Here is a 66,590-nt window from a genome sequence, read left to right as displayed (position 1 = left end):
AATCTATCTTATTTTAGTCTGCACTACATTGCCCGCTGATTGACTCTTATCACTCACCTCCATAGGTTGACTGGAAGAGATCTCTTTTAGAGATAAGTCCGCCTTTGCTCATGTTTTTTCTATTTTATTATTTCCTGTAATGTCTTTTTAGTGCAATAAAGAATATATATATATTCTTTGGAACTAATCACGAAGAGAAAGAGTAGCTGTAGAAAGGCATAATGTGGACATTCTAGGCCTTAATGAGACTTGGCTGAGAGCCGGTGAAGAGGGACGTGCGCCCAGTATACCAGGATACAGCTTACGTCATATACCGCGGCCACCAGAGTTGCGTATACGCGGTGGCGGGGTAGGTTTCTACGTCAGGAAAGGTCTAAATGTTTGTGCCCTCAGCCACCCTCCCTCTCGTCGGTTGAGCAGATGTGGATATGCTATAAAAGCAAAGGTAAGAATATTGTAATAGGAACCGCATATAGGCCACCTTGGTTAAACGTACAAACTTTTTTTGATGCGTTGTACGAATCATTATCCGCTTTTTCATGGCGTGACCAATTTATCATTGTTGGAGATTTTAATATAAATTTTTTAGATAAGAATAATACAAACCATAAATCACTGACTTTTTAAACTATTCAAATTTAACGCAATATATTAGTAAGCCTACGCATTTCACAAATCATAGCGAAACTCTTCTAGATTTGTTCTGTACCGATGCAAGTGTTTGTCAGATCTGGGTTAATTATATCTGCACTCTAAGCAGTCACTCATTCATATCTTGTGAGGTTACTGTTAGTAAAGATAAATTTACGCCAAAAAAAAATTTCTACAGGGACATAAAACCTATTCATCCTAATGAATTAGATACATGTCTTGCACTTATCAACTGGGACTGCATTGCTGAACTTCAAAGTATAGATAACATGGTGGGCGAATTTAATATAGAGATTCGACGGATTTATGATACTCTTGCACCTTTGAAATGTCTGCACGTTAAGCATCGTCATTATCCCTGGATTACATCTACTATCAAGCTTATGATGAGACTACGGGATAATGTACACCTAAGAGCTCGTAAAACGAAAGTAGATGCCCACATTAATCATTATAAAGACTTAAAAAGCTTTGTACGCTTATCAATCAAAAATGAGAAAAAAGCTTATTTTGAAACTTATGTTGATAAAAATCTTAATAACGCAAAGATTCTATGGAAACACATAAATTTAATGTTAATATTCATAGAAAAAGTGACTGTATACTACCGGAACATTTGTGTGATCCAGATAAACTGAATACCTTTTTTCTAACAGTTCCTGGTAGCCACAATGCAAGTAAATTAGAAATTGAATACTATCAACAAAATAAATTTAGTGATGCAAATTTAAGCTTAAAGGTAGTATCAGAGTCTGAGATCTTTAAACATATTAAAACTTTGACTACAAATGCTATTGGTGCAGATGGCATCTCTCTCGATATGATATTGCTCACTCTTCAATATACCTTAAAGTTGATAACAAAAATAGTCAACACCTCTATTATGACAGGTATATACCCAAATCTCTGGCGTAGGGCTATTGTCAGACCTATACCTAAGGTCGATGCTCCTTTAGAGTTTAAGGATTTGCGTCCTACAAGCATTCTCCCGTATCTGTCTAAGATTCTTGAAAAAGTAGTATGTAATCAACTCAGGGGCTATTTAGAATTCAACAATATTTTGCCAGACAAACAATCTGGTTTCAGAAAAAGAAGGGGAACTACGACTGCATTAGCAAACGTTGTAGATGATATCCTATCTGCTCGAGACAGGGGGGAGGGTACTATCCTGGTGCTTCTGGACTACTCTCGTGCGTTTGACACTATTAATATTCCACTGTTAATTTCCAAGCTATCATATTATGGTTTCGACGACAAAGCAGTACAATGGTTTCAAAGTTACAGGACTGATCGCAGCCAATCTGTTGCGATAACGCTAGAGGATGGCAATGTTGCTAAATCGGATGTACGTCAGGTTACAAGAGGAGTTCCGCAAGGCTCAATCTTGGGCCCGATTTTGTACACGATCTATATAGCAGATATTATTAAGCAAATAAAATACTGCAACTACCATTTGTATGCTGATGATCTGCAGTTATATATCTCTTTTAGACCATGCAACACACAAACGGCCCTACAACAACTTAATCGTGACTTGAACCAAATAGCACGCTGGTCACACTCAAACACGCTATCAATTAATTCTAATAAAACTAAGTACATGATTTTTGGTACAGAGCGTACAACTCAAATTATAAGCAGCTATGATCCTGTTATGGAAATAAACGGTGAACGCATCCTCAGAGTGTCCGAAGCGCGAAACCTATGTAGGTGTTCTATTTGATGAGGACCTTCGATTTGAAAAACATGTAAATTAAAAATGTATTATCGTATGCAAGCACATTTCGCTACATTACTTTTTGGTGTTATAAAATATCAGATTCCACCTTACCTCTATCATAAGCTACAGTGGTTAAAAAATAACAATAGTGAGCATGTTACAAGAGCGTCATTGTTTAAGCTGAAAAAGCCAATCCATAAAACAGCGGCATTCCGAGGAAGTTTCAGGTACTGCGTCACCAGGTGCTGGAATGACCTGCCTCCTCCTATTCGTGACCTGAAATCGTTAGGAAATTTCCGCTATAAGTATAGATTATATTTATTAGATAAACAAAAAAAAATTCTTAAACTAGACATAATTAAGCAATACCTATTGATTATTATCTTTTTGACGTTAATTTTATTCATTTAATTCAATCGCAGTTACTTTTTATTTTTTATTTATTTATTTTATTTATTTATATTTGTATTTATACACATGGGTATGTAAATTGATATACAAGATTAATTTATATGTCGTTGACAAAATTTAAATATAAATTATGTTAATATTCAAGTATACGTATATTGCAAAATTAAATTAATTATAACTTAAAGACACGAACCCGTTTGGTTTGCGGTCCGATTGCAATAGGCAAGAATCGCGTTATCGCCTGGTGATCCCATGACCATGGCTTTCACGCTCAGCTGCATTGTTTTTTATGAGATGTCATCTTAACCGCTCCTATTTCATAACTCCTTAGTTCTTCAATCCATATCTTTATGTTAGCGTGTAATTAAATATATATGTGAATAAAACTGAATTTTACTATAATCACATATATTTTATATATCTTTGGTGTCATAAAAATACTTCTTACCTTATAATACTTAAAATCATAACTATAATTTATTGTCAAATCGCTGTATGTATTTTTCTGTGTTCGTTTGGATATTTTTAATTAAGCGAACAACATGCTTACGGTTAAGCGTCAGACGCTGCGGGCTGCGCAGGGCGACTGGGCGCGTGAGCATTAAAAACACTTATAATATTATGTACAATTTTACGTAATTATATCTAAAATTGTACAGAAAGAGGTTGCGCCCTGCTCCCGCGCGTTCCGGCGCACTCTGCGTAGCAAGTGCGACAGATATACTCGTACCTATGTAATAATTATGTTTAATGCTGCCTTTATTATTATGTTAATTTTATATATATATATTTTCCTCTTTTATTATTTAATATCGCTCTTTTATTGTTTCCGCTGTCAGTTCCGCAATAGCATTGGGAGACCACTGAAAATCAGTGTAGAAGCAACTATGTTTCTATTTTTCACTGAGTGGATCTCCTTTTGGCTAAATTACACTGCTGCACACTATTTATTGTTTTATATTATTTTAATTATTATTTTTTTACTCTGAAAACTTATTCTGTTGTAGTTGTATTTTTAGTTATTATTATTTTATTTTTTTTGTTTGATGTATTTTAGGATAAGTGACATTTTGTTATGTTTCGTTGTTTATGTTGTGTGAAGTAGTGTAATTTGCTTAATAAATGTTTGTTATTATTATTAAATATGATACAATCTAAATATGATGGTTGGTCTCACATATATACCGATGGTTCTAAAACTAACCTGGGACTTGGTGCAGCATTCTGTAGGTAATCCTAAAACCTTCCTTCACATTATGACTGATCCCAGTCATAATGTGAAGGAAGGTTTTAGGATTACTTCTGATAACACTATAATGACGGCGGAACTCCTTGCAATTTCAGAAGCATTATCGTACGCTGATTCCCGTGGACTTAAAAAATTTGTCATTTTATCGGACAGCAAAAGTGCATTATTACACATAGCTCGATGCTCCTCTGGTAAGAGACGCATATCGATAGCTTACGTAATTCTTGATAAGATTTTAAATCTTATTAGAAAAGGAATATCGCTCAAATTGCAATGGGTTCCGGCGCATATTGGTGTAACTGGTAACGAGAGGGTTGATAAAGCAGCTAAACAAGCTATGTCTTCTGGATCTGAGATCTTTATAACTCCAGATTATTCAGAAATTTTGATAAAGTATAAAGATAAAATAATAAACTCTTGGGAAAATCAATTTAATGATATTTCAAAATCAAAAGGTATTTGGTATAAAATTTTGCAAAGTAAACCCTCTCGTATACCATAGTTTTTAAATGATAAGTTGCCAAGGAATTTAATTGTTATTGCTCACAGATTACGATCAGGACACATACTACTTAATAGTTTTAAATATTTGTTAAAAAAGAGCAATACACCACTTTGTTCTCTTTGTGGTATAGTTGAAAACACACAACACCTTTTAATGGAATGCAAGCGAAGTGAAATTATGCCTAAGACACTTATTACAAATTATAATATAAATCTTGTAGATGTGGGTACATTTCAAATAATTCTTTCGTCACCGGTATCGGCAGTGGCAATATCTTTGTACCGACTAATTTTTAAAATCCTTAAGGAATAATAATTTTGTGTTTGTAGTTATAATTAGGATAAGATGGGTCTGACATAATCTTCTGTAGATTCAAAGGCCCTAAATAAAAATAGAATAAAAAAAAAAAGACAAAACTGTCGGTTTACACCTCAGGCTTGACGGCCTTTGCTATACACTATTTAGTTAGCTGTACCTCTCCGCTTGTACGCGGTTAGGCTGCCCTTCGGCATATTGCTTTGGCTGTATATCACTGGCTTATCTGTTTGCTAGTTGTTATTTTAAGACCATTATTATTGTAATTATTGTAAATAAAAATCTATTGTTATTTAAAACCTTAATTGTTGTTTCTTAAAATGGGAGCCCGACTTCCTGACGATCCGTCTAATACCGCCCACGATCCTATATACCTATATAAAGTAAAGTAAAAAGAAGCAATAACGAAAAAATAAATCAAGAATAACAATTAAAAAATAATCAAATGGTGTTGTTGTTCCTTTCTAGTTTAGTAAGGACATATCTTAAGAAATAATTGATAAATATAAAAGGTAAAACTAAAGTAAAATTCAAGTGTAATAAACAAAGTTGAACATATGATAATATTAATTCCTCAGCTAAGTAAAAAATAATATTATAATTAAACAATGCAATATATTTACGAGGCCTGCCTATAATCAAACATTAACCTTAGTCATAGTGTTGTTTTTAAAAAAGTAAAGGAAATCGAAGGTTTTAAATACTAGTATAAAATTTATAGCTAGGAAGTTAATCAATATAAAACTTATAACAAGTGAAAGGTTAAATGTAACTATTTTCTGTAGGGCTTTCTGGGCCTAACATTTGGTTTCGAGTAATCGAAGTCTGCTTCCGTACTCCCACCTGCGTAAAGGATGCCAGTTCCGCTGTCACGGCGTGACCTGCACTGTTGACGCTGCCAACCACCTTCAGAATAGCGTTGACTTCAGCTACTCAGACGACTCGATGGTGCTTACCGTCAGGACCGACCACAACAACACAGCTGTGCGATACCCCAAACCGTTTGCGTGCCGCAACAAATGCTTCATAATAATAATAATAATAATAAAAACCCAACAAAACGTCCTGATTGACCATCTAATCACGTGGGGGGCGGACACGCAATAATTAAATTACTGGCGTGGCAAACGTGGCAATGGTAACCCATTTAGTATGGAGACGCGTAGTAAGAAGAAACGTATAGGGCCGCTACCCGGGGGCGATCGCAGGGGCACACCCGGAGCTGGCGCTGGGTGTGACAGCATGCGGACCATCAGCGGTGAGGAGTTGAGCAGGCGGGCTTCTCCCGATAAATTCCACACTACAGCCGGTCGTCGTGAGTTGAACAGGCGGGCTCACGGCGTTAATGCTACAGCCGCTACCGATGATGAAATTAACAGACTGACAGACAGAACAAGTAGCCCAATAGAGCCTTATAATAGTCCTAGCACGTCATCATACACACCCTCCGTCCAGTCATCACCTTCCACTATTAGCTTAAATACAGAACCACACTTACCAGCTTTGAATGTTGCGCGGGAGGCGAATGCCTTTTTACCCGCGTCCAGTCCAAGGCTGGAAAACCGAGAGTTCGCATGAGATGGAGCAAAGAGGTAAACTCATTTATCATGCGAACATATTACTATATTACCAATTTAGAGACTGACATGACCACATATAGACAGAAGATGCATGAACTTTTTACACAAGAATACCCAGAGATTACGGTCACATAACAGCGAATTTCCGATCAGAGAAGAACTATAGTAAGAAACAAACTAACCGAAGACGAATTGAACCGATTAAAAGAAGAAGCACGTATACAGCTACAACAACACGACGCTACTACACCATTACCCCGAAATCCGTCGCATTCAGAATTTCACTCTCAAACAGAATCTTTTACACTACCAAACACACAAAACACACACACATCAGATATGTCAACACAAACTGAATCTGTAACGACAATATTAGAAAACGAAGTTAATACTTTAAACGCACAAAATCCGATTACTGAAACGTACATACAAGAAATATATGATAAATTTAGTACAACTTTATTGCAATACTCAGGAACGGATCCACTAATACGTCCTCGACTTCCTAAAATAAAATATAGCCCACAACTCTACAATTTAATTCAAATATTTAACCAAAACATATTAAATAGATTTATTTCAGAAGATACACAGCTAATAGATATACATACCCTCATATACTGTACAGCATTAGCAATAACAGAAGAAGTAAATCCTAAACAAATAGAAAATATGCAACGCACAAAAACTAAGCAAAATAATAAACCACCGTGGCAACAAAGACTCGAAAAAGATATCGAAAAACTCAGAGCGGACTGCGGTAGACTAACTCAGTATATTTACAATAATAATAGATCAAATAAAGTAGTAAAAAGAGTAGAAGAAATTTTCCAAAACTGTATTATACACACTAAACATGACAGAAATAATAGAAAGCCAGAAGAATATTTGGACACGTTAAAACAAAAACTCGCTCTTAAAGTTAATAGACTCAGAAGATACAAAAAAGCACAACAGGGAAGAAATGATAACGCCTTCTTTACAACGAATGAAAAGCTCTTCTATAGAAATTTACAAAAACCACATACTCCCACTAACGCAGCAACTGACAGGAACACAGACGTACCTACTAAACAAGATCTAGAAGTATTTTGGTCTGGTATATGGGAAGAACAGGTAAGCCATAATTCAAAAGCATCTTGGATAAATGACGAAAAAATAGAATTTAGTATAAAAGAAGAGATGGAATTTGTAGAGGTAACCGAAACAGATATAACAAACATAACATCAAAATTACTCAACTGGAAATCAACAGGCATTGACAAGATACACAACTTCTGGTATAAAAAATTAACATTATTACATAAATGCATAGCGAAAAATCTAACACATGTCGTATTAGGACAACAGAAAATACCCGAATTCATGACAATAGGAATAACTTACATGCTACCAAAAACCAAACACTCACCACAACCTTCCCAATACAGACCAATCACATGCCTACCTACAATATACAAAATCTTAACATCAGCCATTACAAACAAAATTAACACACACATAGAACAACACAATATAATAGCAGAAGAACAAAAGGGGTGCAGGCGGGCCCATATGGGATGCAAGGAACAATTAGTTATTGATTCCACAATTCACAAACATGCTGCCACAAAAAATAGAAATCTCCATTGCACTTATATAGATTATCAGAAAACTTTTGATAGTATTCCACATTCTTGGTTAATTCAAATATTAGAAATATATAAGATAAACCCAAAAATAATAGACTTCTTGCGTAAAATAATGTCATACTGGAAAACAACACTACACCTTAACTATGGCCAAAATACTATCGTCACACGACAGATACAGATTAAGAAAGGGATCTATCAAGGTGATTCCTTGAGTCCCCTATGGTTCTGCCTCGCCCTTAACCCCTTATCGCACCTATTATACCGTTGCCGAATAGGATATCCTCTTAAAAGTATAGAGGAAACCATTATATCACATCTGATTTATATGGACGACATAAAATTATATGCAAAGAGCGATAAAGACATGGAGCAACTAATAGAAGTAACAAAAGAGTTTAGCACGGATATCAACATGCAATTTGGATTAGATAAGTGCAAAACAATACATATAATAAAAGGAAAAATAAAACCGGGTAACTATGCAATAACTTCTTCTGATACAATAACAGCTATGGAACCAACAGATTTATATAAATACTTAGGCTATAATCAACTTAAAGGACTCGATCATACATCAATCAAACATACACTTACTATAATAAATAAATAATAAATATTAAGAATAAACGTTATTTGTAAAACTCAACTCTCTGGGAAAAATCTTATAAAAGCCATTAATACATATGCTATACCTATACTGACATATTCATTTGGAATAATAAAATGGACTAAAACTGACATAGAACAAATAGAACGAAATACACGCACAATTCTAACAAAACACAATAATGGCCATCCTAAATCTGCAATAGAGCGCCTAACACTCAAAAGACAAAATGGAGGAAGGGGATTGATAGATAACTATAATCTCTGGCAAAAAAAATTAATACACTGAAAACATTCTTTCATTCAAAATCTCGCACTAGTGATATTCATAAAGCAATAGTTGTAAATGACATTAAATACACCCTATTAAATTTAAGTGAGCAAGGATATCATATGAATGACTGTGATCCTCAAAAGCAAAAAATAGAAAACTGGAAAAAGAAGGTACTACACGGACGCCACCCACATGACTTAGAGCAGCCCCACATTAATACAATAGCATCAAACAAATGGCTCAAAATAGGAAACCTTTTCCCAGAAACCGAAGGTTTCATTATAGCAATCCAAGACCAAATCATTAACACGAAAAACTACAAAAAATATATTATCAAAGATCCCACTATCACAAATGATAAATGCCGTAAATGTCATATCCAACCAGAGACCATACAACACATAACAGGAGCATGCATAACCCTTACACAGACAGGCTACACTCATAGAAATAACCAAGTAAGCAATATCGTTAATCAAAAACTAGCACTCAACACAAACTTATACAAAACACAAAAACGCCATATTACAAATACACATCACAAACAATATTAGAAAATGCCACACACAAAATGTATTACGATCGAGGCATTCTTACCGATAAGACCATTCAGTATAACAGACCAGATATAACTCTACAGGACAAAATAAATAAAGTCACTTACCTTATAGACATAGCAGTACCCAATACACACAATCTACAGAAAACTATCGCTGAAAAAATAAATAAATATAATGAGCTCAAGGAAGAAGTTACAAGAATCTGGAAACAAGAAAAAGTCTACATCATCCCTATAGTTATCTCCACAACAGGTGTCGTCCCAAACCATCTCCTCCATAGTCTAAAATTATTAGATCTAAATGAGTCCCTTTATATCCCAATACAGAAGACTGCTATTTTGAACACATGTAGAATAGTAAGAAAGTTCATGCAATTAGAAGAGACTGACACAACATAATTACTACACATAAATATTACATACATAAATAACACACACCACATACTGCATTCACTTGATTTATATCCGTGAATGTAGTTTACACCAGCTTAAAGGCTGAGAAAAACAAAATTTCCGAAAATAATAATAATAATAAAAACATTTATTGCTTCAGATAAAATCGCACATTACAAAATATTTCTTAAGAAAAAAAAAAACTATACATTCTACTTAATTGCTAATATTACAACCTATTTTTTTTTCTTACATAATGCTTTTTTTCTTGGCGACAGTATCGCAATTGGATGCTAGCTCAGATATGTGCTGTGCTACGCACAGCGCTGATTTTCAGCTTGCTCCTTCTAAATTACTTATATTTAACTTATAGCGCCGCACCGTTCCGTAACATGTTTATGTATAACAAAAAAAAAAGTAAAAAGAAACCATTCACATATTAAAGCACCACGACAAAAAATAAAGTTAAAAAGAAAACATCTATTCTACATTAATATATAATAAATGAATAAAATGACTAAAAATTAATTTACGCTCACATCTCCGTATCATAACAACCAATCAGTTATGAGTAAAAATAAATTAAAGAAATATTTAAGAATAAATAAAAATATAAAAAAAACACAAAAGTTATTAAAATTGAAAAACCAGCTCATAAATTATAAAAAAAATGTATACTGAAAGAAATGCACTTAGAACAAGGTTAAATGTTTACACAAAAGAAGTAACACAAATAAGGCAGAATTATGAGGCTGACATTAAAACTCTGCAGGATAAGATCTGCTTCTTACATGGGTCTTTAAATACTGTAACAATAAAATATGAAACAGCTCAAAAGGAGATCTCAGGCCATATTGCTGCCATGAACGATCTCCTGGAGATAAGCAGATACAACTCAGAACGCTTTGACTCACTGTCAAAGTACTGTGTTTGTGATTGTCAATTGCCTCCACGGGATTGTTCAGGACTAAATCTTGATATTATGTCCCCGGCTGTGCCTGCTGTAACTGATGTCAGCCCCATTCCCCACAAAACACCTTATATTTCTTCCAGGAGCTATACTAAAATATACTGTGATGAAATAGGAAGAAATATGGGTGTTTTACTAAATAATTTATGTAAAGGACAATTAGTTACCAATTATTGCATGCCAGGTGCATCCTTTTCTCGAATTGTTGATAGTATTTTAAATGGTACTCACAATGAGTACCATTTAAAATACTATCTAAACTAAACCTAACACCACTTTAATAATATTAATTGGGAGAAGGGGAAATGTAAATAAAAAGAATCTAGAGAGATATTTTACTGAATTACTTAATTTAAATGTTACAAAAGTGATACTTTTTACATTTCCTTATATAAATCAATTGCCACAGGAAAATACTATTAGACATAAATTGAATATTTCATTGTATACAATGTGTTATAATAATTATGTAAATATTGAAAACAATAATTCTAAAATTAATTTAATTGACATAAATAATATATTGAAATTTAAATCATGTATTTTGACTAATGATAGGTATAACCTATCAAATTTCTATAAGAGACAAATAGCAAATCTGCTATATTATTATATTTTTACAAAACCAACCAATTTCTTGGTTGACCAGACCACTGCTTCTATTGAGCAGTGCAATAAAACATTAAAAAGTAATAGTTTGGAATGTGTTCCAAATAATTTAAATTGAATCTTAAGACAATAGTGGTAGTCTCTGGCTCAAGTTGTATTAATTTACCTAATAGTAATTCATCGGATAAATTCCTAAATTTTAATATTACAAATAAACAAAATAATAATAATAGTAAACTTGTAAACCTGGTGCACCAAAACATTCAAGGAATGCTAGGAAAATATTTAGAGATTGAGTTATTCATAAACAGCAATGCCATTGATATTTTATGTTTAACAGAACACTGGCTTGTAAATTATCAGTTTATGTTTAACTTCAGTGATCACCAGATGGCTAGTCTGTTCAGTAGGAAAAAAGCTATACGCGGTGGCTCATTAATACTTATTAATAAAAATTTAAAATTTAAAGAACGTAAGGATGTTGTGAGCCTTTCTATTGAGCAGACTATTGAAATAGCCTGTGCAGAGCTTGAGCATGTCATTGTTGTATGCGTATACAGACCTCCTAGTGGGTTATATGAAGCATTTGAGAAAATATTAGAAAGTGCATTGTTGAAATTATCTGGATCGAGTAAATATGTTTTTATTTGTGGTGATTTCAACATAAATTTATTAGAAAACCATAGCACAAGTATTAGATTCAGATCATTATTATATTCATATAACCTCAATAACTTGTTCCTAGAACCAACTAGAATCACTGAATCCACTGCAACATGTATTGACAACATATTTACCAATTGTGTTCCAAATCATAAATGTATTATAAATATGTTAAATTCAGATCATTGTGGACAGTTGGCTTCATTCAATTTGCAAATAAAAAATAATACTAAGGGTTTAAAACAGACATTTGTTCCTATCAATTTGTACCGAATTGAGAAGTTCAGAAGTAATATCATGGCAAAGCTCTCATATTTACAATTAAATAATAATTCTAATAAGCTTTATAACAATTTTTTTAATTTAATAAAAACAGAATTTAATGCCATATTTACTACTAAGACAGTCAGTTCTAGGAATTTTCTTAAGTTTAATGATTGGGCGACTGTCGGAATTCACAAGAGTAGGCAAAGGTTGTATGAGCTTTATAGTGAAAGATCATACAATCGGTCATTTTCATTTATTAGTTATGTTAGTGCCTACTCTAAACTATTCAAACGTGTATGTCATACAGCCAAATCATTACATATAAAAAAAAATTATTGACGCTCCTGATAAAATTAAAATGACATGGAAAATTACATATTAATTGCGAAACTGGAAAAGTGAAAAATAACATCTCCGACATTAGTTTATCTATTGATAATATTTTATTTTCCTCAGATCGGGATGTTGCAATTATTTTTGAAAAATTTTTTGCTGACATTCCTTTTTCGACTACTAGCTCATTAAATCCCTCTCCCACCGTTGCTGAATCATTATTAAAAAACAATGTAAAAGAATGTAATATAAGTTTTAAATTTAATACAGTAGGTGTAAATGACATCATAAGTTCTTTCAGATCGCTAGATGTTAAAAAAACTGCCGATCTATGGGGGTTCTCTGTTAAAGTAGTCAATTCAATAATTGATGTAATCGCACCCTACCTTGTCAATATATTCAATTATTGTGTTCTTAGTGGCGTGTTTCCTGACCTCATGAAACATAGTAAAGTAATACCAATATTTAAGTCAGGTAGTACATCAGACCTCAATAATTGTAGACCCATCTCTGTACTACCAACTCTTAGCAAGATCTTTGAAAAATTATTACTAAATCAAATGCTAGTACATTTTAACAAGAACAAGTTGCTACACAAGAAACAAATTGGATTTACAAGGGGTCGCTCGGCAACTGACGCTGGTGTTGAGCTCATAAAAAATATCTACAGGGCCTGGGAGGAGTCACAGGATGCCTTGGGGATTTTTTGTGATTTATCTAAGGCCTTTAATTGTGTGCAACACGAAACTTTGGTCAGGAAGCTACGACATTATGGAGTAAGGGACACTGCACTCAATCTTCTGATTTCGTATCTGAGCAATCGGATTCAGAGGGTTGATGTAAATGGAAAGAGATCTCCCGGGGCTCAGGTTACTGTGGGGGTCCCTCAAGGATCAATTCTTGGTCCATTTCTCTTCCTGGTTTATATAAATGACCTACCACATCTCTTAGGTGATAAACTCGAGATAGTATTGTTTGCTGACGATACTTCATTAATTTTTAAAATAAAAAGACGTCTTTTAATGTATGACGATGTGAACAATGCTCTCTCGGAAATAGTACATTGGTTTAGTGTCAATAATTTAATGTTAAATAGTAAAAAGACAAAATGTATTAAATTCGCTACTCCCAATGTAAGATGTGTCAAAGCGAATGTACTTTTAAGCGGGGAAGCAATAGATGTATTAGAGTCAACAGAGTTCTTTGGTATGACAATTGACTCTAAGCTCCAATGGGGCCCCCATATAAGTAAATTGGCAAATAGACTCAGCTCTGCAGCCTATGCGGTAAAAAAGATTAGATTTTTGACAGATGTGGATACAGCTCGCCTTGTGTATTTTAGCTGTTTCCACAGTATTATGTCGTATGGCATTCTGCTCTGGGGTAATGCAGCTGACATTAATACTATTTTTGTACTGCAGAAGAGGGCTATTCGTGCAATTTATAACCTGGGCCCAAAAGATTCGTTAAGATGTAAATTTAAAGAAATTAAAATAATGACTGTCGCTTCTCAATTTGTTTTTGATAATGTTATGTATGTACGCAAAAATATAAATGATTTTCCCAAAAATTGTGACGTACATTCCATTAATACTAGGAACAAGAATAAACTTGTTACGCCTTGTACCCGATTACACAGGGTTAGTAACTCTTTTTTGGGGCAATGTATACGTTTTTACAACAGGATCCCAGAAAACGTTCAACAATATTCAATTATAAAATTCAAAAGAATCGTTAAAGAGCGTTTGTGTGCTAAAGGATATTACAGCACTAATGACTTTCTAGTTGACTGCACACCTTGGGAATGAGATGATCGCCTCCAGGCTGTTTCAAATAACAGGAATATGTTTATTATTGTAAATTATAAATTGACATTATAAAAAAAAAAAATATCCCGCTGAGTTTCTTTCGCCGGTTCTTCTCAGGTCTGAGGTATTATATTCCGAACCGGTGGTAGATTATCGAAAGTCAATAAGAAAGTGTAAACACTTCTATTTTGAATAAAGGTTTTTGACTTTGACTTTGACTTTGACAATAACACTATGTTTAAAAGGTATGCCTACAAAAAAATATATTGATATATAAAAGTAAATTAAAAATTAAATAAATAAATATCTAAGCTATTTAGGATTTTAGGTATTTTTTTTACGTAGCTGCATCGACTTGTAGATGAAAGTAATATTCTTTGAGATATTTTTTTAAAGTTATAAGTGACAGGTTCATGCCGGCCCTTTGTCAGAAATTCGGATAATGTAATACCGCTGCCCTTTAATTTGGATTTGATAAGTTCCTTGTGAATCAACTTGGTTTTCATCAATCACTTCCTCAGTGCGTTTTAATAGATTGAACTCTGCTTCGACGACCAATGTCTGGTTCTTCCAGAGCGCAGCTAAGTGTTTTTGATTTTTTCTAATAAGATCAATATCACTCCCGTATTTTCATCTAAAACCCCAAAAAAGCTGTTTGTATCCAATCCTATTGATCAGACCGCGTTTGTGACGTAAATTATTGTTTACATTGTGAGTCATTAATAGGCTATTATAGTATTGCAGTTCGCTCACCTCATGACGTAACTGCAACAAGACTTCGTCGCAATGTGATCGCGAATGAATTTTTTCACATATGTTATCTGAGTACTTCATGTATTTCTCAATGGCCTTACTGCCTCCTGAATACGGTCGAGTATCGTAATGTACTACTAACCGCCAGTCATCCCTAATTATTTGCATATCTTTAATGCGATCGAAATAAAGACTATTATTATCCGGTAATTGAGTTATGTTAAAAGAACAATGACGTATCGGAATCGTCATGGAAAATAATAACAAAGAAATTGCTAAAGAGGCAAATCTAAAGCTTTTATTCTTTCCCCTTTAAACCCCTCAGGTTTAATTGGATTTTGGACTGTGCAACTTGTTTGACTCGGTTTGCAACAATAGGCTTCCATTTGTCACCCGGAGCATTTAGCCAGCTCAGTACCACCATCGAGTTTACACAACCATAAACCTTGACCTTGTAGTCTTCGAGGCTTTTCTTAATATTCGCCATCAATTTAGACTATTTTTTTATGTTACAAACGAGCAGTTGGCTCATGGAAAGTGATCACCGCCGCCCATGAACATCTGCAATAGGGGGGGGGGGGCTTGCAGATGCGTTGCCGGCCTTTAAGGAAGGAGTACGCTCTTTTTTTGAAGGTTCCCAAATCGTATCGGTTTTGACAAACCGCCTGGCGAAAGCCACAGAGTGGAAAAAAAAGCGTTACTAGCCCTGTCTTGATATTTACTTAAAATTAATATTGCAGCAGATATGTCGGGTCTGGTACCACAGGCTGCATACATTAAACATCCATTTATTTGTCTACATACATTTTCAGTTTCAGATGTACACCTATTATTTTCAAGTATCATTACATTAAAATTCTGATCCATAGGAGTACTTATTTGTTTACATTCATACACATTAAATCTCTTAAGAACATTTTCCAGACAATTTTTTTGACACAATACTGTAACACGACTTTCCAAATTTTGCTTTACATTAATTCCTAAAAAGTCAGAGACCAAAATCTTTCATTTTAAACTCCTTGTTTAATACTGATTTCAAATTTGACACAGAATCTTCATTATTACCAAAAATTAACAAATCATCCACATATTTAGAATATAAGCATGGGTCTCATTCAGATCTTTTAAAACCTTCTCTAATTAATACAGAATTAAATTTATCGTTCCAGTACTTGGGAGAATTCTTTAAACCATACAAGGCTTAATTTAGCTTTGCAATACGCTTGTTGTTTTTAGAGACCCCATCAGGTAGACTGATGTATACATTTTCATTTATTTACCCATAGAAGAATGCTCCCGTAACATCCATTTGGTACACAAATAAATTAAATTTTGTTGCAATAGCTATAAACAGTCTAAATGTAGCTAACTTAGCTACAGGGCCATAAATATCACTATAACTCAATACATCTTCCTGCTCGAAGCCCCAAGCTACCTAGCTTTATATTGAATATCATCTTTGCTTTGTTTCATTTTAAATACCCATTTAGTACTAATAGCTTTCTGATTACCTGGTATCACAAAATATCCATGTATTGTTTTCTTGTCTGTAGTTCTCTCTTTATTGCTTTATCCACTTAGATGCCTCTGGACTACTCATAGCTGCCTCATATGATTTAGGCTCACTATCATCTGCTAAAACATTATTACAATTAAATAATTTTGTCTGCGTCCTGACACGTTTGTCTTCAGAGTTTATAGCTAGATTACGAATATTTTCATCGTCACTATTATAACTTGGACCATAGATACTGCCATAGATACTGTGATTAGCTTACAAGTATACTAAATTGAATGATAACGGATAATCTCCTTTTGTGAATTTGTTCTGTGTGGTTATTTCGTTCTGTACAGAGGACGAGGAGTCAATAAGGCCTAGCGTTATCCAGCCTTCCAATGTTGACATTTCCGGTGACGCGAGTGCAGCAGCTGCGGTCGCGCCACGACGAGCTGAAGGAGCGCGCGAGCGGGACGCACTACTCAGTCCCGGAAAGGCGAAGGAGAGGCGGCAGGCCACGCTGCGTAAGCGCGCGTGCAGACTCATCGCTGATGCGCACGCCGACCTCGTCAGCTCCATGTCGCCACTGTCACCGTCACACGAGCGCGGCACGCTGTTGTTTACCTGATGCCCTTGAGGGGTAGTCAGAACGTCACTTAGGTGACCATGTGTGTACCTGGTACCCTAGCGGGGCATCCAGAACGTCACCGAGGTGACCATGTTTGTGTTTACCTGGTACCCTTGTGGGGCAGCCAGAACGTCACCGAGGTGACCATGTGTCTGTTTACCTGGTACCCTTGTGGGGCAGCCAGAACGTCACCGAGGTGACCATGTGTGTGTTTACCTGGTACCCTTGTGGGGCAGCCAGAACGTCACCGAGGTGACCTTGTGTGTGGTCCTGATACTCCTCAATGCGAAGATTTATACCTTCTACATAAGAAATCTATAATGCAACGGTCACCGCCAATAACGACATCCCAGAACTTAAGATTCTCCTCATCTAATCCCGATCTACCGGAATCTCTTCGCAGCAATGAAAACACCTTCGTTAGTTCTCGAAAGCGTAAGCAGAATTATGACAATAATCAAGATGTGATGTTAGGTATTATCGAGGACAAAATTGATGAAAAGATGAATGCATGGAAGACTGAGTTGGATAAATCTATGGCTACAATAATAAAAAACACAATACAAAATATTATCCAGCAAGAGGTTGAGAAAATCTCATTGTCTTTTAATAAAATTTTTAAACATATTAATGACAGGTTAGACACTATCGAGCAGTCCCTGTCTTTTGCCTCGGATCGCCAAGATTCCTTTGATGCTCGCTTAACTGCAGCCGAACTCAACTTTAAAGAAAACACCGGTGTAAGCAGCCAAATAAGTGAACTTCAATATAGGTTGGATTCTATGGAGCAGCAGGCCCGCCTGTATAACGTGGAAATTGCTAACATACCTGAGCGTCGGGATGAAAACCTTATTGCAATCCTGGAAAAAATTGGAAATGTTATAAAGCAGCCCATTGACTCTTCGAATATTGTATCGATCCACAGAGTTCCTCATCTTGATAAGAAAAATTCGAAACCGAAAAATATTATAGTGAGGTTTACCACGAAAATCCTACGCAACAATTTCATCACTGCAGCAAAGTTAACTGAAGATTTAAAGTCAGATCGGCTATCCATATCCGGTACTGTGCATAACATATACATAAATGAACACCTCACCGTTAAAAATAAACAATTGTTTCGGATGTGCCGTGAAGCAGCAGCTAAGAATAAGTTCAAGTATGTGTGGGTCAAAAATGGAACGATATTGGTACGTCAAACAGATTCTTCAACAATTTTTGCGGTGCGAAATGAACAGGATGTTAAGAAAATTAAATAATGTATTAATACGCAATTTAATTAAGAAGTGTAAGAGTACTGATATTATGATGAAAAGCTTTATTTTTATTTTTGGACTCAGTCCATGTATTAGCATTAATACGCATATTTTGAATTTAATTTATAATATGTATAAAAAATATATTAATTTTTATGTTATTTATGGTGTATTCTGTATATGTGTAATATATTATAATAGACCTGTAATTTATCAGTCAATCATTTTAACAGGGCAGCTCTTTAGTAAAACATTAACAATACTTAAATATAATTGTTGCTTCATTGCATGTTTACTAACAACGTTATCTAATATTATTATACGTTTACGTAAAAATGGCTAATTCTCATAACATGTCTATCTATTATCAGAACTGCCGGGGTCTCAGAACCAAATTGCACACACTCTTCATAAACATACTAGCGTCCTCTTACGATATCGTAATACTAACCGGAACTTGGTTGCATACAGACATCTCAGACGGTGAGTACATAGACAATAGATACATGACATTTCGCGCGGACCGTGATCGAGAAGCGAGCGGTCGGCGCGACGGCGGTGGTGTACTGATTGCGGTACGGAGGGCACTCTGCGCGGGCTGTGCCCGTGCGCAGATAGCTCCCACCCCTTCCATCATAGATCATGTTTTTATTCAACTACAACTAGCTAATACGCATTATGTTATCTGCGCTGTTTACATTCCGCCGAAACAAAACTATCAGATTTATTATGACTATTTTAATGTTTTATAAAATAAAATATTGGATGAAGGAAGTAATGTTGAAAATATTTTTGTTGTAGGGGATTTTAACATACCTAATTTAAAGTGGATAAATAGTGAACCGTATGGGCAGCATCTGACTAGTTGTAATTTAATCGATCGGTGCATTAATAACTTCATGACGAGTACAAAGTGCTATCAAATAAAAACCTTGAAAAATAGCAATAACACAACACTGGATTTATTTTTCACCAACGTAGTGGACTGTATTTTAGTGCCAGTACCTGACTCATTAGTGTTTCCGGACGAACACAATCCACCCTTTTGTGTTTCCGTTCCGTCTATGAGCAATCACAAGTATATGCAGAGTAGGCCATGTTATAAATTTTGTTTTAAAAAGGCTAATTATGATAAAATCAAACAGGAATTGTCAATGATAGATTGGAATGAACTTTTTAAGAACAAATAAATCGAAGAGGCTATTTCATGTTTTTACGACAAATTGTACATAATAATAAAGGAAAACACACCTATAAAAAACATTAAAACTAACTGTTACCCTATTTGGTTCACCTCTAAACTATTACAGTTATTTAAGAAAAAAACACAAGCGTGGATTAAAATGAAAAAATTTAACAATTATTCTAACTATAATATTTTTTCCATTTATAGGAAAGAATTTAAGTTTGCGTGTGAAATTTGTTATAATAAATATATGAAATCATTAGAAACTAGTATAAAGAATAATATAAAATATTTCTTTAGTTATATATGTCGTGGAAAGCCAATCATTTTGATTAAAAGAAGCTTATTTGATTATTATAGTAGTGGGTAAACGCGGTGACGTCATGGAATGTTAAAGTCACGTGGACAGAGTCGTGTTGGAGAGTATGGGGACTGGATAACGACACTTGCGTTTGAGTAACTGATCAGCCCACACCTCCAAGGCGAAACTGTCGGTTTACCTACTTAAGAACCAAGTTGTAAATCGTAATAAAACTTCTATCGCTATACCACGTGTTATATCAATTCATCGTGATGGACCCCGTACCAACGAACACCGAAAAGGACCATTCTACCGCTCAGCCATCGCTGCCGCCGATATCAGAAGTGGGATCTGATTCCCACTGGCGCACGATGTTCGAGATTCAGCAGAAAAATATGATGCAACTGATTGAGGCTATTCGAACACCAGTATCGACACCCAATATATCTCTGCCGGAGTTCAACCCAGAACAACCAGATGCTGATCCACGTGCCTGGTGTGCTACGATTGACATCTGCGTTAATGAACGTCCTCTGGAAGGTGCATCGCTTATCATAGCTCTCAGTAAGGCACTAAAGGGCACCGCCTCGTCATGGCTGTCACAAATCTCCCATGCGGGTATGACTTGGCAACACTTCCGTGACCTGTTTCTCGCACGTTACGATTCCACGGAAACACTTGCTGCGACGCTTATCGGTGTGAATAACGGCAAGCCGAAGGATGGGGAGTGTCTCGCAGCATATGCAAGCCGTGTGATGACCTCGCTGTTGACTAGGTGGAAGGATTTAAGTCACGAGGAAATCGCTACGTCATATGTGCTGGCTCATATCGATTCAGTTCGATTCGCGTCTGTATCGCTTAGCGTTTACAAGTGAAATTACCACACGTAACAAATTACTCCAAGAAGTGAAGGCAAGTGCAAAGTTTGAAAAGAAAATATGATCGGGTTAATGGTTCTGCCTTACGAACGGACGGGTCGGATGTGAAACGTTTCAAGTCGCATAGTGCTAGTGCTACATTTAAGTGTCATAATTGTGGTAAACCAGGACATAAAGCCGTGGACTGTCGTTCTAAAATCATTAAACCAACTGTGCCTTTCGGCAATAAGGGTCAAGTGACATCGACGGTGACACCTGGTACCAGTAAACAAGTGATTTGTTTTCGTTGCGGTGTAAGCGGTCACATAGCGTCCAACTGTCATCGTGGCAACGCGGGCGCGGGCAGCTCGACCTTGGAGGGCCGAGCAGGCCATAGCAGCGGAGGCGGCGCTGTAGCGGAGCGACGCGTGGATGTCTGTACGATGGCAGGCGTTTGTGGAACATTACAACAATCCGGTGAGTCGTATTATTTTTATTTTGATGCCGAATGCTCTCTCGTTAAACAAACTGTAAGCCGTAACTTCATAGGTGAACGTACATTCGCGACTATTCGTATACAGGGTATAGGTTATGCTAATGTAGATTGTACTGAACAAATTTTTTGTGATGTGTTGATTAGTGGTAGCCTCATATCGATTTTATTTCATGTGTTGCCAGATGATTCTTTGAAGTATGACGTAATGATTGGTCGAGAAATTCTAAAACAAGGGTTTACAATTAGTATGTCTGAGTCATCTCTTATTATTTCAAAGCCGAAATCTGTTGCTACCTGTACCTACGAACCGGAATCTATGTACAATCTTGATAATGTCGATACAGATATTCTGAATAAAGAACCTCTGTTGTCCTTGCTTAAAGAATTTTCCCACGCTTTTATTAATAGTTTACCCCGCACACGTGTCACATCTGGTGAACTTATAATTAGACTACAAGACCCGAATCGTATTGTTTATCGTAAGCCTTACAGGCTCAGTCCCGACGAAAGGCAGATAGTGCGTTCTAAGGTTAGAGAGCTTATGGAAGCGAACATCATTCGCCCCAGTCGGTCTCCGTTCGCGAGTCCTATACTACTTGTGAAGAAGCGTGATGGTTCTGATCGTATGGTCGTGGACTATCGCGAAATAAACTCTAACACGGTGCCAGATAGGTTCCCTTTGCCTCTCATAGCAGACCAAGTGGCTCGATTATCTGGAGCAAGCTTTTATACGTGCTTAGACTGCGCAAGTGGCTTTAATCAAATACCCATTAATGACCCTGATAGCATTGAGCGTACCGCTTTCATTAAACCTGATGGGCAGTTTGAATATCTTGCAATGCCTTTTGGGTTACGAAACGCGCCTAGTGTTTTTCAAAGAGCAGTGTCTAGTGTGTAGTGTTCTCGTATGTAGTACTGCTGCGTGATCCAGAGATTCAGTCGTTGGTAACAAAACTTAAAGAGGGTCAACTCCCACTTGACATTGCTAAGACTTACGAGATGCGTTCAAGTATTTTACACCGCAAAGTGCAAAGAAACAACCGCACCCGGTGTCTCCCAATAGTTCCTAGGGCCTTCCGTTGGTCGGTAATAAACCATGTTCACGAATCTCTTATGCACCTTGGTTGGGAGAAGACTCTTGAAAAGGTATACGAATATTATTGGTTCGAGCACATGGCTAAGTATGTGCGTAAGTTTGTTGATGGGTGTATTACCTGTAAAGTTTCAAAATCCCATTCGGGTCGTGTGCAGGCTGAACTTCATCCAATCCCCAAGATAAGTGTCCCGTGGCACACAGTGCATGTAGATATAACAGGCAAGCTAAGTGGTAAAAAGATTCTACAGAATACGTCATAGTTTTAATCGATGCCTTTACTAAATTTGTTCTAATGTACCATACTCTCCGTATTGATGCAGCTAGCGTGATTAAGGCTCTGAAATCTAGTGTGTCCTTATTTGGTTCTCCAGCACGAATCATTGCTGATCAAGGTCGATGTTTTGCCAGCAAAGATTTCAAAGATTTTTGTGAGAAACATAGTATTTCTTTACATTTAATAGCTACGGGTTCTAGTCGTGCCAATGGCCAAGTTGAAAGGGTTATGAGCACATTAAAAGGTATGCTGACTTCTGTAGAGGCTTCTGATAGGTCATGGCAAGAAGCATTAGATGATGTCCAATTAGCTTTAAATTGTTCTGTTCATCGTGTAACTGGTGCTAGTCCCCTCGAGCTTATGATAGGGTGTGTAGAAAGACCGTTATATCTTTTAACTTATGATGATACTGAACCGGAAGTAGACATTAACAAAACGAGAAAGCAAGCGGCTAGGAACATAGATAAGAGTGCGACTTACGATAAAATCAGATTTAATAAAAATAAGGCTAAAATTGTAAAGTTTGACATTGGTGACTTGGTCTTAATTCAAAACGAGGAGAGAAATCAAACTAAGTTAGATCCTAAATACAAGGCACCGTTTAAAGTCGTAGAATTGCTTGAAGGCGATCGCTATCTGTTAAAACAGTTATCTGGTAATAGAACGTATAAGTATGCTCACGATCGCTTACGAAAAATTCCTCTTACTGATGTACCTGCTGAGTTAGATTTGTTGGATGATAGTGATGAGGGAAGCACCACTAGTAAATAGAGCACATACCATGGCTATTGGTCGCACCACACGCACTAGTCTGTAGTCGTAACTGCAACTCGCTCGGGTTGTTCAGGGCGCGATGGGCAGCTAGTGGTGTGGCGGGGACCTGGGTCTCATAGGAGACTATTGTTGTGTTGGTCATGTATTGACCTGGGACTCGTAGAGTCCCAGGTCAATACATGAGTCTAGATGAAGTGTTGGTCGTATCACACGAGGTGATGACGATATGGGTGACAACAGTTTTTGTCACTAGCTGCTGAGTCAGCCGGGCCATGAGCGTTGTATGTGATCTCAATGTGTTAATGAAGTGTGTAACAATAAAACATTTGTTTAATGACTGTTAGAGGAACCTCTCGTCTGCGAATGAATAAGATAAATTAGCAGTTTTATTTGTGATTTATTTTAACTGATGAATAGAGATGATAGATGAATGTAGCAATGTAATTTCACGTTACGGTCAGGTTGGCCGAGGTTTGAAATTTGCTTCAAAATAGATTATTTTGTTACAGATACACACGAGGACGTGTAACTCGTCAGGCTGGCCGTGTCGTGGAAAGCCAATCATTTTGATTAAAAGAAGCTTATTTGATTATTATAGTAGTGGGTAAACGCGGTGACGTCATGGAATGTTAAAGTCACGTGGACAGAGTCGTGTTGGAGAGTATGGGGACTGGATAACGACACTTGCGTTTGAGTAACTGATCAGCCCACACCTCCAAGGCGAAACTGTCGGTTTACCTACTTAAGAACCAAGTTGTAAATCGTAATAAAACTTCTATCGCTATACCACGTGTTATATCAATTCATCGTGATGGACCCCGTACCAACGAACACCGAAAAGGACCATTCTACCGCTCAGCCATCGCTGCCGCCGATATATAAAACATCGGAAACGATCCACAGATATTCCTACAAGTTTGCATTATAAAACAACAAAAGCCAATAACCTCGATGATGCATGTTATCTATTTAGTCAATTCTTTCTTTCAGTCTATCAGCCTTCGTTCGTACCCAATAATCTGGACATTGAGGAACTTAGCTCCCCAGAAAACACATCTAATTTAATAATAAGCAATATATGTTTATCTGAAACAGAAATACCTAAGTCATTAGAAACTCTTGGTGTCACCAAGGGTGCTGGAGTTGACAATATACCTTCCATTTTCTTTAGGGAAACGGCAACAGTGATTGATCGGATCTGTATAATAAGTGTATTGCTGATGGCATTTTCCCTAAAATTTGGAAGAGCGCTAGGATTGTCCCAATACATAAGAATGGATCTAAAAGTGATATTGAGAACTATAGGCCTATATCTATCTTACCAGTTCTGTCTAAGGTCTTTGAGAGACTTGTGCATAATGCCGTTTATCCTTCTTTGCATAATAATATTCTAAAACAGCAACACGGTTTTGTTAAAAGACGTTCAACTATAACAAATCTTTTAACCTATGCAACTAATTTATTTGATGAACTAGATGCAAATATTCAAGTCAATAGTGTCTACACAGATTTTCGCAAGGCGTTTGATCGAGTAGATCATCGTAAATTGTTAGAAAAAATTGCTTACAATGGTATAAGAGGAAATCTTTGGAGGTGGTTTAAATCTTACATTTCTAATAGGACACAGAAGGTGGTAATTGGGGGTTATGAATCTTCTACATCGGGTGTGATCTCAGGAGTCCCACAGGGACTATTACACACTAGGACACTATTTTGGGTCCGTTATTGTTTATAATCTTCATAAACGATATAGATAAATGCTTCCCTAATTGTAGATTTCTTCTATACGCTGATGATTTAAAAATATACCGAAATATACATAATTATCAGGACCACATCTTGCTTCAGGAAGATTTAAACAGATTCACCGCCTACTGCTATGAAAATAAATTGAAGCTTAGTCTCAGCAAATGCAAAAGCATAAGCTTCACCAAAAAAGGAAGGTAAGCAGGGTCGTGTATTCCCTTTGTGACACAGATATAGATGAAGTCCAAAGTATTAGAGATTTGGGTATAACAATAGACAATAAGCTACACTTTGATACTCACATATATAACATAATCAGTAAAGCCTTCCAAATGTACGGCTTCGTCATACGGTCCTCTACTGAATTTAAACATCCATCCACTCTTGTCTACCTTTTTAAATCATTAATTAGACCACAGCTTGAATACGCCGTTGCTGTATGGAATCTGATATATATGAAATACGAGAAAAGCTTAGAAAAGGTGCAGAAAAAAATTGTGTATCACATGAATTATCAATGTTGTAGAAGACGTTTGCCTTATGAATCACTTATAAAGAACTACAAACTACTTGATCTTAAATCTAGACGACTGCAATTGGAAGCTGTGTTACTTTACGATATTTGTAATAATAAGTACGATTGCCTGAACATTATAAACAAAATTGGATATTCTGTGCCCTTGCGGGCTCATATGCGGTCATTCCGCCGTTATCAATTTTTTGCTGTAGCGCGATCCCGCACTAATGCCGGTATACGTTCCCCATTAAATCGAATACTTAATGCATATAACAAGAAGTTTTACAATTAAGACATTTTCACTAACTGTAGTAGTGCTTATAAAAAACAGGTTATTAATGTATTAAATGAGCAATAGTAATTCTAATTTATAATTGAAATACGGACATACGCTCATACACGCTTCATTCTAGTTTGGACGCTTGCTGTTCCAATGTTATAATAATAATCATATTAAACACACATAAATAATAATTAAATATATGTGCTTTTTAATAATAAGTGTATTGTATCATCATCATCATCATCAACAGCCTATTTTTGTCCACTGTTGGACATAGGCCTCTCCCAGTGCACGCCACTGTGGTCTTTCTCCGGCTACTCGCATCCAGCTCCTGCCTGCCGCCTTGCGTATATCGTCACTCCACCGTGCCTGAGGACGTCCTACACTACGTTTGCCGAGACGCGGTCTCCACTCTAGAACACGTTTTCCCCAACGGTTGTCGGTTCTACGACAAATATGACCAGCCCACTGCCACTTCAGCTTACTAATCCGGTGGGCTATGTCGATGACTTTGGTTCTTTGACGGATAACCTCATTTCTGATGCGATCCCTCAAAGAAACGCCGAGCATAGCCCTTTCCATAGCACGCTGAGCGACTTTAAGTTGGTGGACCAGCCTTGTCGTGAGTGTCCACGTTTCGGCTCCGTATGTCATGACGGGTAGGACGCACTGATTGAAGACTTTCGTCTTAAGGCACTGTGGGATCGACGATGTTAGGATTCGCTGAATTCTTCTATTCACCTCGTCCTCAAGGTTGTTTCTACCTAATCGCAGAGTCTGCCCGAGGTAGACATATTTTTGAACAACTTCGAGAACGGTACCGTGTATCGTAGTCGGTTCCGGTAGAACATGTTCATTGAACATGACCTTGGTTTTATCCAAGTTCATCCGTAGGCCGATACGCATAGAAGAATCAGCCAGCTCGTTCAGCATTTGTTGTAGGTCCTGCAGCGTTTCTGCCACGATGACGATGTCGTCTGCGAATCTCAAGTGAGAGATGTATTCGCCATTGATGTTAATGCCACGTCCTTTCCAGTTCAGCGTCTTGAACATATCCTCCATTGCATTAGTGAACAATTTGGGGGAAATAACGTCCCCTTGTCTCACTCCTCGATGCAATGGTATGGGATTTGTTTGCTGATTTTGTACTCGGACGGACATGGTGGCAGCTTCGTAGAGACATCTCATCACTTGGATGTATCGCCAATCAACTTGGCAACGCTGCAGGGACTCCAGAACAGCCCAGATTTCAACCGAGTCAAAGGCCTTCTCATAGTCCACGAATGCAAGACACAGGGGCCGATTATACTCATGGGACTTCTGTATAATCTGCCGCACTGTATGGATGTGGTCTATGGTGCCGTATCCGGTCCGAAACCCGGCCTGCTCCGGGGGTTGGAATTCGTCGAATCTTCGCGCAAGACGGTTCGTGATCACTCTTGAAAACAGCTTATAGACATGGCTCAGTAGGGATATGGGACGATAGTTCTTCAGCAGGGTTTTGTCTCCCTTTTTGAAGAACAGGACGACCACACTCCTACTCCACGCCTCCGGAGTTCTCCCTTCGAAGAGGACAGAGTTAAAAAGCGTCTGAAGTTCCCTAAGTACCGGTTTACCTCCCGCTTTTAATAGCTCTGTGGTAACGCCGTCCTCTCCAGGGGCTTTTCCATTTTTAAGCTGTCCAAGAGCAGTCTCGATTTCGCCAATACTGACTTCAGGCAGGTCTTCGGAGAAATGGCGTGTTAATGTAGCTCTAGGATCCTCATTTTCGGGATCAGGTCGAGATGCATGCGATGCGTATAACCGGCCGTAGAAGTCCTCTACTTCCGAAAGTACTGCCGGCTTAGAAGAAACGACTTCTCCACTTGCTGTGGTCAACTTCGTCAGGTGGCTCCTTCCAAGAGATTGTACGAACACCTTAGACCCCCGATTCTGCTCAATAGCTCTTTTTATTGCAAGAGTATTGGAGCACCGGAGGTCGTGTCGTACGCGCCTGCTGATCTCTTGGTTTAATTGCCGTTTCTCTGACGAAGTGACAGGTGGGTTTTCACGTCGTTTCTTCATGAGCCCCAAAGTCTCTTCCGAAAGGTTCGACTTCCTGCCCTTACGCTGCATGCCACAATATCTCGTGCCTTCTTCCCTGAGAATTCGAACTACATTTTCGAGGTTCTGGTTTACGTCCGTTGTGGTTTCCACGGCAGCGAATCGGTTCTCCAGGATTGACTGGAATGTTTCAGATCCCGCAATGGTTTGGAGCAGCTTTGGTCGGAGCGTGGACTTCATCAGACGGGCGCGCTCGGCCTTAAAATTGATATTCAGAGAGCCTCGGAGGAGTCGGTGATCACTACCGGTATTGAACCTGTTAATCACTGAGACGTCTCTGAATATATGCCTCTTGTCCGTATATATGATATGAGGCGGTGGAATCGAAGCGTAGCCTTTTTAGAATACGTCATTAAATATTCCAAAATTTTTAAAACAGTATGCATTTCTGCTAAGTCCTTATATTTAAAGAAAAAAATCCTGGATTCTGATAATAGAATTAAAGCCACATGGGATGTTATTAGTAGTGTTAGTGGAAAACCCAAAAAGGAAATGATACCAATAGAATTGAACACAGGTAGTAGATACACGAGTTCTGAATTAGAGGTTGCTAATTTATTTGAATCATTTTTTGATAAAGTACCCCATAAAATAACATTTCATTTAAAATCATCTACATCAAATGCAGCTAAGTTATTAAATAATAGTGTTTCTAAATGCGTTATTGATTTTTCATTTGAAACGGTTTCTGCAATAGATGTCATAAAAGTATTTAAAACTATAAATATTAAAAAAACTAACGACATATGGGGCATTTCGGTAAAATTTTTTAATAACATCATATACGACATTGCTCCGTATATAGCAGTAATTTTTAACAAGAGTTTGGACACGGGTTCATTTCCTAACTTGTTAAAATGTAGTAAAGTTTTACCACTTTTTAAAACTGGAAACAGAAGCGATCCCGGTAATTACAGGCCTATTTCAATACTCCCATCCTTAAGTAAAATTTTCGAAAAAATTATTTTAAATCAACTTCTCGTCCATTTCGGTATAAATGCTATTTTTCATGGTGAGCAATTCGGTTTTAGAAGAGGTCGCTCGACAACTGATGCGGGAATTGCGCTTCTCAAACATATTTACGATGCTTGGGAGAAATCACAGAACGCTATTGGAGTATTCTGTGATTTATCTAAAGCATTCGATTGTGTAGAACACGAAACGCTTCTTTATAAGCTCAAATATTACGGTGTTAAAGGTAAAGCTCTTGATCTCATCGCTTCATATTTAAGTCAAAGAATCCAGCAAGTTTTCGTTAATGGAATAAAGTCTTCTGGATCTACGTTAAAAATGGGAGTTCCACAAGGTTCAATTTTGGGTCCCTTTCTATTCCTAGTATATATAAATGATCTTCCTTTCTATGTTAAGGGTATTTGTGATATAGTGTTGTTTGCTGACGATACTTCGCTGATTTTTAAGGTTGACAGGAAAAAAAATGACTATGACGATGTGAACGGTGCATTATCACAGATACACAATTGGTTTACAGTAAATAATTTAGTTTTGAATGCTCAAAAAACAAAATGTGTAGTTTTTACCCTACCTAATGTTAGCAAGCAAAATTATAATATATCTTTAAATGGTGACCGTCTTGAAGTAGCTGATACTACGGTGTTTTTAGGAATAGAATTGGATTCCAGACTTCAGTGGACTTCTCATTTATCATCCCTAACAGGAAGACTCAGCTCCGCAACATACGCGGTTAGAAAAGTTAGGCAACTAACTGATATTGATACCGCTCGTTTAGTTTATTTTGGTTATTTTCACAGTATTATGTCATATGGCATATTACTTTGGGGTAACGCTGCAGATATTGAATCTGTCTTTATTTTACAAAAGAGAGCAATTCGGTTTATTTATAATCTTGGAGCTAGAGACTCTCTTCGGGATGTTTTTAACAGAGTAGGAATACTTACTGTTGCGTCGCAATATATTTACAACAATATCATGTATATTCACAGTAACATTGATCACTTTGATAAAATCAGTGATAATCATTGTATATGCACTAGAAGTAAGGATAAACTTATAACGCCAAGTTTCCGACTCCGCAAAGTCAATAGATCCTTCTTGGGACAAGGTATCCGTTTCTATAATAAAATTCCGCAGAAATTTTTAACTTTGCCGTTTAGTAAATTCAAATCGTTTGTTAAAAATACATTGGTAGAAAAAGCATACTATTCGATACAAGATTTTGTAGATGATAAAAAAGCGTGGAGTTAATACCTGTTGACTTCCAAGCAGGATACATTAATTGAAATAATTGTATTTAATTAACATGACGTTGTATTTTTTAAATGTTAAAAAAGAGTAACTACTGAGTTTCTTGCCGGTTCTTCTCGGTAGAATCTACTTTCCGAACCGGTGGTAGCTTCACTTAATTGTAAAATGACGATTCAAAAGTGCTTATAAAAGACTACTTGAATAAAGTTTATTTTGATTTTGATTTTTGATTATGAAGTCGATCTCGTTTTTCGTCATAGTGTCGGGGCTTTGCCACGTCCACTTCCTTTGCGGCTGCTTCTTGAAGAAGGAGTTCATCAAGAAGAGCCCCTCCCGTTCGAGGAAGTTGACAAGCATTTGCCCCCTATGATTCCTGCTTCCAAGTCCATGGGGTCCTACTACCGATTCGCTGCAGTTCTGTACTCCCACTTTAGCGTTGAAGTCCCCCATGACAACGTTGTAGTGGGTTTTCGTGGTGAAGTGGAGGGCCCTCGATATGTCATCGAATAATTCTTCCACTTCATCGTCCGAGTGTGTCGAGGTCGGTGCGTACGCTTGCACCACCTTGAGGCTGTACCTCTCGGTGAGCTTTATAATGAGGTACGCTACCCTGTTCGACACACTGGAGATTTCCACCACGTTGTCAACTAGGGACTTATTTACCAGAAACCCAACGTCACCTTGGGATTGTTGGTCACCCTCTCGGAAGTACATTAGGTGGCCTGATTCGAGGGTTACGGTGTCCTCTCCCTCTCTACGGACTTCACATAGCCCTAATATGTGCCACCTAATTTTCCCAAGTTCTACCTCAAGTTGCGCTAGATGCGAGTCAAGCCGTAGCGTGCGTCCGTTGTACGTCGCAAGGGTCAGTCGGTTGTGGTGGCCTCCCGTAGCCCGGTGATTCTTAGCACCCCCCGTCCCGCCGTTACCATCGTCGCCACCATGACGAGGAATAGCGGGGCTGCCGGGAACTGGGGGCCGTGGCTTGCGTGTGTGCTGTATGTGGAGGTTGTGCCCATAATCGCCACGCTGGGCAGGCGGGTTGGCGATCGCAGGGCGTAGCTTCTCGCACCGGTGACGCTGCTGCCCGTCACCGGCCTGTGGTATTTAGCTACGCCTATTATGTTTATGGTTATACCGCCATCAGTCGGTCGCCAGAGCCTCGTTTGCTGGTCGGCAGGATGCACCACGGGCAGGTGAGGTTGGCTTGGGGCACTAAGGTGTAGTTTGCGCCCCCTTACATCCCAGTGTATTGTATGTATGTGTTTATTTATACTCGTATATTTTTTATTATATATTTTTATTATAATATACTCGTATATTATTTATACTCGTATATAAACATATATGTTTATTTGTACTTGTATATTGAACAAAATGTTTATATTTAATTTTTATTGTTTTTCTCTCTTTTATTTTTTCAGTAAAACTCATCTGTCATATCTTTTCACCATAATAAGCAATAATTGAATGTATTGTTTGAATTTGTTACTAATTAATTCTTTAACAGGTTCATTTTTATTTTTGTTTTGTTATGCATAATGTGACCATCGTTGTTGAGTTTACAATAACTAATATGTACTAATTAAGCTATAAGAAATGATAATTGTAAACTTGTTTGTGGTTCTGATAAATTAAAAAAAAAAAAAAAAAATTATCAGAGGGCCCCGGAAGTGGCTTCTTGATTTGTTGTTACTTATGTGTTGTTCTGGCGGAAGCCAGAGGGCCACTTTCAAGAGCTTCTTGTTTTACTGTTGTTCATAGTATGTTTGCCGACATCGTTCACGAGTAGAGCTCCTCATTGACGATGCCTTCTTACTTTGGTTGCCCTTTGTAAGGGGATTGCTTGAGTGCACGCTTGCGGTCCGTTTGCATTGAGTATCCAAAGCCAAAATAATACATCTCTACAATGTTGTTTTAACATTTCAGAAGAGATGATATTGATGAGGAACCATCAAGTGAGGATGGACTACAAAGAGACCCTGCCTGGTGATGGTCAGGATGGGCGAGACAGTCGGGTTGAAGACGAAGCTGATGAGGCGGTCGAGGACAACCGCGAGTCAGGAACGGCCGTCTTACAAGAACTACCCTCTTCTCAAAGAGGACCGAGCGGATTCACATATATGGCACCACGCTTAGTAACGGGTTCAATGTTCGGTTGACTGTCGGTCGATTAGGTTCGAGTCTGTTTGTATCGGTCGTGGTATTTACTGTTCTTACATACGTACATACTAATTAACCAGCTATGTATTGAAATATTCTTGTAACCGATTAAAGTTATGCAGTGATGGTAATTGTGTTCAATTATAAATAAATAAAGATCTGTAAAGTATAGTTAGACATCCGTGTTATTTTTTTATTATTTAATTAATCTTAGGGTTTGTTAGAATATGTATTTTTTTTACATAAAAAATAACTGTACATCGTTACATATGTTTTATGAAACAGAATTAATTCGGTGTCATCGTATGTTTTTGTTTTTAACCATTCAAATAATTTCTGTTTGACGTTATAATATTGTTCGGGATATATGTTTAGAATTTTATTAATTTTATTATAAAGGTAGGCAGAACGTGTTATATATTGGTTGCTAGCAAAAGTAGTCTTAGCACCATGCGTTTCAGCAATTTTATGTTTTATTCTTCTGTTTAATAAACTGGATTTAATGAATTTTAATGATTTATGAGCTTTAAGATTGAAGAACGTTGGATATACATTTGTCTGACAGTCAGTATCTGGCTCATTGAATATATCGTGTCCGTCGAGAAGAGTCGAGATGGCCCAGAGGTTAGAAAGAGTGCATCTTAACCGATGATTGCGAGTTCAAACCCGAGCAAGCACCGCTGATTCATGTGCTTAATTTGTCTTTACAATTCATCTCGTGCTCAGCGGTGAAGGAAAACCTCGTGAAGAAACCTGCATGTGACAAATTTCATAGAAATTCTGTCACATGTGTATTCCACCAGCCCTCAAAGGAAGAGGAGGCCTTTAGCCCAGCAGTGGGAATTTACAGGCTGTTATTGTTGAGAAGCGATATGGCTTGAAATGGATAACTTTTAACAAAAGCCTTTGCTCTCTCTCAACTTAGATTTAGTAGCTCCTTCTCATACAGGAATACAGTATTCCAATATTGACTGCGCCAAAGCTTTATATATTTTATGTAATAAGGCCCAAGAGGCTTTGTGGCGTAATATCTTAAATATCCAAATTAGTTTACGCAAAATACATCCTCTAGCTTCTAGCTGTGCATCCCATGATAGTCTTTGATCTATTAACACACCAAGTTACTTGAAAGAGTTCACTCGTTTAATCATGGAGCAGTTTTTACCATCCTCACATTTAATGCTATTGGAAACATGAGCTGTAATATTATTACAATTACTATCTGGCTGGGTTCGATTTTATAGATGGAAAAAGGCATGTAGTTTGTTTTGGTTGTGTTTAGAGACAGTAAATTTGACTTCAGCCAACAGAAGACAGTAAAGAGACCTCTTTCTGTTGTATTTTTAACTTTAGTCCAACTAGTATCTGGAAAAACAATTGCGGTCTGCATAGGAAAATATTTTAGCATTGTTTATTTTTAAATTACAGAGATCATTAATGTAAATTAGAAACAAGGTAGGTCCTAAGACATTACCTTGCGGTACGCCATAAGTTATTTTTGAGGTACGACTAACAAACTGTCCAATTTTTACTTCTTGATTACGGTCGCTCAAGTATTCCCTAAAAAGAGCCAGCGAGGTATCTCTGATTCCCAAATTTTCTAACATTTTCACAAGAATGGGGACAGAGACCGTATCAAAGGCTTTTTTTAAATCAAGGAATACAACCAAAGACCAATTTTACCACTGTCAATACTCTTAACAATGTGCGAGGTTAGAGCTTCAACAGCGTCCTCCGTGGATTTGCCCTGACGAAAACCATATTGAGAGTCTGACAAAGTCTTAAATTTATTTAAGTAGTTTAATAATCTCACATTTATATTTTTTTCTATTAACTTTGGTATTGACGGCAAAACGGAAATTGGACGGTAGTTACTAACGTCATCACTTGTGAACGGGAGTTATGATAGATCGTTTAAGCAGGGACGGAAAGATTCCTTTTCTAAAGCAAAGGTTCGTTAGATGACAGATTATTGGAACAACTACTAATTTAGCTATTTTTAAAAATTTAGTTGAAATATTATCCCATCCAGGGGCACTTTCTGTTTTAAGAGACATAAGTACATCATGTACTTCTTTACAGTCCATATCATGAAGTACAAAGGAGTTTAACTGACTTGTATGAGTATTGGAAAAAAATGAACCACTTGTTTGGACAATATCAGTGGCCAGTTTTTCACCTACACTAGCAAAGTAGTCATTGATATAATTAATTGATTCAGTGGGAGAAGATCTTATGTTTAGTAATTCTGTATTATCTGATTTTGAGCAGTTCAAGTTAGTTATAGATTTAATGTTATACCGAATTTTTTGTAACATATATTATTTTATAATATACGTACATTAAAATAAATATATTACTACATTAAAATATATATATATATACATATATATATAAAAAAAAAATAATACAATTTATATACAAACGAACTGTCCTCACTGACTATCGTATTAGATAAATCACGGGTATAGTTATAGATGTATACATATCATTTACAATTCTCGGGTTTAAAAAGACCGGCCCGCAAGCGGTCACTTGTCGCTGCATTACTATCAGTATACCTACCTACGTTCTTACGTGTATCTTGTCGCTAAGGACCGCGTTCCAGTCCTAGTTAAATATAGTATTATAGTCTTGTTGTTAAGAAATTAAAATTTTATCATTCCCTTTCGGGAATTTACATTAGTAAGTGTTATTGTGTTCCCATACTGGGTAAGTTGTGCATTTTAAAATTTAATTATAAGTATTCTAGTTATTTTAGTGTGCTTATGGCCTAACTAATGCTTCGCCTTGTTGATTATAATTAAATATTATTAAGATTTTAGATGCTTATACCGTTTTAATGGTAGTCCTTTGAATTAGAATAAATAGGTATTTGTTGTAATTTCTCCTTTTTATATTATGTAAAAACATTGTTAGTGTAGTCTAGTAAGTAATAAAATTAATAGTCGTAATTTTATTACTATTTTTTTTTGTGTCACTGCTGTCAGCGCATACCTTCTGGAGACCGCTGAAAATCAGTTTAGAAGCATCATTGATGCTTCTTCTTTTACTGAGCGAATCTCCATTTGGTATTGTTGTACTGCAGCAAAATTTTTTTTTTCCTCCCTTTTTCTATTATAATATTATTTTTTTTTTTTTGTGTAATTTTAATTTATTGTGTTTTTTATACTGTTTTTATATGTGAATAAGATTGTTATTGTGTTGTAGTGCAACTTGACCAATAAATCTTTATTATTATTATTATTATTATTAATTTCTTTGTTATATTGTATCGAAATACCTAACTTCTTATATTTTTTTATTAATAGCAAGTGGTTTATGTAACCGTGTCTGATTAAATTTAAATTTGCAACAACCATGACCAACAAATAATTTTAATATTTTAAAATAATTGCGTAGCCTTTTCAGTTAATTATTATTATTCTTAGATGCCTTTTTACTTCTGCCAAGCTATTATTGTTGGCTTATTGCGCTTTAGATTTATGTAATAAATGCCGTATCACGTATTGGTTTCCGGCATTTCAGGAACTACCCCTGGAGATTAAATCATCGTGTTGGCTTCGGTTCCCGTCCTTACGCGACCTTGCCAGCGGCCGGCCGGCAGGACACGCGTCGAGTCGAAGCCACCGATATCAAAGCTGCGTCTACCTCACAATTACAAGGAGCGTACCCTCGGTATTCCAGTAACGCCTGAGCCTAGACCCAAACCTAGCTATCTAATTTTATATCTACCTAGTCTGAATGTTTTAAGCTAATAAAATTTTGTAATTAAGTATGTTCACGTTTAATTTTCATGTTCTTGTTTTATTTATTTTCTGTAGAGATAATTAAACGTGACATTTTTTAGAGTTTTTAGATGATTTTTCCAACTGATCTCTGTCGTATTTTCGTTTTAATTGTTTGATAAGTTTATTGCAAAAATTACGATACCTTTTGTATGAGATTTTTAAAATTTCGTTAGATGGGTCTGATGGGCCTTTTTTGCATTATATTTCTGTTTCGAATATATTTCAATATACCGGGAGTTATCCACGGCTTTATAACTCTTTTATTTTTAGGTACACGTATAGTTTTGGTGTTATCTTTCAAGGACTCAGCAATTTTATGAATAAGCTTTTCAATTACAGTTATTGGGTTATCACAAAATAGTAATTCTGACAGATTTTTCTCCGCTAAACTAACAAAAGCCCCCTCAAAATCTACAATAGTTTTTATGTTCATATGTGCTTTATGTTTAGATGTAAGTGAAGCCAAACAAAGAAATATCATATTATGGTCTGTGATGGTAGTGTTCAGGACTTTTTTTTTTTTTTTTTTTCTCGCTGGAAAAACGCTTTACGCGCTTCCCCCACGTGATGGAAAGTGGGGGGGTGTGTGGGACTCCCCAGAGCCTTGGGCGCCTAGTGCGCCCAAGTACGCCGGGTTTACCCACTAAAAACCAGCGGTACCCTCTCCGTCTTTCGGCGGACGCCACGGGATCGCTTACGCATGCTACCGTGACGTCCTGACGGTCGGCCCGCCTATGCGGGCCTCCAACTCCTAGGGGGAATTCCCGGGGTACTGGGACCCCCCCGGGTCCCTGCGGCGCCTATTGAGGCGGGGCGAGAAGGTGCGCGTAGCGCCTTTACCTCCTCCCCGGTCGTCTTCTGCGGAGCGAGTCGGCGGCGGCATTATTTTCCCGCTCCCGCTCCGCGGCTTCCTTCTGCGACATGACACTTTCGCAGAAGGAGCGCATCTCTGACCAGCACATCTCGCTACTGAGCATGGCGTTGATAACGCTCGGTAGCGAGAGGTCTCCACCCATAGTCGCCGCAAGGATGAGCCTCTGGGGCCACGCAGCGCACTCGTACAGGGTGTGGTACGCCGTGTCCACTAGCGCACCACACTCGTGGCAGGAGGGTGTCTCCTCCCGCCGCGCTATCGCGTGCAGGTACTTACCGAAGCATCCGTGCCCGGTAAGTACCTGCGTCATTCTGTACGACAGTGTGCCGTGCTTCCTTTCAACCCAGCGACTCAAGTGGGGACGGATCGCCTCCACTGTCGCCAGGCCTGCTGTGGGTGACCCCAGATCCTCCTGCCATCGGACGATCAGGGCTTGCTGGGCTAGAGCCCTGACCCGCCCGATTTCCGTTGACCCTGGACGGTCGCCGCGGTCCCTCGCCTCGACTCGAAACCGGTACACTTCCGCGAGCACCTCCGCCTGGAGCTTCCGCCCTGGGAGCTCCAGGCGGAGGAGTCGCCCGCGAGAAGTGTCGCCGCAGTCCACGACACCGTACGGTACCCTCTGATGCCTCTCACCGCTATGACCCTCTGCGGCTTTCGCAGCAGGGCCCGATTTTTAGCGGTGAGGGCGTCTATCCAGATCGGGGCACCGTACAGCGCCATCGACCTCACTACGCCGGAATATAGACGCCGACATAGGGATCCCGGCCCCCCCACATTCGGAAGGAGGCGACCGAGAGCGGCGGCGGCGTTGATGAGCCTCGGGCCGAGATGGACAAAATGCTGCCCGAAGCTCCATCGTCCGTCCAGAATCAGGCCCAGATACTTCATCTGGGCCTGCACCTTGATCGCCGTCCCCTGGACGGTGATACTCGCCCCTCGTGGGGGTCCTTTCCGTGGACCGTGGAAGAGGAGGGCCTCCATTTTGGATATGGAGACCCTCAAGCCCAGCATTCCCATGCGGTCCACGGTGAGAGCCGTTCCGACTTCGGCGAGGCGAGCCGCCTCCTGGAAGTCCCGCCCAATCGCCGTTGACGAGGGTGTCGTCAGCGTAACACAACACCCCCATCCCGGGAAGGACGGGAGCCCGCAGGAGCCAGTCGAAACCGACGTTCCACAGAATTGGGCCGAGAATCGACCCCTGTGGAACGCCACAGCCCACCCGATACCGGACGAGCCTCCCATCGACCCCCACCCAGAGGATCTCCCTGTCCTGGAGGTACGCCTCCAGCAGCCTCCTGAGATAGGATGGCACCCTATGATATCGGAGTGCCTCCCGTATTGTCTCAAAGGGAAGACTGTTAAAGGCGTTCGCCACATCGAGCGACACTGCCAGGACGACTTGTCCCCGGGCTACCGCCTCCGTCGTCCGAGTCTTCAGGGCGTCCAGGGCATCGACCGTCGACCGGCCTGCCCTGAACCCGTACTGAGCCTCTGAAAGACCCGGACCGACTTCCTCGAGGTGTTGAACGAGACGGGCTGCGAGGATCTTCTCGAAGAGTTTTCCCGTCTCGTTCAGCAGCACAATTGGCCTGTATACCGAAGAAGAATCCATCGGCCGACCTTCCTTCGGCAACAGCACCAATTTTCCTTCCTTCCAAGGCTTCGGAAACTGCCCGCTGCGCAGACACTCGTCGAACAGCTCCCGAAGCCTTGCGTCTAGGTATTCCAGGGCGCCGCACAGAACAGGCCCTGGAACCCCGTCTGGACCCGGCGCTGTCTTCTTGACCCTCAAGCGGCCGAGGGCCATCTCCATCTCCCGCTCCGTGATCAGTGGTGGAGCCACTGCTGTTTCAATCACGGAGCGAGAGGCCATCTGCGGAGGGACATGCTCGCCTGGATGGGGGAAGAGTTCTCCGACCAGGCGCAGGAGGAGTTCCGGCTGCAGCGTCTCGGTGACGGGGGCACCTTGGGTGCGGAACTTCCCACGCACACTGCGGTACGGGCGCCCCCACGGGTCTCGGTTGAGACCCTCCAGAAGCTCCTCCCTGGCCTTCTCCTTAGCCTTCCTTATCGCCAGCTGCAGATCTTTTTTTAGCTGGCGATATGCGTCCAGCATCTGACCCTCCAGATCCGTGTCGAGGCCGTTGCGCCTTCGACAACGGACGTAGGCCCTACGCGTCCGGCAGCAAGTCGCCCTAAGGACAGCGATTTCAGGCGACCACCAATAGACATGCCGGCGCGGTAACCTGCGCCGGGTCCGAGGCATGGCCGCATCGCAGATTTTTTTGAGCGAACTGCGCATGCGGCCCGCCAGCTCCTCTGAGCTGTCACCCTCCCTCCTCCCTGCGGCATCCCACCGCTGCACAATGGCGGCCTCCTTGACCATATCTCGGTCGACTTGGCCGAGCGACCACCTCGGCAGCGTGGTCGGCACCCTCTGGGGTTCCGCCGGCCTGCGCGAGGTGGAGATCTCGAATCGGATATAACGGTGATCCGAAAGAGTCTCCACCTCCTCCTCCACTCTCCAGTCGACCACTCTGCGTGCTACGACAGGGGAAGCGAACGAAACGTCCACCACGGAACCCCCCTGCTGGCGCACGCAGGTATGAATCTGCCCACTGTTGAGAAGGGACAGGTCGGAGAGTAGGGCCCACACTTGAACGGCCCTCCCTCGCGGATTCGTGGCGGGGTTGCCCCAAGCAAGCGATTTCGCGTTTAAGTCGCCGAGAACCAATATCGGTTTCGGCGACTGCCTGGCCACCGCAGCTCTGACTAAGCCGACATAGGTCTCGAACTCAGCCAGGCTGCGGTTAGGGGAGAAATACGTCCCTATGACGACGTAGTCCCCCCACCCCACCACTGCGTAGCCCGAACCCCTCTCGATAAGTGAGAGGGGGGGCCCCGTTCCGCTCCTCGTGAGGACTGCCACGGTGTCGTCCACGTCCCCTACCCAGTGAGGTAAGGGAGGAACGTAATAGGGCTCGCAGGCCACAGCCAGGTTGATCCCCCACTCCGCCATGGACTGCAGCAGAAGATCCTGAGCCCCGGCGCAGTGGTTGAGATTCGTCTGAAGGAAGCTGAAGTCTGCGCTCATGTTGACATTGCAGCTTCCTCCTCGGCCTGGCGCTGTCCGACGTTGTTGTTGGTAGTGAGGACCACCTTACCTTTCGTGATGGGGGGGTTACATTCCTTTGACCCCATCACGTGCCCGGAGGGCTTGCCGGCGTCTGCGCACACCGCGCAGCGCAGCTTTCCGGTGCATTCAGCCGATTTGTGGCCATTAACGCCGCACCGAAAGCAAAGGTTCCCTCGATCCGCACTGAATGGGCATAGTACCCTCGTATGGCCAAGACCCATGCACTTGTAGCAGCGCAGAGGGCGCTGCTCCAGCACGTATACCCTAGCCGAGCTCCACCCAACCAAGAGACGACCGGCGTCAGACAGCTTCTTCGCCGCAGCTACTGGACATGTCACGCGGACCATACCCATGTAACCGGGCCCACGTGTAATCTCTCCACATCTAACAACTTCAGTGGGACAATTCCCCTCGCGAGCGACTGCGGCGATTATCTTATCTTTGGTGACGGAGTGTAGTGTTCAGGACTGCGATTTGGGCAGAATTTTTGTTTTTGTCTAATTTTACATTAAGTAATCAAGACAATTGTTGGAATGGGAATGAGTGACCCAGCATCAAACTGTGCATCAATAACATGTTCACATAGTTTAATCTATTATTACGTTCCTGACTTTGCTCTGTTTCTTTAGCGACAATATTTATATTAATATCCCCAGTTAATATAATATTTTTAAAAGATTTTAAAGTTTCCAGATTGGAATTTAATGAATTTATGAAGTGTTCAGCGTTTATGTTTGATGGCGAACGATATATGCCCAGAATAACTGTAGTTCCAATACTTATTTGAATATATGAAGCATGACATAATTTAATTTCTTTTGCTTTTGTGCAAACAATATTTTTATTTAAGTATACCACAACCCCATCATTCTGATTGAGGTGATGAATCGTGGCGAGCATATTATAATTAGAAAGGTTTAAAATTGTTTTACTAGGATTAATTCTACATTCGGTTAATATAATTATGTCAGGGGCAAAGTTTAATACATTTAAGGCAACATTCAAATTCAAACACTTCTAATGTTTTCTGATATGATAGTTAAGTCGTTTTCTTTAACGGGTATATACTGCTTAAGGTCTTCAATATAACATTGCATTGTTCTACTAACTTCGAGATCGTCTATTTCATTCTGAATAGTAAGAGACCTATCCATAACAATGTGATAAATTTAGTAAGCCAAGTATGTAGAGTATGTAAGTTATATACATATATATTAGTATAATATATAGACATTTTTGTATACAATATTGTTTTAATAAAGTTAAGCAGAATACGCGTGCTTCTGTTGTGAATTGTTTTAACATATACTTTTGTAGTCAGAACATATATGGTTATTAGGTGGTGTGTATGTGTGAATGTGTATTTGTGTATATAAAATTTAGATATGTGTACTTTGTAAATGCGTAAGTGTGCTGTTGATTGTATGATGTCGAAAAAAGGTACATGAGTTCCATGCTGTATAGTATAAATGTTCTTAATACTAATAATTACATTAACAGCTAATTCTAATAATAACCAAAAAATAATTTTACATATAATATTTTTAAAGTACTTTAAATTGAAACACAATTGGTGTATAAAGCCGGCTACATATAGTCATTTTTGTAATAATTGATGCGCTCTCACCATTTATGTTAATAATAGGTGAATTTTCATCTTTCTGTAGATAAACTTTACCGTAAGCAGTCTAACAGAACCGATACGTTTTCGATTTAGCGATGTCCCGAGCCAGAAAGTACAGACCCTCTTGGAGTACGTTGTTCCGATATGTAAATCGGAGTGTCTTCGGCTGTTCTTATCCCTAAGTGTTTGGCACACAATTTAGATTTATGTTTAATATTGTAGGCTTTACAAGTTTTTAAAATGTCAGTTTTTAAAGTAGCGGAGAGAGTCTCAACAACGATGGAGCTATTATTTGTTTTTTCTTTTTTTACCCGTACTCTATAAATGTCCTTATTTTCAGTTTTCTCAATATTATAGATTTTAAAGCAGTTTATTTGTATAACAAAATAAATAACATAAAAAATATACATCCCTTGTGTAATCGTGAAGCTAAAGTAATTATTAAAAATTGGCTACTAGGACTAGATTGTAAACAAACTGAACTGTTGTTGCTATAATATTTTGTGAAACAAATTAGACATATACACTCACACACACACATACACACACACACACACTTTGGTATACAGTGAGAAATAATTTTTTATCATTTATTTTTATTTACATACATCGATATGACACTAAAATATGAGAAAGGACACTGATTTCTGTAATACAGGTCTTTGAGCTTAGCTCAGAAATCAGGGACTTCATTTTACTTTGTAACTTTTTATGTGAATAAAGATTATGTTCTAGCTTGCTTTCCTATTTTTCCGCCAATATTAATCCCATTATTAGATACAAACGAATTAATGATTTACGTCAAGAATTCATAGATTTTACAAATGAAATTAATTCGATAAAACTTATGTTAAATCCTAGTGAAAATATTGATATGCAATCATTAGATTCTTTCGATACAATGTATTATGCGATAATGGAAGTCGCCGAGGCATTATTGCCGTCGTTGTCGGATGAAAGCGCCGCCATGCCACTCGCGGGGGCCGCATCAAATACGACGGATTATAATAATCAAAAACCTATTTCACGAGCTCGTTTACCAAAAATCGAGTTAATCAAATTCGATGGAAATATTGAACATTGGCAAACCTTTTACGATACATTTCTGTCTTTGGTGCATACTAATAATAACATTAGTAATATCGAAAAATTTCATTATTTAATGTCGTGTCTCGTGGGTTCCGCTTTATCCATAGCAAAGGGGATACCTATTACCGCAGATAATTATCAAATAGTTTTTGACACACTTATCGATCGATATCAAAATAAACGAATATTAGCTGTGAATTATTTGGAAAAAATATGTAACTATTCGTCATTAAAAACATGTAATATTAATGATTTACGTAAACTTACAAGTCTATTACAAGAATCTGTTAATGCTCTCAAGTCAATAAAAATCGATAATCTGGGTGAATTTATTTTGTTTTACTTATCGTCTCGTAAATTAGATTCCGATACACGTAAACGTTTCGAGTTACAAAATAATAATCAAATACCTACTTTTAATGACCTTTTAATATATTTACACGGTTATATAAAGGTACTCGAGGCTAGTGAACCCACCGGCTCGTTTTTAAAATATAATATGCAATCTCATTTACGTAAAAATAATAATAATAACAACTATAACAGATCCGTTTCATTTCCCGTACATTGCGAAGAATTTGAAAATACAGGGCCGTACTCCGGACAGTTCTCGAATACAGGGCCGTACTCTGAAAAAGAAATTTTAACGAATAATTATTATAAAAGGGAAAATAATAATTTATGTTCTAATATCGATGTTTATGCTCACGCTACTTCGAATAAATACCTTGAGTGTGCCTGTTGCGGAAATTCTAACCACTCAATTTATAAGTGTCCTGTATTTTATGACAAAACCGTTCAAGATAGGGAAACTGTTGTTAAAACAAAAAAAATATGTGTAAACTGTTTACGATTAAATCATACTGCGGATAAATGTTTTTCAAAGACGTGTTGTACGAAGTGTAACAGCCGTCACCATACGCTTCTTCATAGAGATCGGGATAATACTGCGGCGTGCCCCGCGGTGTCATCAGTGCCTCCTCAAGGTTCGGCTGATAGCGAATCATTTGTACCGATTAATTCTGTCAACTCTAGTGCCAATTTAGAACATGGTCGTTCGTTTGTGTTATTAGGTACGTGTGTTGTACGGGCGCGAGGCCCTAACGGTGTTTTTAATATTCGTGCACTTATTGATAGTGGTGCGCAGGACAGTTTTGTGACGTCAGAATGTGTACAACTTTTAGGCTTACCGCTACGTCGTTGTAACATAACCGTAGCCGGTCTAGGTCAGAACCCGATACATGAAGTCAAAGGAATGACGTCATTCACTATACAACCCCAAAATTCGGATCAACCTAAATTTAATATACAAGCGATCGTTATGAAGTCAATAACTCATAAAATGCCTTCTGTTAAAATTCCGCAAATAGTAAAAACAAATTATAGACATTTAGTTTTGGCGGATAACAATTTTGATAAATCAGGTGATATTGATCTTTTAATAGGAGCGGAACTTTTCCATAACATTTATGATGGTCAACGACTAGACGTAGGCCCGGGCTTACCGGTAGCGCTGCATAGCGTGTTCGGCTGGGTTATCACGGGAAGGTTTGACCCTGAATATCAAACACCAGCATGTACTACAGCACTGGTAGCATCCACACTTGACTTAGACAATATCGTCAAGCAATTCTGGGAAGTAGAAGAGCCACCGAAGGCGAGAGTTACAAATCCACAAAATGAAAATTGCGAAAAGTTATATACAGACCTTGTTCGTCGTAACGAAGACGGCAGATATGTAGTACCGATACTACTTAAGGAAGAGCGAGAGGAGTTAGGTGATTCTTTCCACGGATCATTATCCAGGTTATACAATTTGGAAAAACGCTTTCGTCGTCATGCTGAATTAAAAAACGAATATTGCAAATTCATGAAGGAGTATGAAGACCTAAATCACATGGAAGTTGTCAAAATGTCTGACAAAGATTCTAGGTATGTCATTCCACATCACTGCGTACTGCGACCCGACAGTGCAACAACTAAACTAAGAGTAGTGTTTGACGCTAGCGCAAAGACTACTACTGGACACTCTTTGAATGACATCGTATACACGGGCCCCAAACTCTTAAATGACATAGTAGACATAATTACTAAGTTTCGTTTACATCCATTTATTTACAGCTGATATTTCAAAAATGTATCGAAATATAGATTTACGACCCGAGGATCGCAAATATCAACATATATTATGGCGAAATTCATCTACCGAAGAAGTCCTGGAATACGAACTTAAAACTGTCACTTATGGCGTTAGCAGTTCTCCTTATTTAGCAATTCGAACGCTACATCAGCTAGCAAAGGATCATGGAGAACAGTGGCCTGAAGCTGCTAGCATACTGCGTGAAGATGTTTTCATGGATGACATCACTGCTGGTGCACCCAACTTAACTTGTGCACTAGATCTGAAAAATCAATTAATAAACTTACTAGATTGCGGTAAATTTGAGTTGAGAAAATGGAGTAGTAACTCACCTGAATTTCTCGCACAACTGCCTACGGAGCATTGTCAAGTCCCAAAATCCTTTTGTGACGATAAAAATCAACAGACTTTAAAAATATTGGGAGTTCAATGGGACCCAATTGAAGATAATTTTACGTACTCTCAATCAGAGCTAAACCCTAAATGCACTAAACGTTCAATTCTATCCAACGTAGCACGAATTTATGACCCTCTAGGCTGGCTTACGCCCATGGTTCTGCAAGCAAAACTTATAATTCAAGAACTGTGGCGGCTCCAGTTGAACTGGGATGATCCAATTCCAGAAGATATTGTAGAACAATGGAAAGAATTTGTTGCTGAATTAAGTAATTTAAATAAAATAAAAATTCCACGTTTCATTTTAGCTTCAACTTCAACGGTATGCGATCTTATTGGTTTCTGTGATGGTTCTTCTAAAGCTTATGGATGTTGCGTATACTTAAAGTCTATAAATCAAAATAAAGCATCGATAAATCTAATTATTGCTAAGTCGCGAGTATCGCCGATTAAACCGATTACTATAAACCGTCTTGAACTTCTTGGTGCAGTGCTTCTAGCTCGAGTTTTGAAACATATGAACGATTTACTTCAGTCACATATCAAAATTAGAAACGTAATCGCACTAACGGACAGTAGTACAGTGCTATCCTGGATTAATACTGAACCTTACAAACTAAAGACATTTGTATCTCATCGCGTAGTAAAAATTGCTGACACTATAGGAACAAAAAATTGGCACCACGTATCTACGCATGACAATCCTGCGGATCACAGTAGTCGTGGACTTACATGCTCGAAATTAATCTCGTCTCCGTTGTGGTGGGCTGGTCCAGCGTGGCTCGTATTAGAATCGTCTGACTGGCCTATATCAAAATATTCATATACATCATCTGAAAATCTACCGGAGCTAAAAACGTTACCTCATTTAGTACATACTGTTGAATCCAATCACTGTAACGAAACTCCTATAGCAAAAATATTAAAAGATTACTCATCATTATCTAAAGTGCAGCGAATAGTAGCATGGTGTTTAAGATTTATTTCTAAATCAAGAAAACTCAACAAGAATTTTGAAGGTTTAATCACAGAAGAGCTGGAATCCTCCCTATTCGTGCTAGTGAAACATGAACAAACAAATCATTTTAGTGAAGAAATTAAATCAATTAAAGATAACAAATCATATTCACGGTCCATTCAAAAACTAAATCCCTTCATCGATCAGGCAGGGCTCTTGCGAGTGGGGGGGCGTTTGGAAAATGCGCAGCTGCCACTGTCCGCGATTTATCCCTTATTGTTACCTAAAACTTCTCGAGTTTCTGTTCTAATTATAGATTACTACCATCGACTACATCTTCATTGCGGACCACGAACTTTACAATCGATAATTCAGCGAAAGTTCTGGATTTTAGGAATACGAAATCTCATAAGATCGCGCCTCGCAAAATGTGTTACCTGTTGTAGAGTAAAACCTACACCCATTACCCCTCTTATGGGAAATTTACCAGAACCTAGAGTACAAGGTACACGTTGCTTTCAAAATATTGGTGTAGATTTTGCAGGTCCCTTTGTGATTAAAGAAAGCAAAAGGCGTAATGCTCGCACTTACAAGGTGTATATTTGCGTGATGGTGTGTTTAGCAGTAAAGGCAATACACCTAGAACTGGTAACAGACTTGTCAACACAGGCATTCATAGCTGCTTTCGATAGATTTGTATCACGTCGCGGTCTTTGCAAATTGATAATTTCGGATTGCGGTACTAATTTTGTTGGCGCTAAACGTTATTTAACTGAAGTGCAACAGTTTCTCTTAACTAGACAACCTGATCTGAATGTAGAGCTTTCGAAACGAAACATTATTTGGCATCACAACCCACCTACGGGTAGTCATTTTGGAGGGATTTTTGAAAGTGGTGTCAAGTCAATGAAATATCATTTAAAAAGAGTCGTTGGTTTACAAGTGCTAACATTTGAAGAGCTTCTAACTGTCATTAATAAAATTGAAGCTGTGTTAAATTCTAGGCCGTTGTGCGCGTTATCTAGTGACCCTTCTGAAGTGGATGTCTTAACACCGGGACACTTTCTCACTGGAGGGCCGTTGGTTTCATTACCCGAGATGCCGCTTACGGAAGTTTATTTGCCGCCTCGAGAGCGTTGGCAGATGTTACAAAGACTAACTCAATCGTTTTGGAAGGTGTGGCGAAACTCTTATCTACACACCCTGCAGCAAAGATGCAAATGGTTCGAGAGGCAGCCTAATGTTAAAATAGACGATGTAGTTGTAATTGTTGAACAAAACCTACCACCATTAGAATGGCGTTTCGGTCGTGTGACTGCGCTTCATCCTGGCACTGACGGCATAGTGCGAGTAGTTACGTTACGTACAGCAAATGGGTTACTTCGCAGGCCCGTCGTAAAAATTTGTCCTTTACCGGTCAATTCTTAGCTCATCAATATATTAATTACCTATTTCTTTTTTTTTTTTTAATTCAGTCTTTCTATAATAATTTTAACATGTAAAAACATTATTCTCGCATCAGATTCATTTGAACTCAGCACTACATTTAATTATCTATTTCTTATTCTTTTCATAAAACTTAATGTCATTTTTGAAATCCCTGGAGTGATTTCAAGTGGGGGGGAATGTTCTAGCTTGCTTTCCTATTTTTCCGCCAATATTAATCCCATATCCTTTTTCCGCTGTTATTCCCTCGGCCATCGCAGCATTTAGTACCACCGAGTGACGCGAGCGGCGCTACTGAGACTTCATCGAGCGACGAAGCTAATCCGCCGCCATTACAGCGCGCGCGCGTTAAAAAACTTAATTAAAATTCTTCTAAAACAATACTAAAACCTCAAAATACACAAAAGGCCTAGTGAAAGTGTAACCAGGATATATAAAAGGTGTCATCAGTGCTATAAGCAGAACTTTATAAGAACTTTAAACAAAATCTGTTGTGAAACTAAATTTGCAATTAACCGGCCGAGGTAAGTACCTACAAGCCTACCTCTAATCCTTACATTATACTTACTCCTTGCAACTAGAACAGTTAACAAAATTTAACATAAACGGGTTACGTATATTTCAATTTAAAACAAACAATTAAAAACATTCGAGCGGCTTATGGTTCGAGAATTTTCGCCATTCAAGTCCCGCCAGATTATTTATATTTATTATTTATTTATAGCCTACATTTCTGGCCAAACATAAAACCATTTCAGTAAGGTCTTCTTTGGTTTCGTTGGATTGTGAAGGATCGTTCTTTATTTCGAAGTTACATTTACGCATCCCTCTTTGAAGATCTTCAATCCGATCCTCCAGCGTGCTTATATACAGGTGATCGTCCTTAATTTTACCTTCTAATAATTCAATTTTCTTTTTAAATTCCTCATTCTGGTCGGTTAAATAGGCGATTGAGTTTTCGATATTTATATTTCTTTGTTGTATTTCTTTTTGAGTAGCAATATTTTTTTGATTTCCTTCGTTTGTGTAGCAAATAAAGATGTTATCATACTTTTTATCTCGAGCTTAAAACTATCTATGTTGAATTCGGTTTCTGTAGCCCGTTTGTTCCGATACGCAACATAGTTCGGTGGTGTTTTATCCTCTCTACTAATTAAGTCTATTTCATGATGTATCCATGGTACTAGGTTAGTGTATATCAGTTGGAGCTTATAAAAAATAACGCTGGTTAGATCTCGTATGGTAGGTGGGATTTTAAATTCCAATCATTAATTAATAGATAGGCTTCTTGCATTGGAATCAAGATAGATATCCCTGACGACTGACACCGATATATACATATCTTACAGTTTTATGCAATATTTTATTTATACACATGCGTACGGACAACCCGTACATTTTGATCTTTCGAGTCTACCAAAGGCGGGATCCTTGTTCATACACGTGTTCTCGGTTCCGTCAACCGGTCCACCTATAGAGACATAGTGCAATAGAAGTGACTTTCGTGTACAACGCTACTGTTTTGTCAAGAGGAATAGTGGCTGGTATTGGAATCCTTCCTGTGATAGTAAGGTCTGCAGGGAAGATTGCCTGAAATTGAGGATTCAGACAAGCAGATTACAAATAAGATTTGTCCATTTATTTTAATTTTTGTATAGTTTAACGATGTCTTCGGTCGCTGATATTCTGGCTTACCAGCAGCAGCTGGCTTCGTCTATCGTCTATGTGATCGTGTACACGAATTTTAAGAAAAATAGTGCAAGTAGGAAGACGGTCGAATACATTAAGAAGAGGCTGGATATATGTGATAGCTATTGGTTCGAGTATGAGGTTAACTTTACGAGACTATTGTAATAATATAATATATCGTAATATCGTAATAATAAAGCTGCTCTACAATCTCAAATGTGGATAGTAAGACCGTGGACATGCTTAGAAAACAAAATAGCAACATCAAGGCCTTTAACCGGACAGTAGAAGGTATACAGTTAGATGTAGTAAGTGAAAGATGGGAGTTGGAAGATCTGCTCCGCACCTTCCAGTCCCGTTGGGCTACTATCGACTCATTACACTGGGAGCTTGACAGCGAGTTGGACGGATCCAACAAAGAGTATGAGCGTGCTTTCTAGGCGTACGTAAATACTAGGCCAGGGGTCAAGAAAGCCATTAATATGTGGTCAGTAGCGCACATGGAAAAGTCCACGCCTGAGTTGGAAATTCCTACGTTCATTGGAAACTACAATAACCGGGTCTCATTCAAAGATTTATTCAATGAAACAATCAATTAATCAGCCCATTTTCGTCCACTGCTAGACATAAAATAAATAAATTAATAAATAGGCTTCTCCAATTGCACGCTACTGTAATCGTTCTTGGGCTACTCGCATCCAGCTCCTGCCAGCCGTTTTGCGTAAGTCGTCACTTCACCTTGCCCGAGGACGTCCTGTTTTGTTTTACGAGGAGGAAAGGCATTCATGCCTCCCGCCCGGCCGGGGGAACGGGACGGGTATGTGGGACTCAACCGGGGCCATAAGGGCCCCGTGCCAGGGCTGAAAGCCTTGTCCTACCCACTAAAACCATCCTCGTGTTTCCACCATGCCGTCGAGTGGTGAGGCAACGGGATTGCCCAGGGCATGTAACCGCGACCCCAACGGCAGCCGCCGTGAGGCGGCTGAATGACTACCGTGGAAAGCGCGCCTAGTGCGCGCCTTCCTACTCATCCTCCACGTGCTCATGTGACGAAGTCCGCTACTGGAGGCTGGACGTCAACGAAGCTGACGCCCTGCGGCGGAAAAGATGGTAGGCTCCGCCGCTGACCGCCGGTGTAAAACACCTGGGAGGCTCGAGTAGCGAGCCCTCCCACTCCCTCCTAGCCAACGAGGCCACTCACAGTGTCCGCCCTGACGTCGACCAGGAACGTACCAGGAGCAGCCACGCGGCATCCCTCCCGCCAGTCTTAGCCGTGGCCGACGAGCAAGCTCAAGCCGGCCCCGTTGCCCAAGGTGCACCACGAGGAGGTGACTGACATGCACCCCTGCCCGAGGACGTCCTACCCTAAGTTTACCGAGACGCGGTCCCCACTCTAGAACACGTTTTACCCAACGGTTTTCGGTTCTGCGACAAATATGGCCAGCCCACTGCCACTTCAGCGTACTAATCCGGTGGGCTATGACTTTGGTTCTCTGACGGATCGCCTCATTTCAGATGCGATCCCGCACAGAAACGCCGAGCAGAGCCCTTTCCATAGCACGATGAGCGACTTTAAGCTTGTGGACCAGCCTTGCTGTGAGTGTCCACGTTTCGGCTTCGTATGTCATGACGGGTAAGACGCACTGGTTGAAGACTTTCGTCTTAAGGCACTGTGGGATCGACGATGTAAAGATTCGACGTAATTTCCCAAACGCTGCCCAACCTAGCTGAATTCTTCTATTCACCTCGTCCTCAAGGTTGTTTCTACCTAATTGTAAAGTCCGCGGGAGGTAGATATGTTTTTGAACAACTTTGAGGACGGTACCATGTATCGCGACCGGTTCCGGTAGAACATGTTCATTGAATATGACCTTGGTTTTATCCGAGTTCATCCGTAGGTCGATGCGCACAGAAGATTCAGCCAGATGGTTCAGCATCTATTGTAGGTCCTGCAGCGTTTCTGCCATGATGATGATGTCGTCTGTAAATCTCGAGTGAGAGATGTATTCTCCATTGATGTTGTTGCCACATCCTTTCCAGTTAAGCGTCTTAAACATATCCTTCATTGCATTAGTGAACAATTTGGGGGAAATTACGTCCCCTTGTCTCACTCCTCGATGCAATGGGATTTGTTTGTTGATTCTGTACTTGGACGGACATGATGGCGGCTTCGTAGAGACATCTCATCACTTGGATATATCGCCAATCAACTTGGCAACGCTGCAGGGACTCCAGAATAGCCCAGATCTCATCCGAGTCAAAGGCCTTCTCATAGTCCACGAATGCAAGACACAAGAGCCGATTATACTCTTGGGACTTCTGTATAATCTACCGCACTGTGTGGATTTGGTCTATGTTGGCCGGATACATTCGTCATCCGGCCTGTTCCGGGGGTTGGAATTCGTCGAATCTTCGCGCAAGATGGTTCGTGATCACTCTTGAAAACAGCTTATAGACGTGGCTCATTAGGGATATGGGACGATAGTTCTTCAGCAGGACCTTATCTCCCTTTTTAAAGAAGAAGGACGACTACACTCCTACTCCAAGCCTCCGGAGTTCTCCCTTCGAAGAAGACAGAGTTAAAAAGCTTCTGGAGTTCCCTGAGTACCGGTTTACCTCCTGCTTTTAATAACTCTTTTGTAATGCCGACCTCTCATGGGGCTTTTCCATTTTTAAGCTCTTTAAGAGCAATCTCGATTTCGCCAACACTGACTTTAAGCAGGTCTTCGGAGAAATGGCGTGTTAATGTAGCTCTAGAATCCTCATTTTCGGGATAAGGTCGTGATGCATGCGATGCGTATAACCGGCCATAGAAGTCCACTACTTCCGAAAGAACTGCCGGCTTAGAAGAAACGACTTCTGCATTTGCTGTGGTCAACTTCGCCAGGTGGTTCCTTCCAAGAGACTTACCATTAAGAACACCTTAGACCCTCGATTCTGATCGATTGCTTATTCAATCGTAAGAGTATTGGAGGCCCGAAGATCGTGGTTAATTTATCATTTCTTTGACGAAGTGCCAGGTGAGTTTTCGCGTCATTTCTTCATTAGCCCTAAAGTCTCTTCCGAAAGTTTTGACTTCCTGCCCTTACGCTGCATGCCACAAAATCTTGCACCTTCCCTGAGAATTCTAACTACATTTTCTAGGTTCTGGTTTACGTCTGTTATGGTTTTAATGGCAGCGAATCGGTTCTCCAGGTTTGACTGGAACGTTTCAGATCCCACAATGGTTTGGACCAACTTTGGTCGGAGCGTGGACTTCGTCAAACGGACGCGCTCGGCCTTAAAATTGATATTTAGAAAGCCTCGGACAAGCCGGTGATCACTACCGGTACTGAACCTGTTGATCACTGAGCTGTCTCTGAATATGTGCCTCTTGTCATGATGAAGTCCAGTGTCGGGACTTTGCCCTCGTCCACTTCCTTTAGAGCTGCTTCTTGAAGAAGTAGTTCATCAAGAAGAGCCCTTCCCGTTCGAGGAAGTTGACAAGCATTTGCCCCCTACGATTCCTTCTTCCAAATACATGGGGTCCTACTAGGGATTCGCTGCAATTCTGTACTCCCATTTTAGCGTAGTAAAGTCCCCCATGACAAAATTGTAGTAATTTTTTATGGTGAAGTAGAGGGCGCTCGAAATGTAATTTTCTCCAATTTATCGTCAAAGTGTGTCGAGGTCGGTGCGTACGCTTGCACCACCTTGAGGCTATACTTCTGGGTGTGCTTTATTATAAGGTACGCTACCCTTTTCGACACACTGGAGATTTCCCCAACATTGTCAGCCAGGGACTTATTAACCAGAAACCCAACGCCAACTAGGGATTGTTGGTCTCCCTCTCGAAAGTACATTAGGATTTACCCGATTCGAGGGTTACGGTGTCCTCTCCCTCTCTACAGACTTCACATAACCTTTTTTTTTTTTTTTTGCGGGTAGGCATTGAGTACACAACATCTCTGTTTTAAAATTAGTTTTTTATTTAATTAAATAGGATATAATACGCAAATAGTAAAAAATATGTACTGATAGTTCACTATACCGCCCAGCTAATATTATCCTGTGCTAATTTACGTCGCACAAGCCATCGAACAGTGTTTTGATTCTTTTCATCACAAGTGAAGTAACCTCAATGGAGTCGATTAAAGAGATATTGGCTTCAATGGCTGAACAATTCAATACGACGATGAAGGACTTCCAGCAAGATCTCCAAAAAACTAATTCTCCAGTCACTGCCTCTTCTCTCGCTACAGAATTTGCCGCTTTTAAAACCTTCGTCATCACGGCTTTGAATTCTCTCCAACGTCAGGTAGAATTATTTACATGTGAATTCGACCGACTTGAAATGCGTTCCCGTAGGAAGATGTTGCTGTTCCACGGTGTGCCTGAAGAGAAGTCGGAAGATACTTCGGCGCGGGTGACCAGTCTTGTCGTTGAACATCTCCATATCGACCAGTTCTCTACGACCTCCATCAAAAGATCCTATCGATTGGGTCGTAAAACGGAGAAAAAACCTCGTCCTATTGTGGTTAAGTTTTCGGATGTCTCCATGCGTAGTAAGGTCTGGTTCGCAAAAACAAAGTTCAAGGGTACCGGTGTGACACTGTCCGAGTTCTTGACCAAAGCCCGACATGACTTATTTGTAGCGACGAGACGGCATTTTGGAGTGGACAAGTGCTGGACGCGCGATGGAATTATACACGTTATTGCTCCGGACGGTTCGCGTCATAAAATCGAAAGAATGATGGATTTTAAGAAGATTGACACTCTATCAAAATCAAAATCTGCCGTGCTACGCGCTGCAGCCACTAGTAAGACGCTGGATAACAAGACCCCACCTTTACGAGCTAAGAGAATGGTAAAGAAGTAGTTGTTTATTTTTACTCAAGTTTGTATTTTATAGTTGTTCTTATCTGATTTTGCAACCGTAGTTTTTATTTCCCATATGATTTGTAAACGGTATACGGTATTTTTTAATCACTTTATATTTTGTACAAGTCATATATTATTCATTTTTATTAGTTATTTTGCTTTTTTTTATGCACTTAGCTCAGTATTATTGTAATGTGTTTTTGTGGTTATACTTAATACTATATATTATTATTGATGTTTTAATTCCATCGAATGACAGAGTAGTTAGGCTGTCACAGACTATTGATAAATGTAGATTATAGTAAACATTTTTAAACAAATTGTCTTTGGACAGACTTTGACAATATTTCATTGAATTTTTTTTTTATAAACTTCAAAAAGATTTACTTTTTTTTTAACTATTACTATTATTACTATTTTTTTTAATGTTTTTATTTTTATTTTAAAAGTTTGAGTATTTTATTTTGCAAAATTTTTTTGTTGGTTTTTACTAGTACTTTGAATATTTTATTTTTACTTATTCCTACTTTCTTTTTTCTGTTAATGCATTTGTTTGTTTTTTTTTTGCTCACTTTGGCTGGTATCATTGTGGCTATGGTTATCTTCTTGTGGCTGGCGGGAATGTGAATTGAGCTCAAGTTGTTTTGTTTTTATTATTAGTATTATTATTTTATTAATATACATTTTTAAATTATATAGTATATTATCTATTATACATTATAAATCTATTATTTATTTATATTTTGTAAAATTTATCTTTTGAGTTATAGTATGAGTCAGAACGATGATGATTCGTCGGATACATTTTGTTCTGTTCCTTGTAGTGAAACAGATAGCAATGACAGTTTTCTTAGTCTACCCTCACTTAGTGATGAATTAGACGCACATTTTAGCGATGCTTCTAAGCTTTTTAACGTGGTTCACATTAATGCTCAGAGTGTTCCTGCCCATTTTTCGGATATGCTGACTTCGTTTCAAAATAATAATTTGCATGCTATTTTGATTTCAGAATCCTGGCTGAAATCATGTCACCCTTCGGCATCATACAGCTTACCGGGTTTTCGTTTGATTCGGAATGACCGCTTAGGTTGTTCGGGAGGAGGTGTTGCCATTTACTTGCGATCGCACATACCTTTTACTGTAATTGATTTCTCGCAGCACCAAAACAGCCCCGGAGCAGAACATCTTTTTATTGAGGTCCTATTTTCCAACACCAAGCTCCTTCTCGGCGTTTACTATAATCCTAGCCTTACCATCGATTATTTCATGTCATTTGAACACCTTTTAGAAAAATTTGCTCCTCTATATATACATAAAATAATAATGGGCGATTTTAATACTTGTCTTCTTAAAAATGACTCTCGAACTTCTCGCTTTACTTCTATTGTACAAGCAGCTGATTTGCACATATTGCCACTGTCTGCGACTCACACATTTCCTAGCTGCTTACCTTCTCTTCTCGATTTAATCCTTGTCTCTTCTGATACTCATGTCGAAAAATTCGGTCAATGTGCTGCTACTGCCTTTTCCTATCATGACCTTCTTTTCTTGTCTTACAAACTACGACCTCCTAAACTTAAACGTAGAATTGTTATGAGGCGTAACTTTTGTAGGGTTAACTTTGACAGGCTTGTTGAGGATGTGTCGAATATTGACTGGTCCGGAGTGCTTAATGCTTCATCAATTGATGAGAAATTAAATGCTTTCAATATCCTTTTAACTCAACTTTATGACAAGCATGCTCCTATTCGACCAGTGCTACTGAAGCATCTACCGGCACCATGGTTGACTGATGAAGTGAAATCTTTGCAAAAGAAAAGGGATATAGCCAAAGCTAATTTTAGACTTGATCCCAATGATGTAAATCGTGAGAAGTACCGGAGAGCTCGGAATCGCTGTAACAGGGTGTGTAGGGATGAACGTCGACGCCACATCTATAAGTCAGTTATTGAGGAAAATGACTCAGCCCGAGTTTGGAATTTCCTCAGATCCCTAGGAGTTGGGAAACAACAACAGGATCTACACTCTGAAAGCATAAATTTAAATCTGTTAAATCAGCATTTTTCCTGCTCTGTCACTATTGATAATACCACAAAATTAAATACAATTTCTCAAATTTCATCTTCTATAACTACTGATCTTCCCTCTTTTCAATTCAGTCAATTCACGTGTAGTGATGTTAAGAAGAATATTCTAGCCGTATCGTCTAACAGTGTTGGTACTGATTGCATTAGTCGTCAAATGGTAATTCCTATTATAGATAATCTAGTCCCTATAATAGCAAATATTTTCAATTCTTCCATTGAGAGTGGCACATTTCCTTCTTGTTGGAAAGATGCTTTAATCATTCCCTTGCCAAAAAAACCCACCTCGACCTCCTTTTCTGATCTACGACCTATTTCTATTCTTCCTTTCCTCTCTAAAGTTCTTGAACGTCTAACTTATAATCAACTTAACCTCTTCCTCTGTAGATACAATCTTTTCAATCCCTTTCAATCCGGATTCCGCTCCGGCCATAGTACGACTACAGCGTTAGTAAAAATCACTGACGATATTCGTATGGCTAAAGACAAGCGCCAGCTCACTGTTTTGACGTTACTCGATTTCAGTAATGCCTTCAATAGTGTAGATTTTGACATCTTGCTTGCCGTATTGCTCTCTCTTAACATATCGCCTTTAACGACTGACTGGTTTCACTCTTACTTGCACGGTCGCCGGCATCGAGTGAGACTTAACGATACTTTTTCTGACTGGACTACTGTCAAAGCCGGTGTACCGCAAGGTGGCGTGATGTCTCCACTCCTATTTTCACTTTTTATCAGTACTATTACTAAACATATTTTTTCTTCCTACCACCTGTATGCTGACGATCTCCAGATTTACATGCACACAAGCTTAGAAGATCTGCCTAGTACAATAGGTACCATAAATAAAGACCTCGAACGTATCAACAGATGGAGCAGAGAGTTTGGTTTGCAGGTTAACCCATCCAAATCGCAAGCTATAATTATCGGAAGTCAACAGCTCAGTTCGCGGATTAATTACTCGAATGTGCCGCAAATTACTTTTGCTGGTGTCATTATCCCCTACAGTGAAACTGTCAAGAACCTGGGTATAATATTTGATAAATTTCTGTCATGAGATCCACAGATTTGTGAAGTTAGCAGGAAAATATTTTCATCCATCGGTTCACTACGAAGGTTGCGGAATTTTCTTCCTATTCCTACTAAAGTTGCTCTTGCACGATCTCTTCTTCATCCTATCCTTGATTACGCCGACACCTGCTATCTAGACTTAAGGGAGGATCAGCTGAATAAACTTGAGCGTCTACAAAACCTCTGTATTCGATTCATATTTGGTCTTCGCAAGTATGACCACGTCTCTGAGTTTCGTGAAGGGCTCAAGTGGCTTCCCATACGCCTTCACAGGAGCACGCACATGCTATCTCTTCTATATTCAATACTATTTAGTCCTATTCTTCCTTCGTATCTGAAGGAAAACTTTGAATTTCTCTGTGACTCCCACAATCGATCGCTTCGTTCCAGTGAACGTCTTACATTGAAAATTCGCAGTCACTCCACTACTTATTACAGCAAGTCCTTTTGTATTGAAGCAGCACGCTTGTGGAATACCCTTCCGGTTCACATCAGACAAGCGAAATCACTTGAATCTTTTAAAATTAAGGTTAAGCAATACTATTTAGGACTTTAAGTGTTCTGTCAATTACATTGCTTCTAGCTATTCATATGTATTTGTATTCGACTGTACTCGTACATAAGTTTATGTCATGCTGTGTATATCTGTATGTATGTATGTATGTATGTATGTATGTATGTATGTATGTATGTATGTATGTATGTATGTATGTATGTATTTATATATGTATGTATCTTTATCTTTATTTTTATTTTTATTTATATATGTACGTGAGTATTTGTTTATGTTTGTGTATGTATGTATATTTATATGTTTTGATATATATTTAGGTATTTGTGTAGTGTATCTACCTTGTCTAGTATAATAATTTGTGTATAAATATAATTTCATATAGTATTTAACCCTGTGCTGTACACCCGCTTTCCGCTTTTCACATTAACTCCTCCACGCTGGTTGTCTGGAAGAAATCGCTTTTAAGCGATAAGACCGCCTGTTGTACATTTCCTCTTTTTTATATATTGTGTTATTGAATATAAAATTTATTTTTTTAGTGTGTGTGTACAATAAAGAGTTATTATTATTATTATTATTATATAACCTTAATATGTGCCACCTAATTTTCCCAAGTATTCCAAAACTACAGGTAGTTATGGAATACTTGGCGTTGATATTTCGAGCCTCGTTCAGTTCCGCGGTCAATTGGAAAGCAAAGCCAAATTGGCTGCAAAAAAGCTTGGTGTGCTCAGCAAGGCGTCTGCATCTTCTACCGATTTTTTCCGGGGAATGTTCCGAGGCATTTCTCGGAATCAATCCCGGCTGCTGAATTTCACCTTCGGACATCTCCTCAAAATTCTAAGTTTCACCACCTTGATGACCGAAAATTCACAACAGCGCGATTTCCTAGACATTTTCTGTCTTGCACAACCACTTTGTGGAGCCAGCTTTCGCCGGCGGTTTTCCGAACCGATACGACATGGGAACCTTCATGAAAAGAGCGTACTCCTTCCGTAAGGTCGGCAACGCACCTGCAATCCCCCTGGTGTTGCAGAAGTACATGGGCGATGGTAATCACTTTCCATCAGGTGAGCCTCCTGCTCGTTTTCCAGCTATGTCATACAAAAAAAACTTTCAATGCAACGTAGTTTTACATAAAATCAAAATATACTTTATTCAAGTGGGCTTTTACAAGCACTTTTGAATCGTCATATAACAATTAAGTGAAGCTACCACCGGTTCGGAAAGTAGATTCTACCGAGAAGAACCGGGCTTTCTGCAAGCCCGTCTGGGTAGGTACCACCCACTCATCAGTTATTCTACCGCCAAATAACAGTACTCAGTATTGTTGTGTTCCGGTTTGAAGGGTGAGTGAGCCAGTGTAACTACAGGCACAAGGGACATAACATCTTAGTTCCCAAGGTTGGTGGCACATGACGATGTAAGGTAATATATCTTACAGTGTCATTGTCTATGGGTGATGGTGACCACTTTCCATCAGGTGGCCCATATGCTCGTCCGCCAACCTATAACATAAAAAAAAATAGTAACTCTTTTTCAACATTTAAAAAAAAATACAGTCATGTTAGTTAATACAATTATTTAAACTAATATATCCTGCCTGGAAGTCAACAGGTATTAATTCCACGCTTTTTTATCATCTACAAAATCTTGTATCAAATAATACGCCTTTTTACCAATGTATTTTTTATAAACGATTTGAAATTACGAGACGGCAAAGTTAAAATGTCTTCGGAATTTTATTATAGAAATGGATACCTTGCCCCAAGAAAGATTTATTGACTTTGCGGAGTCGGAAACTTGGCGCTATAAGCTTATCCTTACTTCTAGTGCATATAAAATGATTATCACTGATTTTATCAAAGTGATCAATGTTACTGTGAATATGCATGGTATTGTTTTAAATATATTGCGACGCAACATTGAGTATTCCTACTCTGTTAAAAACATCCCGAAGAGAGTCTCTAGCTCCAAGATTATAAATAAACCGGATTGCTCTCATTTGTAAAATAAAGACAGATTCAATATCTGCAGCGTTACCCCAAAGTAATATGCCATATGACATAATACTGTGAAAATAACCACAATAAACTAAACGAGCGGTATCAATATTAGTTAGTTGTCTAACTTTTCTAACCTCGTATGCTGCGGAGCTGAGTCTTCCTGTTAGGGACGACAAATAGGGACTCCACTGAAGTCTGGTATCCAAATCTATTCCAAGAACACCGTAGTATCGGCTACTTCAAGCGGGCCACCGCTTAAATATATATATATTAATTTTGCTTTCTAACATTGGGTAGGGTAAAAGCTACACATTTTGTTTGTTGAGTATTCAAAACCAAATTAATTACTTTAAACCAATCTTGTATCTGTTATAATTAATGCACCGTTCTCATCGTCATAGTCAGTTTTTTTCCTGTCAACCTTAAACATCAGTGAAGTATCGTCAGCAAACAACACTATATCACAAATACCCTTAACATAGAAAGGAAGATCATTTATATATACTAGGAATAGAAAGGGACCCAAAATTGAACCTTGTGGAACTCCCATTTTTAACGTAGATCCAGAAGACTTTATTCCATTAATGAAAACTTGCTGGATTCTTTGACTTAAATATGAGGCAATGAGATCAAGAGCTTTACCCTTAACACCGTAATATTTTAGCTTATAAAGAAGCGTTTCCTGTTCTACACAATCGAATGCTTTAGATAAATCACAGAATACTTCAATAGCGTTCTGTGATTTCTTCCAAACATCGTAAATATGTTTGAGAAGCGCAATCCCCGCATCAGTTGTCGAACGACCTCTTCTAAAACCGAATTGCTCACCATGAAAAATAGCATTTGTACCGAAATAGACGAGGAAATGGATTAAAATATTTTTTTCAAAAATTTTACTTAAGGAAATTAACCTTAACCTATTTTAATACTCCCAGTATTGAAATAGGCCTGTAATTACCGGGATCGCTTGTTTCCAGTCTTAAAAAGTGGTAAAACGATCTACATTCTACATTTTAACAAGTTAGGTAATTAACCCGTGTCCAAACTCTTGTTAAAAATTACTGCTATATACGGAGCAATATCGTATATGATGTTATTAAAAATTTTACCGAAATGTCCCATATGTCGTTAGTTTTTTTAATATTTACAGTTTTAAATACTTTTATGACATCTATTGCAGAAACCGTTTCAAATGAAAAATCAATAACGCACTTAGAAACACTATTATTTAATAACCTAGCTGCATTTGATGTAGATGATTTTAAATGAAATGTTATTTTATGGGGTGCTTTATCAAAAAATGTTTCAAATAAATTAGCAACCTCTAATTCAGAACTCGTGTATCTACTACCTGTGTTCAATTCTATTGGTATCATTTCCTTTTTGGGTTTTCCACTAACACTACTAATAACATCCCATGTGGCTTTAATTCTATTTCTATTATCAGAATTCAGGATTTTTTTCTTTAAATATATGCACTTAGCAAAAATGCATATTGTTTTAAAAATTTTGGAATATTTATTGACGTATTCTAGAAAGGCTACTCTTCGATTCCACCGCCTCATATCATATAAGTCGTATAATTTATTTCTACTTTTATAAATACCAACAGTAGCCCAGTCACTAAACTTTGTGTTTTAATTTAATTTTGTGTTACTATAACATGATTTCATTTTAAATATATTGTTAAATTCGTTTAATATTACTTCAAAAAATGAATTATAAAGCTCATCTGGATCCTGTGTCGTAAGATCTAGATTAGACAATTTATATGCCACAATATCTTTAAAACAATGTAATTTTGTTAGCCGTTATTGGCCTGTATGTTATTTTTTTTAAATGATTTATTTCTTTGTGTTTTAATGAAAACTTCTGACCACAATGGTCAGAAGTTAATTTATTTATAATTGATACTTCATATATTTCACAGTCACAAAACACATTATCAATACACGTAGAAACTCAAGAACTGGCTCACTTTCTTATGAGGCTTGAAAATGGTTTTAATTGAAGCTCGCTTCTAGATTTTGCCAATCCTGTCTGTCTTTTTAAGAATATTGTTTGTAGGGTCTTTGGTTACTTACAATATTCTTAAAAAGACATCCGCGTTAATATAAAACATCAAGAGAAATTAAATCTGGACAAAAAATCACTCGTATCTTATCACCCCTCCGAGGACACACTGCGGCGTATGTCAAGGATTCTTACCAGTTTTTTGGTCAAATAACAAAGACCTTAAATTAACCAACAACGAGACAATGGTTAGTTTTGATGTCCAGTCATTGTTTACGTGCTTACCCATTCAAGACTGCATCGAAATTGTCAAGAGGAAGCTACAGACACACAACATGCCTATTGAATATGCAGAGCTGTTACATCACTGCCTCACATCCGGTTATTTGTTGTGGAATGATGAATTCTATGTACAAGTTGACGGGGTAGCCATGGGTTCTCCAGTATCCCACGTGGTCGCCGATTTATTCATGGAAGACCTGGAGGAGAGGGCTCTTCGCTCCGGACCAATAACACCTAGGTTTTATAAACGGTACGTAGATGACACTTTCACAATATTACCTAGTGATCTAACATCTGCATTCTTAGTACATCTTAATTCTATAAATAAAAACATTCAATTTACTATGGAATTAGAGGCAAATAATTCTTTAGCTTTCCTTGACATCCTTATTATCAAGAATCCTGACAATACATTAAGTCACACAGTTTATAGGAAACCCACACACACCAACAAATACCTCAATGGTGACTCGCACCACCACCCTAGTCAGTTAGCTACCGTTGGCAAATCTTTGTTTCAGAGAGCCCACCATCTCTGCGATACTGAACACCTAGAGGACGAGCTACGTCAGGTCAAGCTTGCACTCCACCAGAACAAGCTGCCCGTGCCTCGCCAGCATCGCAGAAGCCGTATCAAGCCACCCACAGTTGAGCGACAACCTGCATTTCTACCATATGTGAAGGGAGTTACAGACAGGATTGGCAACATCTTGAAGCGAGCTTCGATTAAAACCGTTTATAAGCCTCATAAGAAAGTAAGCCAGTTCTTGAGACCTATCAAGAGTAATATTCCTTTACAAACTGCGGGAGTATATAAACTCGAATGTGAGTGTGGTTTATCTTACATAGGCCAAACAAAGAGGAGTATCGGTACCAGGGTCAAGGAACATATAGGAGATGTCAAAAATAGGCGTTCTTCAAAGTCTGCAGTCTGTGAACATGCTCTGGATAAACCCAACCATTTTATCCGATTTGATAAACCACAGATCCTCGCTAAAGAACACAGATTCATTCCTAGAATGATATGCGAGGCTATTGAAATTCAAAAACATCCGAACTTCAATAGAGAAGATGGTTGGAGACTTTCTAACACCTGGGATCCACTTATTTAAAATTTAAAATCTCAAATCCAACAAACTGCAAGACCTAAAGATACAGTCAGTGCCTTCTGCGTGCAACCGGAACGTTACTCAAGATACCAATTGAGAAATCGTTGGCGGTAGTTGTAAATAATATTTCTTTGTTCCTCAAATAGACAAATGCCACCTTAGTCTACCCGTGACCACGAACGCTGTAAAGTGCTCGAAACGTCGGGATGCCAAAAATAATTAATATACGCGATTCAAATCCGTTATAACTAGTTTTATTTAAATATTGTTTACATTTGAGGTTATGTGCACACTCGCACCGGAATCCAAATACCAATCATTCTTTCCGAAGTTTCCGCTTAAGAACACTGCAGTAAACACATTATAATTGTTTGTTTTTGAATCTTGAACTTGTGTACACTTATTTTTGTAGTGCCCAATCTGTTTACAGCGATAACACTTTATGACTTTGTTTTTGCTATTGCTGACATTTGACGCTACGCCATCTTTGAACGAGTTTAGAGTTTTATTGAACGACTTCGATTTTTGAATGACACGGTGGCGTCCTTTAGTATATAACGCTGTTTCCGTCGAATCTTCATTTCCGTTCATGTCTAATAATTTTGATTTTACAACATCCGCCGTAATGGCGATCCCTGAATGCTCGATGGTCATTAGCATTGGAAAATATTTTTCAGGCAAACCCGCCAACATTAAACAACCAATCCATTCATCGTTCACTAGAAAACCAATTCTTGATAATTTCTGCCCCGTTTCAATAATTTGCGTGATGTAACTTGTCATAGAATCTGAAGTTTCGAGACGTATTGATATTAAATTCCTCAATAACATAATTCTTTTCGAAAAACCGGAGTCATCAAACATTTGTTGTAATTTCTGCCATAGTTCCTTAGTAGCGTTAGCGCTCTTAACATGTACATATAGCGACGGATCTATAGTTTAAATCAACTTGGCTTTTGTCATGGCGTCCTCTGCAACGTTGGCTTCAACTCCTTCAGTCTTGAGAAAATTTAGCTTTCCTTCAAGTACTAACAGGTTTTCGGCGGCAAACGCCCACTCACTGTAATTCTCTCGACCTTTCAGTTTCGGCACATTTGCAATAAACGAATTCGTACTAAAAGCCATTTCTGCTAACTACTAAGACTTTACAACTTTTTACTGACTAAAGTTAATTCAAATGGGTCTGGGCCCATAACCTATTAGGAAGAAATAAAACACGTTACTTCAACGGTGACTATCAAAGAACTAACTTATTTATTTTATACAAATTATTAAACATATTTTATTGAGTGCTTACACACCTAATACACCACATGGCTAATAGATGGCGTTATTGGTTTCATTTGATGTATTAATTTTAACAAAAACTTATAAATATATAATTGTATGTGGGGACTTTAACGTCGACTTACTTAAAGAAACTACGTTAAGTGTTCGGTTGGTCGCCTTGTTTATGCCATTTAATTTAACCCATAGAGTTAATGAACCGACGCAAATAACCGACGATACTTCTACGTGTATTGATAATGTGTTTTGTGACTGTGAAATATATGAAGTATCAATTATAAATAATTTAACTTCTGACCATTGTGGTCAGAATTTTTCATTAAAACACAAAGAAATAAATCATTAAAAAAGAATAACATACAGGCCAATAACGGCTAACAAATTACATTGTTTTAAAGATATTGTGGCGTATAAATTGTCTAATCTAGATCTTACGACACGGGATCCAAATGAGCTTTATAATTCATTTTTTAAAGTAATATTAAAAGAATTTAACAATATATTTAAAATGAAATCATGTTATAGTAACACAAAATTAAAGTTCAGTGACTGGGCTACTGTTGGTATTCATAAAAGTAGAAATAAATTATACGACTTATATGATATGAGGCGGTGGAATCGAAGCGTAGCCTTTCTAGAATACGTCAATAAATATTCCAAAATTTATAAAACAGTGCATTGCTGTTAAGCCCTTATATTTAAAGAAAAAAATCCTGAATTCTGATTATAGAGTTAAAGCCACATGGGATGTTATTAGTAGTGTTAGTGGAAAACCCAAAAAGAAAATGATACCAATAGAATTGAACACAGGTAGAAGATACAAGAGTTCTGAATTAGAGGTTGCTAATTTATTTGAAAAATTTTTTGATAACGTACCCCATAAAATAACATTTCATTTAAAATCATCTACATCAAATGCAGCTAGGTTATTAAATAATAGTGTTTCTAAATGCGTTATTGATTTTTCACTTGAGACGGTTTCTGCAACAGATGTCATAAAAGTATTTAAAACTGTAAATATCAAAAAAACTAACGACATATGGGACATTTCGGTAAAATTTATTAATAACATCATATACGATATTGCTCCGTATATAGCAGTAATTTTTAACAAGAGTTTGGACACGGGTTCATTTCCTAACTTGTTAAAATGTAGAATGCAGATCGTTTTACCACTTTTTAAGACTGGAAACAGAAGTGATCCCGGTAATTACAGGCCTATTTCAATACTCCCATCCTTAAGTAAAATTTTCGAAAAAAATATTTTAAATCAACTTCTCATCCATTTCGGTACAAATGCTATTTTTCATGGTAAGCAATTCGGTTTTAGAAGAGGTCGCTCGACAACTGATGCGGGGATTGCGCTTCTCGAACATATTTACGATGCTTGGGAGAAATCACAGAACGCTATTGGAGTATTCTGTCATTTGTCTAAAGCATTCGATTGTGTTGAACACGAAACGCTTCTTTATAAGCTCAAATATTACGCTGTTTAGGGTAAAGCTCTTGATCTC

The 66,590-nt window shown here is 38.6% G+C and overlaps 1 protein-coding gene and 1 pseudogene across 1 annotated transcript; both read left to right on the top strand.

Annotated features, from left to right (window-relative positions):
* Positions 1-6,003: 6,003 nt before the first annotated feature.
* LOC124542547 lies at positions 6,004-17,429 on the top strand (annotated as a pseudogene).
* A 38-nt stretch (positions 17,430-17,467) lies between these two features.
* On the top strand, positions 17,468-18,688 carry LOC124542546. The gene is made up of 2 exons (XM_047120486.1): positions 17,468-17,625; positions 18,067-18,688. The coding sequence occupies exons 1-2, from the start codon at positions 17,468-17,470 to the stop codon at positions 18,686-18,688; spliced, it is 780 nt and encodes a 259-aa protein (XP_046976442.1).
* Positions 18,689-66,590: the final 47,902 nt, after the last annotated feature.

Source organism: Vanessa cardui, chromosome W (genome assembly GCF_905220365.1).
Source record: "Vanessa cardui chromosome W, ilVanCard2.1, whole genome shotgun sequence".
In the NCBI taxonomy this organism is placed as follows: domain Eukaryota; kingdom Metazoa; phylum Arthropoda; class Insecta; order Lepidoptera; family Nymphalidae; genus Vanessa; species Vanessa cardui.
This window is presented reverse-complemented; position numbering and strand designations above follow the sequence as displayed.

What these genes read in the sequence shown, in the direction of transcription:
- LOC124542546 (XM_047120486.1), top strand. Translation starts at nt 17,468, where the DNA reads ATGTGTGTACCTGGTACCCTAGCGGGGCATCCAGAACGTCACCGAGGT. An exon ending in GCAGCCAGAACGTCACCGAG is followed by an intron (nt 17,626 to 18,066) that starts GTGACCATGTGT and finishes TATTAATGACAG; the next exon opens with GTTAGACACTATCGAGCAGT.